Below are 68620 nucleotides of genomic sequence, written 5' to 3' on the forward strand. Positions count from 1 at the left end.
TCCCTGAAAACACCATGGAAGTCATCTGCTGAGCCAAAGGAGATGGAGTTCATTCCCTGGGGCCGAGGCCATGAGAGTCATTGCATGGGGAATAGAGCTGGGGAACAGCACTGAGCCCAGCTGCACTGCTTGGAGCCATGTGGATCCAGGAGGGAGGAGGAAAGCCATGCTCCCATGTGCTCCCTGCAGAGCATCCCACAAAAATCATCCAAGGCAATGCTCATTCTCCTACAGAAATACAGCACCATAGGGAGGGTGATCCGGTGGATATTAATTCATCAGGTGACCCAATTAATCTCTCAGCCACTTTCCTTGTGTCCTTCAGCAGAGGAGTGGAAGAGATCAACAGGCTCAGACCCCCGTGTCCATGGCAGGATCATTTTTGTGGTCAGATTTTTCTTTCGGCTCCTCAAAGACCCTCTGGAGGGAGAGCCGGAGGGACTCCATGGAGCAGGGCCACCTGCACCTTCCTGCCAAGAAGTAGAAGAAGGGTTTGATGCTGTTGTGCATGTAGGTGAGCAGGAAAAAAACCTCTGAGGACACATTGATGTATCCAAGCGTCAGCAGGAAATTGCTGATGCTGAGGAGAGTGAGGAGCACAGTGATGAAGATAAGGATGTCGCGCCTCTTGCATTGCTGCTACTGGGAGCCCCACTTTGCATTTATGAAATCGCTTGTGTGAGAAATGACCAGGGGTGAAGCAAAGAGGAGCAGGATGATGGTGTACATGGAGATTAGAGTTCCCCAACAGAGCTCCTGCTTGTGTGATGGGCAGAGAAATGTCACTGCAGGAGTGACAGTGAAGAGAGCAAGGAAGACCCAGTACTGGACACTGTCTGCCACCCATACCAGGCGCTCGGAAAGGTCACAGCGGCAGCAGTGTCAGAAGAGGTTGTCTATAAGATCCAAAATGCTCCCAGGCATCAGCCTGAGCAGCACCCAGCAGCAGGAGACCACTGAGAACTGGAAAAGGAAATTTAGGTACAGCAGGGGCAGGATAGGAGAGCAGGACACATCCTCCACCAGGAAGAGGGGGGCAGAGGGGACTCCAAAGAGGAGGAAGAAGAATTCAATGACATCCAGGTCAAAGATGGCAGAGTTGGGGATTTTCAGGCTGAGGAGGCAGAGGACAGCCCTGTTCCCAGCCAGCCCACAGAGGCAGATGAGCAGTGTCACACTGTGTATGGCCACTCTGGTGACATCTGTCACACACAGATCATCTCCTTCAGTGGGTGAGGCAGGAGATGGGGACACGGTGGTCACCTCCATGGATGGACGCTGGGCAGGCAGTGGGATGTGGCCCTGGCTGTGGTCAGAGTGGATGGGCAGTCAGTGCTTGGAGAATCCAGGGATGGACCATGTGGCTCCTCAGCAGCTCCCTGCAGTGGGAAGGATTCAGTGGGGAGGAGTGAGATGTGCAGGGGAGGAGGGCAGTGGGAATGGTAGGGTGGGAGTGGGAGGTTGGAGGGTTGGGCTGGTTTGCAGGGCATTGATAAATGATAGAGAACATTTTCAACTCTTTTGAAGTTGCTTATAGAATAATTGGGCAAATAGATGAAAAGATGTAAAGATGTGGACCCCAGGTGATAAACGTGGCTGGAGCCATTGCAAAAACAGGTAAGGAGGTCCGCAGTATTTTTAGGGCAAGTTCTCTAACAAGAAGCAACACTGCATGGCCAGAGGAAATTTCAAGGCAAGGTCACTTTTATATCTCAGCACTCAGGGAAAACAACCACCAGAAGCCCCTCTGAATGAACCTCCAGGATCATAAAAGTACTCCCAGTAGAAAGTGGGTGCATGGAAATGAGTTCTAGGAAAATAGTGTTTATGTACTAGACAAGAAAAAATTTTTAATGTATATGCATGTTTCTAATGAATAAAAACGATGTTGTAAAGTCTCACAACACATACAGAAATAAGGAGATATCCTTCTGTGTGTCCTGCTGCCCAACACTTCCCCTGGTAACTCCATTGGATGGTGTTATGAACTTCATTCTGACTGATTTTGGTGTCACTCCAGATCCATGCCATGCCGTGCCATGCCATGCCATCCTGATGGGTTCCCAGTCCCTGGCCACTCCCTGGCTGCAGGTGTGGCCTGTTGGGCTCTGCTGCTGTCCAGTGGGAGATTTGGGATTGGTGGCACCCAGAGCCCTCCTGCCCCCTCCAGCCCCTGTCTGCCTGATGCCTTGGGCTGGCTCCCTGGAACAGAGGCCAGAGCAGGTGAAGAGAATAAAAGGAGGCATTGATGAAAGGCCTTCAAAAGCTTCACCTTGGGCTCTCCAAGCCTCCAAGAGGGGCTGTACCCAAAATGGACAATGGTCATGAGTTTTTCAGACAGATATAAGTTTGGTCCATTTACAAATCAGGGGTTAATCCTCCAGTTACAGCTTCAGGTAATGAAGTTATTTAACCCCAGTTGGCCCCACAATTCATTTTTGTCTATACTTTTCTGGACCTCAGGCAGTATAGTGTCCTTGAATTGCAGGCCTAGAGGGATTGTTTTGTCTGACCAAAATGTGCAGAGAGTTAACTAACACTTTCCATTGAGTTGAGTTATGCACTAATGCAGTACAGGATATGAAAAATGGAAAGGCTAAAATCCTAAGGCATCATGCCCCCTCTGACATCCTCTAGAAATTCCGCCCAGGCTGCCTTCCCCTCCATACAGCCCCGCTCCTCTCCTGCCCCACTCAGGAGCCCCAGCAGTGTTTCTGCTCCTCCTGGCAATTCCATGCTTCTGCAGCCCAATGAACAGCAGTGGAGCCATCCCTGTAGTGCCTCTTGTTTGTGTGCAAAGGAGGTTGGGGGGCTGGAGAGCAGGGATGGAGCTGGGCAGGGGCATCTCCAAGAGAAAGACGGCCCCAAAGCCTTCCGGGGCAGGCTGGGGTGAGCAGCCCGTGGGGAGGGAGTGGAGCCTGAGGCCCGGGGCTGGGAGGGATGGGAAGGACGGGAGGTGGGTGGGCTGCATGGGGAGTGGGATGGGAGGGTGGTGTGGGAGGGGTGGGACATGATGGAGCTGCTGGGAAGATGTGGTGGGAAGGTGTGGGGTGTGGTGGGGCTGGAGAGAAGGTGTGGGGTGTGGTGGGGCTGGTGGCCTCAGGGAAGCCCCAGGGAGGGGGGTGATGCCCCGTGGAGGCCATGGTGACAAACACAGGTGTCACCCTGCTCCTGGAAGGGGGTGGCTGTGCTGAGGATCACGGCCTCCTCCTCTCCTTGCTACTGCACCACCTGAGCCTGCTGAGGGAGCAGCTGAAGGCAGTGGTGAGGAAGAATTTCTGAAGGGAGAGACACCTTTGCACCTGGCTCACAAAATAAAAATTGGATATCTCAGGGGAGATCTCTGCTGTGACACTCACAGAGCACTCGGGGTGGTGAATGCTGAGCGCCTGGCCTGCAGTAAACCCCACAGGCCTAGCAAAGGCACCCTGGAGAATGTAACAGTAGGAATCCTGACACAGCAAAGAAGTTCCTGTCCCCCCGACCCAGAATCTATAACCTTTTAAGGAAAAATCTTGTAACCCTTACCTATTGGTCACTTATGATCCTTCCAACCTTATGCCATTGGTCAGGCTTGGAAGCCTGCCAAGTCTATAAAAGTAGCATACTGTACCCTACTAACCTTGAAGAAGACGAGCTGAAACCCTTCACAGCACCCTTAATAAAGACATCGCTGTGGAATCACTCAGCATCGGCTCCTTCTCCTCTTTCTCAGTCTGCTGGAGCCCCAAGCCACAGGGCAAACTTCCTAGCAGCAAGCTGAAATCTAAGAGCTGGCTAATCAGTATGAGAGCTGAATATATCACAAACTTGCTAGGGGTTTGACTCTGCAGCCTTGGTCTGAGCAAGCAGCCTATGGCGCTCTCTCCCTCTGGGGAAGGAGCTCCCTGGCTAATGCTCTGCTCCTGATAAAACCAGATTAAGGCTCATTACTGGGCCATCGTGTCTGAGCCAGCCCAGCTCTGGGCACTGGGGATCATGGTTGCTCCAGGGAGCACAAACCATGGCTGTGTCCGCTCTGAAATCAAGACATTTTACGTCTAACCAAATAAGTGTGTTGGACTAACAACAATTTTCCGTCAAAATTGTGAACACATTGGAAATTTATTTGCCATAGATACATCCAAAGAAACATCAATTTTCAGGCATTTTTATGCCTTATAATATCCAAGATTTTTTATAGATGCTCCCCAAAGTGCTCCAAATTTCTTACGTCGTGGTATTGATGTGTTGTTTAATTCCTATCAGAACGTGCAGTCTCTCTTTGTTTATTGGATAACCTGTGTTTTTCCCAGGAAAATAGTTTTTTACTGGCAGTACTCCAGTGCTGGTGAAGAACCCCCTCACCCTGTATCCCTGCAGTGTTTGTGGGTAGGAGGGAGAGGCTGGGGAAAAAAGGGTGGTTTAAAGTTTTATATTACTTCTCATTATTGTCCTCTGAATCTGTTTAAAATAAATTTACTTAATACCATTAAATTTGAACAAATTTTTCTATTCTTGGAATGTTTTTTCTCCCAGTCCTCATCTCAACTCATGAGCCCTTTGTTAATTTTTGTTTCCCTCTCCTCAGCCCAGCTGAGAGCAGGGGAAGGTGAGTGAACGACTTTCGTGGGTGCCTGGCGTTTGGCCAGTGCCAAACCACGACAGGCTTGCAGCAGGATATCCAAATCAGAGCCCACATTTATTACTGACAGTACCCCTGATGATGCAATAAAAGCTAATGGAGACCAGATGTTGGGGTGCTGGGGTGCCCCTTGCAGCCCTTCACCAGAGCTCATCCTCCTCCTCCCCCTCAGCCTTGGGAATACTTGTGGTTATTTTTCCCTGATCTCACCCTTTGCAAGCAGGGACACCTTCCACTAGACTGGGCTGCTTCAAACCCCATCCAGCCTGGCCTGGAACACCTCCAGGGATGGGGAGGCCAGAGCATCTCTGGAAACCTGTGCCAGGGACTCTCCACCCTGACAGGGAGGAATTTCTTCCCAATATTCCCCCTAACCCTGTTCTCTGGCAGTGGGAAGCCATGCCGCCTTGTCCTGTCACTTCAGGCCTTTGTCCAACGCGCCTCTCCAGTTCTTGGAGCCTCTTTAGGCCCTGGAAGAGGCTCTAAGGTCTCCCTGAAGCCTTCCCTTCTCCAGGCTGAACAGCCCCAGCTCAGAGACCTCAGAGAAGCCACAGGGAGGGGTTGATGCCCCGTGGAGACAATGGTGACAAACACAGATGTCACCTTGCTCCTGGAAGGGGGTGGCTGTGCTGATGAGCACGGACTGCTCCTCCCCTTGGAGCTTCACCATCCCAGCCTGCTGAGGGAGAGGCCAAAGCCAGGGCATAGGAAGAATTTCTGAAGGCACAAAACCACCAGCAAGGAAATCAGTAAACACCAGGTTTAATATTAAGCAAACCAATGTGGTATCTCTATTTGTGTGTTTGTGTGTGTTCAAGGGCATGTGACAAAAGGATAGCCTGGGTAAGGATTAAAAGGAAAATGACTTAAAAGCTTTACAACACTCCAACTTAACTCCACTTCAGTTACACTTTAAGCTTAGCAATTCAGCAGAAGAATATCACTTAGCAGCATTTAACCCTATTTATACCTGATAGTTCCATGAAGGCCTGTCCCAGTGAGATGTCTCAGGTACTACCACAGCTGAGAGAGCAGCATTTCTGCCACATTTGCCAGAGCAGATGCAGACGTGTGTGCACACAGCCAGCCAGGTAGGCAGAGTGAGTGCAAGGTGCCTGTGAGCAATTGCCCTGGCAGGCAGTGAAATGCTCCCTGCGGATCCCTTTGCATCTCCTCCCTGGGCCAAGGGCTGGGCCTGGAGCCCTGGGGGGATGGGCCCAGGAGCCGTGGGCGTTCAGGGATCAGCCCAGGGCAGCAGCCGGGAGAGATCCCAGCTGGGAGAGGCCCCAGTGCCAGGGAGCTTCTGCTCAGCGCTGCTGGGCCCAGCAGAGCTCCAAGGCTCTCCTTTGGGGCCGCTGCTCACAGGGCCCCAAGGCATGGGTGCCACTCACAGCAATGGTTCAGCCTGGCCACACTTGGGGCCGGCAGCTTCCTGGGACAGTGGCAGAACAGGGATGCTGCGGCATCCAGGGCAGTACAAGAATTTCCAAGGCTGTTGATGAAAGCCCAGGAGGTGGTTGGACAGCAGCAGTTGCTGGGAGCAGAGGGTGTTTCTGATCAGCGCCACAGGAGCTGAGCCCAGGGGCTGCTCCTCAAGGCTGAGGCCTCCCAAGCACGGATCAGAGCCCAGAGCAGCCTGGAAAGGGGCTGGGGATGCAGCAGCACAGGGAGGGTGATCCTGTGTGTATTTATTGATCAGGAGACTCAAGGAATCTCTAGGCCACAGTTTCAGGGTCACTTAGCAGTGCAGTGGAAGGGATCAATAGGCTCAGATAACCGTGTTCACAACAGGATCACCTCCACAGGCAGTGTTTTCTTCTGGCTCCTCAAAGACACTGTGGATCGCCTCCCTTAGGGACTGCATGGAGAAGTACCTCCTGCAGCTCCCCATGGAGTAGTGTCTCCAGCAGCTCCCCATGGAGTAGTCTCTCTTCCAGTTCCCCACCAGGAAGCAGATGAAGGGTTTGATCCTGCTGTTGATGCAGCCAAGTAGGAAAAGTGCCTGGGAGGACACAACTGTGTAACCGAGCTGCTGCAGAAGAAACCAGAGACTGAGGGGCAGACTGACGAGTGCAACGAGGAAGACAACAATGTCAAGCCTCTTGTGGGGCTGCTGCTGGGAGCTAGGCTTGAGATGAATGAAGAGGATTGTGCTGGAAATGACCATGGGTACAGCAAATAGAAAAAGGTTGAGGGCGTACATGGAGGTGACAGCCACCTGGCATTGCTCCTGCTCGTGTGACTGGCACAGGGAAGTCACCGTGGGATTGACAGCAAAGGAAATGAAGAGGAGGACCCAGAACAGGGGAGTCATCAACACCCACAACAAGTGTTCGGACAGTTGGCAACCACAGAATACCAGGCAGAGGATGGATCTGCATCTCTGAATGCTGATGAATGTCAGCCGGTACAACCCTATAATGTAGGTGAACAGCGACAGCTGGAAAAGCAAGCTCAAATACATCAGGGGCATTATAGCAGAGCAGGAAACCTCCTCCACAAGGAAAAGCAGTGTGGAGGGCAACATGAAGATGAGGAAGAGGAAGTCAACGTTGGCCTGTTTGGAGATGAAGTGGGTGATGGCATTAACATGCACGAGCCAGAGAACAACTCCATTCCCAGCCAGCCCACAGAGGCCAACGAGCAGCATCATAAAGTCTATGGCCATGTTGGAGACATTGATCTCACACTGAGCAGGTGTGTCAGTCGGTGAGATGAAAAGAGGGGACAAAGTGCTCACCTCCATGGATGGACACTGGGCAGGCAGTGGGATGAGGCCCTGGCTGTGATCAGAGTGGATGGGCAGTCAGTGCTTGGAGAATCCAGGAATGGACCATGTGGCTACTCAGCAGCGCCCTGCAGTGGGAAGGATGTGGGTGGAAGAGGACTGGGGAGGAGGGCAGTTGAAATTGTGGGGTGGGAGAGGGAGGTGGGAGGGTCGGGCTGGTTAGCAGGGGGCTGATAAATAACTTGAGAATGAACATTTTCAGTTCTTCTGAAGTTTTTCAAAAGCAAAATGGCCAAAATTTTAAAGGATGTGTAATAGATAGATAATGGGATGATTCCTCTCACAGTTCAGGGATGAATACTGTGTGAATATTAAGAGAAGCTTTATTGATGTATGTTATTGCAGTCTGTTGTTTAGATGTCCCCTGTTCTCCCCATAGTCCCCTTCTCCCCCTCTGCACTGTTGCCATCAGAGATCCAGAGTCATCTAGGACAGGTAGAAAGAAGGGGTGTACAAAAGCTTGTTGCTGGGGGGGAAGAGGTGCAGCATGAGAACACCTGACCCTCCAGTCAAGCTGCAGGAAAGCAGACTTCAGCAATAAACACAAAGAAGGGCTGACTGACAGACTTTGGGAGGGGCCAGGTTTAGCTGATGCAACCCATAGGGTTATCAAAGGTGAAGCATCCATCTTGAAGATCAGCCAGCCACGTGGTGGGCAGCCATGAGGGAAGCTCCCAGGCCTGTTTCTCCTTATTTAGTCCTTTTGTCGCATTTTTTGTTAAGGTTTATTAACCATTTAAAATTTTAAAAAGTTTAAAATTCTCACAGGATGTAAAGGCTGGCACACAGGATGACAAACATGGCAGGAACCAGTGCAGAAACAGATAAGGAGGCCTGCACTGGTTTGGGGGCAAATTCTGGAACAAGAAACAACAGTGCATGGCCAGAGGAAAAGCTCATGGCAAGGGCACCTTAAATATGGCAGAATTAATTTAATATGACCACCAGAGAGACTCTGCTTAATAAACCTCCAGGATCATAGAAGGACCTGTAGGAGGAGGTGGATGCATGGAAATGAGTTCTAGGTAAATGGTGTTTATGTATTAGATAAGAAAGATTTTTCAATGCTTCCTTGTGGTTGTAATGGATCAATACCCTGTTGTAAAGTCTCACCATACACACAATACAAGGAGAGATCCCTCTGTGTCCTGTGCAGGTCAAGAATTCCTGCTTCCTTATGCTTTGCATTGTGTTAGAAAATTTGTTCTGGCCCATTTCAGTATTAGGTTACAGACGGGATGCACAGGAGAAGAGAGAGGAGCTGGGAGGGCCCTGCGGTCACCGGGAGAGGGTGGCAGGAACAGAGCAGCTGCTGCAGGAAATTCCAGAGACTGAGGGGGAGAGTGAGGAGCACAGCCAGGAAGACAATGATGTCAAGGCTCTTGGATTGCTGCTGCTGGGAGCTACCCTTGAAGTGAATGAAGAGGATTGTGCTGGCAGTGACCATGGATGGAGCAAAGACGAGGAAGTTGAGGATGTACAGGGAGATGAGAGCCCCGCGGCAGCAGAGCTTGTGTTCCTGTGACTGGCACAGGGAATTCACCGCAGAAATGGCAGCGATGGCAGTGATGGAAAGGGCCCAGAGCACGACACTGACCACCACCCATGAGAGGCCCTGGGGAAGGTGGCAGAAGAGCCCAGGTGGGCAGAGCATGGACCTGCCAGTTTCGATGCTGATGGCCGTCAGCCGGTACAGCCCTACGCTGTGGAACATCTGGAAGAGGAGGAAAAGGAAGCGTATGGATGCTGGGGACATGATGGAGGAGCAGGAGAAATCCTCCTGCAGGAAGAGCAGAGTGGAGGGGACCATGAAGATGAGGAAGAGGAAGTTGATGATGCCAGGTCAAGGATGTAGGCAGTGATGGGTTTCATGGTGTCCCTGTGGATGCAGAACCCGAGGACGCAGAGCACAGCCCCGTTCCCAGCCAGCCCAGAGAGGCAGATGAGCAGTGTCACACTGTGTGCTGCCACGCTGGTGACATCTGTCTCATACAGATCATGCCCTTCAGTGGGTGAGATGGTGGGGGGGAGACACGATGCTCATCCCCTTGGATGAATGCGAGGCAGGCAGTGGGATGTGGCCCTGGCTGTGGTCAGAGTGGGTGGGCAGTCAGTGCTTGGAGAATCCAGGGATGGACCATGTGGCTCCTCAGCAGCTCCCTGCAGTGGGAAGGATTCAGTGGGGAGGAGGACTGGGGAGGTGGGAGATGTGCAGGGGAGGTGGGGGGTGGAAATTGTGGGGTGGGAGAGGGAAGTGGGAGGGTTGGGCTGGTCAGCAGGCGGCTGATAAATAACATAGAGAATAAACATTTTCAGTTCTTCTGAAGTTCTTCAAAAGCAAAGTAGCCAAAATTTGGAACAATGTGTTATAGATAAATAATGGGATGATTGTCTCTCACAGTTAAGGGATGAATACTGTGTGAATATTAAGAGAAGCTTTATTGATGTATAATTATGTTATTGCAGTCTGTTGTTTAGATGTCCCCTGTTCTCCCCATAGTCCCCTTCTCTCCCCTCTGTATTGTTGCCATCAGAGATCCTGAGTCATCTAGATCAGGTAGAAAGAAGGGGTGTACAAAAGAAAGAAAGGGTGTACAAAAGCTTGTTGCTGGGGGGGAAGAGGTGCAGCATGAGAACACCTGACCCTCCAGTCAAGCTGCAGGAAAGCAGGCTCCAGCAATAAACACAAAGAAGGGCTGACTGACAGACTTTGGGAGGGGCCAGGTTTAGCTGATGCAACCCCCAGGGTATCAAAGGTGAAGCATCCATCTTGAAGATCAGCCAGCCACGTGGTGGGCAGCCATGAGGGAAGCTCCCAGGCCTGCTTCTCCTTCTTTAGTTCTTTTGTTGCATTTTTATTAAGGTTTATTGACAATTTAAATTTTAAAAAGTGGCTGTTTTTTTCTGACAGGATGTAAAGGCTGGCACACAGGATGGCAAACATAGCAGGAACCAGTGCAGAAACAGATAAGGAGCCCTGCAGTGATTTTGGGGCAAATTCTGGAACAGGAAGCACGGCCAGAGGAAAAGTTCAAGGCAAGGGCACTTTTAATATGACAGCATGCATTGAATATGACCACCAGAGGGACCCCTCTGAATGAACCTAAAAGGACCATAAAAGGACTTGCAGGAGGAGTTGGATGCATGGAAATAAGTTCTAGGAAAATAGTGTCTGTGTATTAGATAAGAATAACTGTTAATGCCTACATGTGGTTGTAATGGATTAATATGCTGTTGTAAAGTCTCACCATACACACAATACAAGGAGAGATCCCTCTGTGTCCTGTGCAGGTCAAGAATTCCTGCTTCCTCATGCTTTGCATTGTGTTAGAACGTTTGTTCTGGCCCCTTTCAGTGTTAGGATACAGACGGGAGGCACAGGAGGAGAGAGAGGAGCTGGGGAGGGCCCTGCAGTCACCGAGAGAGGGTGTCAGGAACAGAGCAGCTGCTGCAGGAGAGGAAGGTGGGGTAGGGAGGAAGGCAAACATTCCACTGACCTGTTCCCTGTGGGGCAGCAGCAGGCAAAGGGCTCTGTGCAGATCAGCGGCACTTCCTGGTCCCTCTTGCTCCTTTGGGATCCATGTCCTGAAGCGGCTCCTGGCAGGTCAGGGACATGAAGGAGAAAGTGCCCAGGTCACCAGGAGCTCCCCATTCCCATCCCTCTGGCTCCTCTCTGTGCCCTGTCCTGGTGTTGTTTCCCAGGGCTTGGTGGAGTCATGGGGGGAGTGGGGGAATCGAAAATTGCAACTTTGCCTACTTCAGCAATTGAGTTCCTCTCAGTTATTTCTGTTGGGTGTGGTTTTTTTTTTTTCCTTTTTTTTTTGTGGTAATTTTTTTTCCAACACCGGAATTGGCTTTTGTCAGAAGCTCTACATGAAGATTTTTGTGATCGGCTCCTCTTTCTGTCCTGATGAGAAATACTCTTTCCCTGCAGAGTGTCCCATTCTCCAATTGCCTTCCCTCTCTAGATAGGTTTCTACCATTCCTCATTACTCTTCCCTGAGGGGTCATTGTCCCTCCAGCAGCAGAGGGATGCTGGTGGTGCTGGTTGCACCAGAATGCTGCCAGTACTGTCAGTGTGGGTGAGGCAGCTGGGTGCTTCTCCGAAACAACTCCTGTTTTGGGAAGGGCTCTGAGATCATTGCAAAAACATGCTCTGGGCTGAGGAAGCACAGTTGAGCTGCTTCCTCCGCCTATCCCGATCCCATTCTCATCCCTGCTCCCCATCCCCACCCCACTCCATTCTCACCCCATCCTATCACATCCCACAGGTTTCCCAGATGGAGCCGTTTCCCCACTCTGAGTGTGGCCTGTCAGGCTCTGCTCTCCTCCAGTGGGGAGATTTGGGATTGTCGACATCCAGACCCCCTCCAACCTTCTCTGAGCCCCTCCTGACCCCTCCAAAACTGCCTGCATCACCCCAGACCATCCCCGGGGCCTCCTTTTCCACCCAACAGCCCTGATCCTGCCCTGCTCCAATAGGGACCCCTGGCAGTGTCCCTGCTCCTCCTGGCCATAGGGTTCTAGGACCCAGGAGGGAGGAGGAAAGCCTGGCTCCAATGTGCTCCTTAGGATCACACAGGATGGTAATTGTGCCTGGAGCCAGTGCAGAAACAGAATTGGAGGCCTGCAGTGGTTTTGGGGCAAGTTCTGTAACAAGAAGCAAGAGCACATGACGAAAGGAAAAGTTCAAGGGAAGGTCACCTTTAATATCTCAGCACTCATTGAATGCAACCATCACAGACTCCTCTGAATGATCCTCCAGGTCAGGAAAAGACTTGGAGAAGGAGGTGGCTGTCTGGGAATGGGTCCTAGGAAAATGAGCAGCTCTGCTGCTCTCCAAACAGGACATTTGGGATCAGCACCATCCAGATCCTTCCTGGCACCTCCTGCTCCCGCCGACACGCCCAGACCCCCGGGGACGCTTCCCCCCCTGCCCACCAGCCCCGCTGCCCCCGGGAGCAGGGACATCTCTGCTGTGACACTCACAGAGCACTCGGGGTGGGGAATGCTGAGCCCCTGGGCCATCGTGTCTGTGCCAGCCCAGCTCTGGCACTGGGGATCATGGTTGCTGCAGGGAGCACAAGCCATGGCCGTGTCCCCTCCCTCCAGCCCCATTCCCGGCTGGCAGCAGCAGCCAGAGGAAGCCGAGAAGCGCTGGCAGAGGGGGCAAAGGCAGCTCAGGGTTCACGGTGTTGTTTATTGATAGCAGACCTCAGTGGGATGCAGGAACCGGGTGCCAGGGGGAATTCTGGGGTCACAGCAGTGTTGGGAAGGATCCCTTTCAGGAAAGCGGGTTTTAAGTGTTGTAGGAGGTGTAAGAGAGGAGGGAAAGCCATGCTCCAATGTCCTCTGTGCAGAGCATCCCTCCCACATGGACCTTGGCAATGCCCAGCTGCCATCTCCTGCAGGAATTGAGGTGGGAGAGTGACCCTGTGGATATTTATTAATCAGGTGACTCAAGGAAACCCTTGAGACTCAATGCCCTAGGGTGCTTCATCAGTGCAGCGGAAGGGATCAACAGGCTCAGACTGCTATGGAATCACTGAAATCATTCCCTGGTGGAATCATTGCTGCTGGCAGTGTTTTCTTCTAGCCCCCAAAAGACCTTCTGGAGAAATTTCCTGAGGAACACATGGAGCAGTTCTTCCAGCATCTCTGTAAAAAGCACCAATCACTTGTTTTTAAAATGTTAACAGTTTAATAGTAATAAAATGGTTATAAAATAGTAATATAAATAGAGTAATAAAAATGTGGACAATTAGGATTTAGCGAAATACAGGACAATAAAAACAAAGAGTTACAGACAGCTCAGGTGCCACTTTCTGGGCAAAATGAGTACGAAAGAGGACACACATTAACAGAGGATTAACCCTTAAAAGCAATACCCTGTTGCATATTCATACATCTCATACATGGTGCATAAATTCCAATCGAACAAAGGACTCTGTCTGGTCATCGTCAACTTCTCCCTCATAATCCTGATGGCATCTTCAGGACTGAGTGAGGCAGGAAGAAGTTCATTTCTTCTGATAAGGGAGCAATAAATTCTTTTTCTTTGAAAGAATTAGGTGTCCTGTGGTTGCTATCTTAGTGAGAGTACCTCATTCCTCTCTTTTAAAAAAAGTATCTTAACACCATTACACTTGAAACTTTTTTTTCTGTTCTTGGAGTGTTTTTTCTCCCAGTCCCCATCTCAACTCATGAGCCCTTTGTTAATTTTTGTTTGCCTCTCCTCTGCCGAGCTGAGAGCAGGAGAAGGTGAGTGAACGGCTTTCATGGGTGCCTGGCGTTTGGCCAGTGCCAAACCATGACAGGCTTGCAGCAGGTTATCAGCATCAGAGCCCACATTTATTACTGACAGTACTCCTGATGATGCAATAAAAGTTATTGGAGACCAGATGTTGGGGTGCTGGGGTGCCCCTTCCAGCCCTTCACCAGAGCTCATCCTCCTCCCTCTCAGCCTTGGGAATACTTGTGGTTGTTTTTTCCTGATCTCACCCTTTGCAAGCAGGGACACCTTCTACTAGACCAGGCTGCTTCAAACCCCATCCAGCCTGGCCTGAAACACCTCCAGGGATGGGGAGGCCAGAGCATCTCTGGGAACCTGTGCCAGGGCCTCTCCACCCTCACAGGGAAGAATTTCTTCCCAATGTTCCCTCTAACCCTGTTCTCTGGCAATGGGAAGCCATTCTGCCTTGTCCTGTCACTTCAGGCCTTTGTCCAAGGTGCCTCTCCAGTTCTTGGAGCCTCTTTAGGCCCTGGAAGGGGCTCTAAGGTCTCCCTGAAGCCTTCCCTTCTCCAGGCTGAACAGCCCCAGCTCAGAGACCTCAAAGAAGACACAGGAAGAGGTTTGGTGCCTCGTGGAGACAATGGTAACAAACACAGATGTCACCCTGCTCCTGGAAGGGGGTGGCTGTGCTGAGGAGCATGGACTGCTCCTCCCCTTGGAGCTGCACCATCCCAGCCTGCTGAGGGAGAGGCCAAAGCCAGGGCAGAGGAAGAATTTCTGAAGGCACAAAACCACCAGCAATGAAATGAGTAAAAACCAGTAAAATCAGTAAAAATGTTTAATAATAAGCAACAGCACACCAAAGTTCTATGCCTTTGTGTGTGTTTGTGTGTCTGTTCAAAGGCGTGTGATAAAAGGACATGAGGTAGGGATAAAAAGGAGGGTAAGGGAAAAAGGGAAAAGAACCTAAAAGATTTACAGCACTCCAACATAATAGTACTTCAGTTGCAACATAAACTTAGCCATTCAACAGAGGAATATCACTTAACAGCATTTAACATATGTCTTACAGTTCCTTGCAGGCCTGTCCCAGTCAGATGTCTCATGCACTAACACAGCTGAGAGAGCAGCAGTTCTGCCACATTTGCCAGAGCAGATGCAGACGTGTGTGCACACAGCCAGCCAGGTAGGCAGAGTGAGTGCAAGGTGCCTGTGAGCAATTGCCCTGGCAGGCAGTGAAATGCTCCCTGCGGATCCCTTTGCATCTCCTCCCTGGGCCAAGGGCTGGGCCTGGAGCCCTGGGGGGATGGGCCCAGGAGCCGTGGACGTTTGGGGATCAGCCCACGGCAGCAGCCGGGAGAGATCCCAGCTGGGAGAGGCCCCAGTGCCAGGGAGCTTCTGCTCAGCGCTGCTGGGCCCAGCAGAGCTCCAAGGCTCTCCTTTGGGGCCGCTGCTCACAGGGCCCCAAGGCATGGGCGCCACTCACAGCAATGGTTCAGCCTGGCCACACTTGGGGCCGGCAGCTTCCTGGGACAGTGGCAGAGCAGGGATGCTGTGGCATCCAGGGCAGTACAAGAATTTGCAAGGCTGTTGATAGCAGCCCAGGAGGTGGTTGGACAGCAGCAGTTGCTGGGAGCAGAGGGTGTTTCTGATCAGCGCCACAGGAGCTGAGCCCAGGGGCTGCTCCTCAAGGCTGAGGCCTAAGGAGCCTTTCTGAGATCCCAGTGCAGCCTGATTTTAGGAAAATTAATCCACAAACATCAGAGGTTTATGTACAAACAGGAGACTGAGGAGTCCTTTGACTTTATTTGAGTAAAGGTAGAGGCTATGAGGCATTCCCCTGGGATCTCTCAAATTTTTGGAGGGCACAGCCTCCCTTTTTATTCTAATTTCCTGGCCGCATTTCCCTTCTCTCTTTCCCCACTGGCTCAGGTACTTGAGACATACAGACTCCCTAATACACCTGATACTAAAGATTTCGCTCTAATGTTAAACCACCCTTTCAATTTTTAATTCTTACACAATATAGGGGTATTTCTTCCCCATCCTTTCTTTCACCTTTCGATGTCTAATTTCATTTATCAGCATACCTAAAGTTTCTTTGTAAATGGAAATATCTTCTTCCATTCATCAATCAGCGGAATTCTTCCCATTGTTTCTTTTATCTCCCAGTGCTAGTTGTATCTACCAGCAGACCCACAGCATGTTTGTAAAGACAAATCCGCCATTGCTCTCATTGGAAAGGGGTTGGGTGATGCACCAGCACAGGGAGGGTGACACTTTAGATATTTATTCATCAGGTGAATTAAGCAGTCCCTCAGCCACAGTCCCAGAGTCCTTCAGTAGTGCAGCGGGAAGATTCAACAAGCTCAGAGCACTGTGTCCATGGTGGGATCATGGCTGTGGGCAGTGTCTGTCTCCTCAAAGACCCTCTGGAGGGAGAGCCGGAGGGATCCCACAGAGCAGGGCCTCCAGCACCTCCCCACCAGGAAGTAGATGAAGGGTTTGATGGTGCTGTGGATGCAGGCGAGCAGGAAAACAACCTGGGAGGACACAATGGTGTAGCCAAGGTACTGCAGTAAATTCCAGAGGCTGAGGGGCAGAGTGAAGAGCACAATGAGGCAGATAACAATGTTGAGTCTCTTGGGTTGCTGCTGATGGGAGCCAGGCTTGACCTTAATGAAGAAGATTGTGCTGGAAATGAGCACGATGGGAGCACAGAGGAGAAGGTTGAAGGCATGCACAGAGATGAGAGACACCCAGCAGTGCTCAGATAGCTGGACAAAACACAGAGAAATCATGGTGGCAAAGACAGTGATGAAAGTGATGAGCAGGGCAAGCACCACCCATGACAGGTGTTGGGGACGGCGGCAGCAGAGCCAGAGCGGGCAGTGGATGGAGCGGCACCTCAGGATGCTGATGCATGTCAGTGTGTACAGACAAAAGGTGTGTGACACCAGTGGCACCCTGACAAGAAACCACACATACTGCAAGGGCATGATGATAGAGCAGGACACATTCCCCAGCAGGAAGAGCAGAGGGGAGGGCAACAAAATGAGGAGGAAGAGGAAGTCCAGAAGAGTCAGCATGAGAATGTAAAGGATGGTGCTGTTCCTGGACAAACAGCGGGAGCCAAGGAGCCAGAGCACAGCCCCGTTCCCAGCCAGCCCACAGAGGCAGATGAGCAGGGTCACACTGTGTATGGCCACGCTGGTGGCATCTGTCTCACACAGATCATCTCCTTCAGTGGGTGAGGCAGGAGATGGGGACACGGTGGTCACCTCCATGGACGGACGCTGGGCAGGCCGTGGGATGTGGCCCCTGGCTGTGGTCAGAGTGGATGGGCAGTCAGTGCTTGGAGAATCCAGGGATGGACCATGCAGCTCCTCAGCAGCTCCCTGCAGTGGGAAGGATTCAGTGGGGAGGAGTGAGGTGGGAGGGTTGGGCTGTTCTGCAGGGGATGTGAAAGGAAAGCTCAGGGCAGAGGAAGGGGAGCTGGGAGGGCCCTGCAGTCACCTGGAGAGGGTGTCAGGAACAGAGCAGCTGCTGCAGGAGAGGAAGGTGGGGTAGGGAGGAAGGCAAACATTCCACTGACCTGTTCCCTGTGGGGCAGCAGCAGGCAAAGGGCTCTGTGCAGATCGGCGGCGCTTCCTGGTCCCTCTTGCTCCTTTGGGATCCTAAAGTGGCTCCTGGCAGGTCAGGGACATGAAGGAGAAAGTGCCCAGATCACCAGGAGCTCCCCATTCCTGCCCCTCTGGCTCTTCTCCGTTCCCTAATATGGTGTTGCTCCCCAAGGCTCAGTGGGGTCATAGGGCAGGTGGAAGTTGTTTTACAATTTCAGCTACGTCAGAGCTCCACTCCCTCAGAGTTATTTATCTTGATTTTTTTTTTTTCTTGGCCAAAAAGGAATTGGCTTTTGTCAAAAGTCCACATGAAGAACTTTGCAAATGGCTCCTCATTTTCTTCTGATTAGAAACACTCCTTCCCTGCAGAATGTTCCATACTCCAACTGCCTTCTCTCTACCATTCCTCCTTTCTCTTCCCTGAGAGGTCATTGTCCCTCCAGTAGCAGAGGGATGCTGGTGGTACTGGTGGCGCTGGAATGCTGCTGGCAGTGCTGGCAGTGCTGGTGAAGAGTCTGGCTGCTTGTCAGAAACTGCTCCCATTTTGGGAAGACGTCCAGAACCATTGCCAAAACTGCCCCGGTGCCCAAAGAAGCAAAACTGAGGCAAGAATTCCCATTTTTGACATTCTCCCCCAGGCTTACAGAGGAGCCCAAGGGAAGGACAGCACTCAGTTGCTTGCAGCCAGGCTATCAGCACTTGGAGCCCACCCTAATTACTGCCAATCCCCTTGATGATGCAGTGAAAGCTATCAGGGACCAGGGTGCTGTGAACTCCCTGCCAGCCCTTCACCAGAGCTGCTCCTGCTCCTCCTCAGTCCTGGGAACACTTGGGGTCATTTGTGACACCTGATCCCAGACTGTCCCTTTGCCAGCAGTGATAACTTCCACTATCCCAGATTGCTCCAAACCCCATCCAGCCTGGCCTTGTCGACTGTCAGAGATGCAGGGACAGCCATAGCCTCTCTGGGCAACCTGTGCCACAACGTCAGCGCCCTCACAGGGAAGGATTTCTTCCCAATATCCAATTTGACCCCACCCTCTGTCAGTGGGAAGCCATTCCCCCTTGTCCTGTCACTCCATGCCCTTGTCCAAAGTCCCTCTCCACCTCTCCTGGAGCCCCATCAGCTCCTGGATCATGAAGTGTTTGCCCTTGAAAGGATTGGGCTGGTGAGGGGATGTGAGATTGCATAGCTGGGGACACAAACACGGTGTCAGGAGGAAGTGAGGTAACAGTTCTGGTCCCAGGGCCTGCAGTTTCCAGGAGGAGCATCCCAGATCCCTGAGGCACATGTCAGCCTGGGTAGGAATCATCTCACCTCAGCTTTCTAGGACTTGCTTGGAATTCACTGTAGGCTGCTGTCTGAGTGCCAAGGCAGTGTAGAGGATGACTCAGAGGAATCCTGCAACTTTCTAAGGATTAAAGCCAAAAGAGCAGCATGGATTTGCCTCTTCTCTGAAGAAATGCCATTGCTGACATCCTAAATCATCCCTCTACTGTGTGCCAGTTCTGCAGCGCACACAGAGAATTCGTTATTACATGGGTCCTCTGGCAAACTGTGTGCTGAAGGTGAAGTATAGCAGAAATTGTGGTACACACATGGGAAAACTAGACTTGAACCAGAAAGGAAAGTTTAACAGGACAATTGTAGTTCAGGGTCCTAAGGATCCACCTCAGGAATGAGCAGGGGCAAGTCCAGGCTGTTCAAAAGACAAGACTTTGGGATTGGAGTTGCTCTGAAGTAAAAGATGCAGCTGAGATGGAGCCCAAGTGCTTTGGGCACAGGTGTGGTTGCTGAGGCTCTCTCCCGTTGCTCATTTCCCGGGCAGAGTGAAGAGCAGCTGAGGAGCAGAGCCCTGAGCCCGTGGCAGGCTCTGAGGCAGCTGCCTGTGTGTGAGAGCCCTGGAGAACACGAGGCAGCACGGAGAGCAGGGGCTGTGGCAGGAGCTGGGACAGAGCCCGCGCCGGACGCTGCTCGGGCTCAGCCCGCGGGCTGCGCTCCCCTTTCCCAAGGGACCATTCCAGGGAACCTCCTGCAGATCCCGGCCCAGGGACAGCAGCTGGAGCCTGGCAGCTGAGGGCAGTGCACTGCGGGCAAGTTCTCCAGGCTGCCAGAGGAAACCAGGTCAGACTCTTCTCTTCCACCTTGATCAGGGCCCCCTCATTGGGTGGAACCTGGTTATTGATTTTGGGGGCAGAACTGAGGTCTGTAGGGAATTAAGGGCTATAAACACTGTGGGAAAAGGGAGGGAATATTGAAACAAGTGTCCTGTTGAGGGGTATCCAGCAGCTCAGTGATATCAACTGACACCTGAGAGTCCAGCTCAGATCCATCCCAAAGGCATTTGCTCTTTCATATCTCCATGGGCAATCCTCTCCTTCTCCAATTGTTTTCCTGCTCCAGCTGTGTGCTGTCCACAGCCAGGAGGGAGGTATCTCCCTGGCTTTTGTGCCAGGCACACAGGACCAGGCTCCAACTTCCTCCTTGCCATCTGTCCTGTCCCTCACCCCTCCCTGTGCTGCTCCACATGGAAGCTGTGGGTGGGAAAAGATGGGAAAAGCCACGTTTGGGGGACAGCAGCGTTGCTCTGGTGTGTCTGTTTGCCACCCCTGCAGCTGTGTGAGGGCAGGAGAAGCAGCAGAGGTGTCACCATGAGCACTTTGTCCCCTGCCACGGAGGGAGCCATCCCTGCCTGCTGGAGCCAGCCCGGTGGGAAGGCATCCCAGGGGAGCTGGAATGAGGAGAGCCACGACAACTGGAGCCAGTGTGACAGCAGGCAGTGGAGCAAAGTGCCTGTCCTGCTGCTGCTGCTGCTGCTGCTGCTGCTGCTGTGCCTGTGTGGGATGGTGGGAATGGGGCTGTGCTCTGGCTCCTCAGCTTCTGCATCCACAGGAACCCCATCACCCGCTGTGTGCTCAGCCTGGCCATGGCTGGCTCCACCTTCCTGCTCTCCATCACCATCAGCCTGGGGATATTTTCTGTCCCAGAGAGCTTCTGCCACCAGCTGGGCTCGTGGGGTGTGACAGCTGGGCTGAAGGTCCCCATCCTCTTGGCTTTCACTGCTGCTGTCTCCTCTCTGACAGCCCTCAGTGCTGTCACAGCTCTGTTTGTCCTCCCGTGTCCTGCTGGCCCTGCCCCTGCTCCCAGTGCTTCCCGGTGCTCCTGTGTGCCCTGCTCTGGCTGCTCTCCTTCCTGCTCACTGCCACCCTCCATTGCTGCCCTTTGGTGCCCATGGCCTTGGTGCTGAGCTGCCCCTTCTCAGTGCTCACCCTGACCTGTTCTGCTCTGGCCCTGCTGGCCAGGCTCCTGTGCTGCTCATGGAAACAGCTGCCAGGGAAGCTCTGTGCCCTGCTCCTGCTGCTCCTGTCATCTCCTTCCCCTTCTTCCCTGCTGATTTTGGGCACTGGCTCTTGCTGAGGGCGTTTGCCTTCTCTGTCTTTGCCCCCAGCCCCTCTCTCCTGCTCACCTGTGCCCAGAGCAGTGCCCTCCCTCTGATTGACTTCCTGGCTGGGAGCTGTGCAAAGGAATTCACCCCGTCTGGTAGTGTTGCCTTCCAGAGGGCTTTGGAGGCTTTTGTGCCAGAGCCAGGGCATAGGGATAATACAGGGGAGTCATCATCAGGTAGAATATTCATGAAACAGATTCATCAAAATATAGAACGATAAATAACCCAGTGTTTGAAGTCACCTCCAAGGATCTTGGATTTGAACTCCTGGCCCTGCACAGGACATGCCAACAATCCCAGCCTGTGCCTGAGAGCATTGTCCAAATGCTCCTTGAGCTCTTTCAGGCTGGTGCTGTGTGCAGCAAGGGAACTCCTGCGTGTTCTAGATGCTGGATGTCATCAATGATTCCTGTCATTGATGAACCAGGAATCATCAATTGTTTCGGTTGTGTCCTAGTTTAGGGTAATTATGGGAGTAAGCCTCTGAACGTGGTGTCTCTCGAAAACAAATTCGAGCAGCCCCTCCCCAGCTGGTTCAGGAAAAGATTTCCTTCGAGAAAAGTGGAAAAAACTGTTTATTTAACAAGCAAAGTATTCACAAGCATAAGAAATGAAAACAATATGAAACAATAAAATCTCTTGCTGTTCTGAAGAGTTGGCAAATTCAGACAGTCCTTGTTGTGGAGTGTAGTTTGGCTCACTCAGTCCCTTATCAGTCCCTCTGGTGCTGGAAAATGCTGCGTCCCAGGCCCCGGTGGGCCACAGGTGTGAGCTCCTGGTGCTCTTCTGGGATTTCAGTCCAGAGCAGGTTTGAACAGTTCCAAGCCAAAGGAAAACCACAGTCCAGGGAACTTCTCTGCCTCAGCCAGCTGAAAAAACCTGAAAGCAAAGGAGAGCTCTGTGCTGCATGTCTGTGCTGCAGACAGCACGGTCTGGGAGCAGGAATGGGGAGGAGTGAGCGCAGCTTCTGAAAACAAACTGCTGCATCTGCTCTCCCCCTCTTTGCTCAAGAACCAGTGTGAAATGTGCAAAACCTATTTCTGGGCTAAACAGATGAATGGGGACACAATTCAGCTCATAAAGTCACCCAGGACAGGTTGGAAGGAACAGTAGAGATCATCTCATTCCATCTCTCCTTCTTCTGTCCCATGGGCAGGGACAGCCAGGAAAGCTTTTGCTTTGAAGTCTTGCTCTTTTGAAAGGAAGCTCAGGTAGGGAGTGGATTGGATCACACTGGAGACAAGACATGTGCTTGGAAGCAGAAAAAGTACATTGGAGGATCATGATCCTTCTGCACTTGCCTTGGGAGAAACCCCCTGGCTGAGTTGTTCTTCCCTGGACAAGAGGTTGCACCATGGAAAGTTTCTGGTGTCCAGTGGGCAGGAAAACAGGAGTCAGGGAGAGAAAAACCCTCTCAGATGTCAAAGTCTCTTCTGTTAATTATTAACACATCTGTTAATAAATGCTCCTTAGCTGTTTAACCTCACATGTGTCTCCAAAGCCTGACTCACCACCCACAGCTTTCGCTCTCACTTCCCTTTCCAGAAGCAGTGGCACATTGGTTTACCCTGGATTTAAGGCAGTGGGAAAAGGAGGGACAACTTCGCCCTGAGCAAGAGATGTGGCTGCTGCCCAGGTCTCTCCCAGCAGCAATCAGGAGCTCTTGGCACTGCCAACATCATCCCAAGCATTGCAGGCATGTGCTTTAGGAAAGGCTCTGGTATGAGACAGGGACCTGCCCTGCTCCCAGAGCAGCCAGAGGCTTTAGAATGGGATAAAAGAAGGAAATGAGCCTTTTTGGACACTGTTTAACAGGGACAGGCTCTGCAGTGAAGCTGGGATTTTGTTTATTCAACAAATTCTGGGGCTTGGACTACCACAGTGGAAAGAAACAAAAACCATGAATCCAAATCTGATTGAGGGGTGGTTACAGAATGACAAAGATCAGGACAGGCTGGACTGTGGCTGGAGCTGCTGTGCAGAGTGGCTGTGCAGCTCCTCCTGAGGGTGGCCAGGTTCAGGATGGAGGTGCTCAAGAGCTTCCCTGGACACTGATGCTGGGGAACCAGAGGATGGATGGCCCCATTCTACAGAAGAGCAGCATAACCCCCTAATTTCTGTGCAATCCAATGGTCCAAACATCTGGTGATGGGAATTTCCATATTCCATGTACATTCTAGATACAGGCAAAGGAGTTCAGTGGAGTTCACCATCGACCCTGCACTTTCCTCAGAAGGATCCAATTCTGGAATTGAGGAATGTAACAAATTCCCACTGAAAGGATAAAGGAATGTTGCTGTCCCTCCCCAGCTCTGTAGCCCTACCTGGTGTCTGTAGCAGATAGGGCCTGGCGTTTGGAAGATCTCGTGATGTTACGGGAAGACAGGGCCCCTGCCCCCTTAGATAAGAAAATTAACATAGGAATGTAGCCCCCTAAACCGGATTCCGGTAACTTTCCACTTGCCCAGGTAACTTTCCATCCCTACTAACCATAGATGGTAAAGACAGACCCCCACCTGACGTAGAAGCCCCCTAGACTATAAAACCCCACGGGAAGAGAGAATAAAGGCCTTTGATCCTCCACCATATTGGTGTCCGCGTGTTTCTTAGGCCCGAGCGACCCCGGGGAAGGGGGTCGCCGTGCTGTTTCCTGAAACCAGGCCGCCTGCCTTGTATCAGAAGGCAACATTCTGGTGCCGAAAACCCGGGAAGCCGATCAGCGCCCGGGGAACGGGAATTCGCCTGGACAGGAAGCAGCGGCTGCAGCGGCGGGTCCCGACTGCAGCGAGGGAGACGTCCCGGACCAGCAAGGAACATGGAATCCTATGCAAAGGTCGTATCAGATATGCATGCACAGTTTAGGATAGAATGTAAAATTAAGTGTGAGCTCAGGAATTCTAATCTTGCTATTGCAAGGCTCCTAGAGCTCAGGACGATCGAACGTCCGGTAAATATATTATATTCGGAAGTGTGGGAGAAGCGGACTGCCGCCTTAGCGGAGGATACTAAGTCCTCAGGCAGTGGTAAAAGCCTCAAAGCGTGGGGGAAAGGAGAAGAGGCCCTACGCAAGGCATTAGAAGAACAGGAGACGTGGAAAGTCGCACATATACGTTTATTTCTTGCAGTAAAGCGGGGGGCGGGGGCCGCGACGCACACAGTGTCTGAGAGCGATCGGATTGAATGCGGGAATATGCCGGGGCTGGGAGCATTCCACCCCTTCCCGAGCCTGAGCCCAGACCCCCCAGAGCCCCCAGGGGACCCCCCGGAGCCCCCAGGGGACCCCCCCACCCTCTCGCGGAGCCCGCCGGGTCCCAGCCCCCCCGCGGAACCTTCCGAAAAATCCGCGGTTTCTCTATGCGTCCCTTACCCGCCGGCCGCCAGCCCAGCGCGGGAGGCAGAGCGGCACGCGCAGTTCTTCTGCCGGGGACAGGCAGAGGGGGCGCGGAGTGCGGCCAGATTGTCGGCGGGACTCGCCGCCGCCGTTTGCGTTTAAAGGTCGCGCCGAACCGCTTGGCAAGGGCGGAAGGGAAGAGGCGGGGGGCGGAGATGCAGTCAGTCTGCTTGACAACGCATGCACGGGCGAGAGGGGAGAAGGGGCGGCCCCCGCGGTAGAGCGTGGGACCAATCAGAGCACTCTATTCAAATTAGGTCCTTATAGGGCAAGGACGTTCCCCAGCAGCAGGCGGGGGGAGCCCAGGGGGAGGGAACGGCACCACCCCCGAAGGGAGGAGCGGGGTCGGAGCCGCACAAAACGGCACGGAGAGCGTTCAGCTTCCGCCTCAGAGTCAAATAACAGCTGCTCAGACAGCTCCGGAGAGCTGACCGAGCCCGGCTGGGACTCGGAAACCGAGAGAGCAGAATTAATACGGTTTCGAGCGAAACCGGATAAAGCTTTAAACAATATCGGGAAACGGTCTCAACACAAACTCACCGATTGGGGAAAAACAAAGACAGCTTGTAGGGACCGAGCGCCGGCAGCCCCCATGAACGCTTTCCCGGTGGGGGTTGCCGGAGCGCAGGGAAACCAACGGGGGACATATACCCCAGTTAACCTAAGGGAAGCCAAAGCGATTTCAGAAAGAGGAGTCAATTCAGCTGTAGTACCCACGTTTGTGGACGACCTTTCTAACAATAATGATCTGTTCACTTTTGATATTACGCAAATAAGCCGCATGCTTTTTGATGGGGCAGGGCGGATTCTATTTAAACAGGGGTGGCGGGACGACCGCGTTAGCCCAGGCTTCTGGGGAAAGGCAGCAACTCAGTGAGCTGTCCCCAGCCGGCACAGCTTTCCCTGGCAGCATCCTTGCTCCGGGCACGCCCGAGAGGGATCTGTAGGAGCTGCGGGAAGACACCCCGATGCAGCGGCCCAGCCACGGCGACCCCCAGGGGGGCAGGAGACCCTCGTGCCCTGTGCCCTCATAGGGAGCGGTCAATTTTGCATCCCCGCTTACGGTGCAACGGCCGAGCGGTCGGACCAAACAAAGTGATTAAAAGCGTGCCGAAAGGAAAAACGCAACCTACCCTAAAACCCTACCCACTAGAGTTAGCAAAGTCCCAACCGGCCATGCGGAAGTCTTTCAGACAGACCGTGCAGCCAGGTCGGGCTCAGACCCAATCTTTCGTATGTTAGAAGCTACCTTTATATCCCTGAACGAATCCAACCCTAACCTAACCGAATCCTGCTGGCTTTGCTACGATGTCAAACCTCCCTTTTATGAAGGAATTGCTTTAAACACTCCCTTCAGTTACTCCACAGCCAATGCCCCTCACCAGTGCAGATGGGAAACCCCTCGCAAAGGAATCACGCTGAGTCAAGTCACAGGCCGGGGCAGATGCTTTGGCAATGCAACCCTAGCTAGGCGGAGAGGCAACGTCTGCACCAAAGTTGTCAAGCCTAACAGGAAAAACAATAAGTGGGTAGTCCCATCCGCACATGGGATGTGGGTTTGCCAGCGATCTGGAGTGAGTCCCTGTGTGTCCCTTGCCAAATTTGATGACTCTAACGACTTTTGTGTCCAAGTTCTGATTGTTCCTAGGGTCCTGTACCACTCAGACGAAGAAGTGTACCACCTTTTTGAGGAACCCAGCCGGCTCCACAAAAGAGAAATAATAACAGGTGTAACTATTGCGATATTGCTCGGTTTAGGAGCGGCAGGAACGACAACGGGTGTCTCAGCCCTAGCGACACAGCACCAGGGACTGTCCCAGCTGCAAATGACCATCGATGAGGACCTGCAAAGGATCGAGAAATCCATTTCTTTCCTAGAGAAGTCAGTCTTCTCTCTCTCGGAAGTGGTCTTGTAGAACAGGCGAGGTCTGGATCTCCTGTTCATGCAGCAAGGGGGCATGTGTGCCGCCTTGAGAGAGGAGTGCTGCTTCTATGCAGACCACACAGGAGTCGTGAGAGACTCCATGGCGGAACTCCGAAACAGACTGGCTCAGAGGCAGAAGGACAGGGAGGCCCAACAGGGCTGGTTCGAGTCCTGGTTCAATCAATCACCATGGCTAACCACTCTGATTTCTACCCTAATAGGTCTGTTGGCATTGCTGCTTCTAGCGGTTACCTTTGGACCTTGCCCGCTGAACAAGCTGGTCTCATTCGTTCAGGCCCGCCTGGAACGGGCCAACATCCTGTTCATCGGCCGGCAATTCCAACCAGGGAACACTGCCAGCCACAAGTCCTAACCTTGACTGGCGAAAACTTATTCAGATTTACCAAACACCCTTTTCCTTATCGAACTACAACCTTATATCTCATTTCAGTATATGACTACCTCATCCATTTGTGAAAAAGGGGGGGGAGATGTAGCAGGTAGGGCCTGGCGTTTGGAAGATCTCGTGATGTTACGGGAAGACAGGGCCCCTGCCCCCTTAGATAAGAAAATTAACATAGGAATGTAGCCCCCTGAACCAGATGCCAGTAACTTTCCACTTGCCCAGTAACTTTCCATCCCTACTAACCATAGATGGTAAAGACAGACCCCCACCTGACGTAGAAGCCCCCTAGACTATAAAACCCCACAAGAAGAGAGAATAAAGGCCTTTGATCGTCCACCATGTTGGTGTTAGCGTGTTTCTTAGGCCCGAGCGACCCTGGGGAAGGGGGTCGCCGTGCTGTTTCCTGAAACCAGGTCGCCTGCCTTCTATCAGAAGGCAACAAAAACCCCTGTTGTAAAGTCTCACTGCACACAGATCAGGGAGAGATCCTTCTGTGCAGGTAAGGAATTCCTGCTTTAAAATGCTGCCTCCCATTGTGTTAGAAAGTTTATTTCAGCTGATTTCTGTGTCAAGATACAGACGGGATGCACAGGGCAGAGGAGAGAGAGGAGCTGGGGAGGTCACAGCAGTCACTAATAGAGGGGTGGCAGGAACAGAGCAGCTGCTGCAGGAGAGGAAGGTGGGGTAGGGAGGAAGGCAAACATTCCACTGACCTGTTCCCTGTGGGGCAGCAGCAGGCCAAGGGCTCTGTGCAGATCAGCAGCGCTTCCTCGTCCCTCTTGCTTCTTTGGGATCCATGTCCTAAAGCGGCTCCTGGCAGGTCAGGGACATGAAGGAGAAAGTGCCCAGGTCACCAGGAGCTCCCTATTCCTGTCCCTCTGGCTCCTCTCTTTTCCCTGTCCTGGTGCTGCTCCCCAGGGCTCGGTGCAGTCACAGGGCAGTTGGAAATGGTTTTGCATCTTTGGCTTCCACACAGTTCCACAGCCTCGGGGTTGTTGATCTTCATTTTTTAAATTTTCCCTACGAATCAAGTGGTCTTTTTCTTTGTTGTGAGAAACGACGCCTCACTTCTTAAAATTTTAAAACTTTATTAAACTACAACAAGGGACAAGGTAAAAGGAAAAGTGCGCAGTGCACACTCGCAGCCAGAGGCACGGCCAGAGGCACACAGAATCATGAGGCCCAAAACAGAAACAAGATTTGTGCTCTCTTTGTAAATCACCCCCGGGTAATCCAACCCCCACATTCAGACACATTCCACTTTTCCAACACAGCTCCTCCTCCATCCCGCCTTTCCGGAGCTTGTGCAGCGCTTCGGGCTTCGACTGCCCGCAATGGTCAGAGATCAGCATTAAAACTCTAAACATGAACACAGTACTCACGTTAGAAAAACTCCAAATTTTTTAAAAAAAAGGAAAAAAGAAAAAAAAAAAAGAAGAAGAAGAAAAAAAAAAGACAGAAAGGGAAGGATGCTCCCTGTGATCCCAACCCCTCTCCTGCCATCCAGAGGCACCAGCCCTGCAGGGATTTGGGAAATCACTGCCACCCCGTTGCTGAGTGTGTCCCCAGAGATTAAAGTGTCCCATTCTTTGCAGGCAGAGCTCCCTGGAAACACCATGGAACTCATCTGCTGAGCCAAAGGAGATGGAGTTCATTCCCTGGGGCTGAGGCCATGAGGGTTATTCCATAGGGAATAGAGCTGGGGAACAGCACTGAGCCCAGCTGCACTGCTTGGAGCCATGTGGATCCAGGAGGGAGGAGGAAAGCCATGATCCAGTGTGCTCCCTGCAGAGCATCCCACAAAAATCACCCAAGGCAATGCTCCTGCTCCCTTCTCCTGCAGGAATACAGCACCATGGGGAGGGTGATCCTGTGGATATTGATTAATAAAGTGACCCAAGGAATCCCTCAGTCACTCTCCTGGGGTCACTCAGCAGAGCAGTGGGAGGATTCAACAGACTCACACCTGAGTGTCCCTGGTGGCATCATTTTTGTGTGCAGTTTTTATTTTCTGCCCCTCAAAGACCCTCTGGAGGGAGAGCCGGAGGGACTCCATGGAGCAGGGCCTCCAGCACCTCCCCAACAAGAAGTAGATGAAGGGTTTGATGCTGCTGTGGATGCAGGCGAGCAGGAAAACAACCTGGGAGGGCACAGTGATGTAACCGAACTCCTGCAGGAAATTCCAGAGGCTGAGGATGAGAGCCAAGAGCCCAATGACGAAGATAATGATGTTGCGCTTCTCGGGCTGCTGCTGCTGGGAGCCCCACTTGGCCCTAATGAAGTCGCCTGTGCTTGAAACGAGCATGGGTGCAGCAATGAGGAGCAGGATGATGAGATACATGGAGATGAGAGCTGCCCGGCAGTGCTCCTGCTGGTGTGATGGGCACAGGAATGTCACCGCGGGCATGACAGTGAAGATCGCATAGGAGGCCCAGTATCTGATATGGACCAGCACCCACAGCAGGCGCAGAGGAGGGTCACAGCAGCAGCAGAGCTTGGAGAAGTTCCGCATATATCGCTCGTTGTTGCCGAACGTCACCTGGTACAGTCCCCAGTAGCAGGAGAAAACTGAGAGCTGGAAAACGAAGTTCATGTACATCAAGGGCAAGACAGGAGAGCAGGACACGTCCTCCACCAGGATGAGGAGGGCAGAGGGGACCGCAAAGAGGAGGAAGAGGAAGTCGAGAAGAGCCAGGATAAAGATGCCATTGTTTTTGAATATCAGGCTGAGGAGGCCGATGACAGCCCCGTTCCCAGCCAGCCCACAGAGGCAGATGAGCAGTGTCACACTGTGTATGGCCACACTGGTGACATCTGTCTCACACAGATGATATCCTTCAGTAGGTGAGGCAGGAGATGGGGACACGGTGCTCACCTCCATGGATGGACGCTGGGCAGGCAGTGGGATGTGGCCCTGGCTGTGGTCAGAGTGGATGGGCAGTCAGTGCTTGGAGAATCCAGGGTTGGACCATGTGGCTCCTCAGCAGCTCCCTGCAGCGGGAAGGATTCAGTGGGGAGGAGTGAGATGTGCAGGGGAGGAGGGCAGTGGAAATTGTGGGGTGGGAGAAGGAGGAGATGGGCTGGGCTGTTGTGCAGGGGATTGATAAGGAAGAGAGAATAAACATTTTCAACTCTCCTGAAGTTCCTTAAAGACTAACTGGGCCAACAGATAAAAATATGTAATGATGTGGACCCTGGTGATAAATGTGGCTGGAGCCAGAGCAGAAACAGATAAGGAGGTCCACAGTATTTTTAGGGCAAGTTCTGTAACAAGAAGCAAGAGCCCAGGGCCAAAGGAAAAGTTTAGGGCAGGGTCACCTTTAATATCTCAGCACTCAGTGAAAGCAACCATCAGAGACCCCTCTGAATGAACCTCAAGGGCCATCAGAGGACACTCAGTAGGAAGTGGATGCATGGAAATCAGTTCTAGGAAAATGGTATTTACATTTATGTTAATGGTGTTCTTTAGATAAGAAAAGCTTTTAATGTCTATGTATGGTTATAATGATTAACAACACTGATGTAAAGTCTCACAACACACACAGAAATAATGAGAGAAACTTCTGCGTGTCCTGCTGCCTAATAGTTCACTGGTAAAATGATTAGTTGGTGTTAGGAACTTTATTCTGTCTGATTTTGGTGTCACTCCTCATCCATGCCACGCCACGCCATCCCACCCCATCCCATCCCATCCCATCCCATCCCATCCCATCCCATCCCATCCCATCCCATCCCATCCCATCCCATCCCATCCCATCCCGATGGGTTCCCAGTCCCTGGCCTCTCCCTGGCTGCAGGTGTGGCCTGTTGGGCTCTGCTGCTCTCCAGTGGGAGATTTGGGATTGGTGGCACCCAGAGCCCTCCTGCCCCCTCCAGCCCCTGTCTGCCTGATGCCTTGGGCTGGCTCCCTGGAACAGAGGCCAGAGCAGGTGAAGAGAATAAAAGGAGGCATTGATGAAAGGCCTTCAAAAGGTTCACCTTGGGCTCTCCAAGCCTCTGAGAGGGGCTGCACCCAAAATGTAAAATGGTCATGAGTTTTTCAGACAGATATAAGTTTGGTCCATTTACAAATCAGGGGTTAATCCTCCAATTACATCTTCAGGTAAAGAAGTCATTTAGCCCCGGTTTGCCCTCCCCAATTCATTTTTGTCTGTACTTTTCTGGGCCTGAGGCAGTAGAGTGTCCTTGAATTTCAGGCCTAGAGGGATTGTTTTGTCTGACCAAAATGTGCAGACAGTTAACTAACACTTTCCATGGAGTTTAGAGTTATGCACTAATGCAGTACAGGATATGAAAAATAGAAAGGCTAAAATCCTAAGGCATCATGCCCACTCTGACATCCTCTAGGAATGCCCCCCAGGCTGCCTTCCCCTCCAGATAGCCCCGCTCCTCTCCTGCCCCACTCAGGAGCCCCAGCAGTGTTTGTGCTCCTCCTGGCAATTCCATGCTTCTGCAGCCCAATGAACAGCAGTGGAGCCATCCCTGTAGTGCCTCTTGTTTGTGTGCAAAGGAGGTTGGGGGGCTGGAGAGCAGGGATGGAGCTGGGGAGGGGCATCTCCAAGAGAAAGACGGCCCCAAAGCCTTCCGGGGCAGGCTGGGGTGAGCAGCCCGTGGGGAGGGAGTGGAGCCTGAGGCCCGGGGCTGGGAGGGATGGGAAGGACGGGAGGTGGGTGGGCTGCATGGGGAGTGGGATGGGAGGGTGGTGTGGGAGGGGTGGGACATGATGGAGCTGCTGGGAAGATGTGGTGGGAAGGTGTGGTGGGGCTGGAGAGAAGGTGTGGGGTGTGGTGGTGCTGGAGAGAAGGTGTGGGATGTGTTGCTGTTGGCGGCCTCAGGGAAGCCCCAGGGAGGGGGGTGGTGCACCATGGAGCCCATGGTGACAAACACAGGTGTCACCCTGCTCCTGGAAGGGGGTGGCTGTGCTGAGGATCACGGCCTCCTCCTCTCCTTGCTGCTGCACCACCTGAGCCTGCTGAGGGAGCAGCTGAAGGCAGTGGAGAGGAAGAATTTCTGAAGGCAGACAGACCTTTGCACCTGGCTCACAAAATTAAAAATTAAAGATCTCAGGGGAGATCTCTGCTGTGACACTCACAGAGCACTCGGGGTGGGGAATGCTGAGCCCCTGGGCCATCGTGTCTGTGCCAGCCCAGCTCTGGCACTGGGGATCGTGGTTGCTGCAGGGAGCACAAACCATGGCTGTGTCCCCTCTTACAGCATGGAGTTTAAGTCTAACAGCAAAAGCGTGCTAGACTAATAAAAATTTTGAGTCAAAATTGTGAACATATTGGAAATTTGTTTGCCATAGACAGGTTCAAAGAAACAACAATGATCCAGGATTTTTATACACTATAATGTGCCAGACTTTTTACAGATGCTCCCCAAAATGCTCCCAATACAGTATATTTTGATATCGGTGTTTTAATTATTACCAGAATATGCTGTCTATCTTTGTTTAATGGATAAACCAGGTTTTTTCAGGTAAAGAGTGTTTTATTGGCAGTGCTTCAATGCTGGTGAAGATCGTCCATGCCCTGTCGCCCTGCTCTGTCAATGGGAAAGACAGAGGGGCTGGGGGAAAGAAAGGTGATTTAAAGTTTAATTTCACTTTTCATTACCATCTTCTGAATCTGTTAATAATAATTTACTTGATACCAGAAAATTTGAACCGTTTTTTTGTGTAGAGTGTTTTTTCTCCCAGTTCTCATTTCAACTCATGAGCCCTTTGTTAATTTTTGTTTCCCTCTCCTCTGCCCAGCTGAGAGCAGGAGAAGGTGAGTGAACGGCTTTCACGGGTGCCTGGCGTTTGGCCAGTGCCAAACCACAACAGGCTTGCAGCAGGTTATCAGCATCAGAGCCCACATTTCTTACTGACAGTACCCCTGATGATGCAATAAAAGTTATTGGAGACCAGATGTTGGGGTGCTGGGGTGCCCCTTGCAGCCCTTCACCAGAGCTCATCCTCCTCCTCCTCAGCCTTGCGAATACTTGTGGTTGTTTTTTCCTGATCTCACCCCTTTGCAAGCAGGGACACCTTCCACTAGACCGGGCTGCTTCAAACCCCATCCAGCCTGGCCTGGAACACCTCCAGGGATGGGGAGGCCAGAGCATCTCTGGGAACCTGTGCCAGGGCCTCTCCACCCTCACAGGGAAGAATTTCTTCCCAATACTCCCCCTAACCCTGTTCTCTGGCAGTGGGAAGCCATTCCGCCTTGTCCTGTCACTTCAGGCCTTTGTCCAACGTGCCTCTCCAGTTCTTGGAGCCTCTTTAGGCCCTGGAAGGGGCTCTAAGGTCTCCCTGAAGCCTTCCCTTCTCCAGGCTGAACAGCCCCAGCTCAGAGACCTCAGAGAAGCCACAGGGAGGGGGTTGATGCCCCGTGGAGACAATGGTGACAAAGACAGATGTCACCCTGCTCCTGGAAGGGGGTGGCTGTGCTGAGGAGCACGGACTGCTCCTCCCCTTGGAGCTGCACCATCCCAGCCCGCTGAGGGAGAGGCCAAAGCCAGGGCAGAGGAAGAATTTCTGAAGGCACAAAACCACCAGCAAGGAAATCAGTAAAAACCAGGTTTAATATTAAGCAAACCAATGTGCTATCCCTATTTGTGTGTTTGTGTGTATTCAAGGGCGTATGACAAAAGGACAGCGTGGGTAAGGATTAAAAGGAAAATGGCTTAAAAGCTTTAAAGCACTCAAACCTAACAGTAGTTTAGTTACACCTTGAATTTTGCAATTCAGCAGAGGAATTTAACCTTTTTAATGCCTGATAGTTCCTTGCAGACCTGCCCCAGTGAGATGTCTCAGATACTAACACAGCTGAGAGAGCAGCATTTCTGCCACATTTGCCCGAGCAGATGCAGACGTGTGTGCACACAGCCAGCCAGGCAGGCAGAGTGAGTGCAAGGTGCCTGTGAGCAATTGCCCTGGCAGGCAGTGAAATGCTCCCTGCGGATCCCTTTGCATCTCCTCCCTGGGCCAAGGGCTGGGCCTGCAGCCCTGGGGGGATGGGCCCAGGAGCCGTGGGCGTTGGGGGATCAGCCCAGGGCAGCAGCCGGGAGAGATCCCAGCTGGGAGAGGCCCCAGTGCCAGGGAGCTTCTGCTCAGCGCTGCTGGGCCCAGCAGAGCTCCAAGGCTCTCCTTTGGGGCCGCTGCTCACAGGGCCCCAAGGCATGGGCGGCACTCACAGCAATGGTTCAGCCTGGCCACACTTGGGGCCGGCAGCTTCCTGGGACAGTGGCAGAGCAGGGATGCTGTGGCATCCAGGGCAGTACAATAATTTCCAAGGCTGTTGATAAAAGCCCAGGAGGTGGTTGGACAGCAGCAGTTGCTGGGAGCAGAGGGTGTTTCTGATCAGCGCCACAGGAGCTGAGCCCAGGGGCTGCTCCTCAAGGCTGAGGCCTCCCAAGCACGGATCAGAGCCCAGAGCAGCCTGGAAAGGGGCTGGGGATGCACCTGCACAGGGAGGATGATCCTGTGGGTATTTATTGATCAGGAGACTCTAGGAATCTCTCAGCCACAGTCCTTGGGTCCTTCAGCAGCGCAGTGGAAGGGATAAACAGGCTCAGATCCCACTGGGATCATTGCCAAAACCTCCCCTGGTGCCAAGAAAGCAAACTGAGCTGAGAATTCCCATTTCCGTCATTGCAATGCAGGCTCACACAGCCCAAGGGAAGGACAGCACTCAGTTGCTTGCAGAATAGGCAGCAGCACTTGGAGCCCACCCTGATTACTGCCAATCCTCTTGATGATGCAATGAAAGCTATCAGGGACTAGGGTGCTGTGATCTCCTTTCCAGCCCATCATTCGGGCTCATCCTCCTCCTCCTCAGACAAGGGAGCCCTTGTGTTTGTTTTTACCTGACCCCATCCCTCAGGGCAGCCTGTGCCAGGGCCTCAGCACCCTCACAGGGAAGGATTTCTTCCCAATATCCAAGCTAAACCCACCCTCTGTCAGTGGGAAGCCAATCCCCCTTGTCCTGTCACTCCATGCCCCTGTCCAAAGTCCCTCTCAACCTCTCCTGGAGCCCTATCAGCTGCTGGATCATGAAGTGTTTGCCCTTGAAAGTATTGGGCTGGTGAGGGGATGTGAGATTCCATAGCTGGGGACACAAACATGGTGTCAGCAGGAAGACAGGTGACAGTTCTGGTCCCCAGGCCAGCAGTTTCCAGCAGGAGCATCCCAGATCCCTGAGGCACATGTCAGGCTGGGTGGGAATCATCTCACTTCAGCTTCTTAGGAATTTCTTGGAATTCACTGTAGGCTGCTGTCTGACTGCCAAGGAGTGTAGAGGATGACTCAGATGAAACCTGCAACTTTCTAAGGATTAAAGTCATGGTGTCGGCGATGCAGAGAGAGATGAGGAGACTGACTCGATGATCAGAATCTGATTTTATTGTGGGATACAAACGTTTATATACTATTTCAGGGTGACCAGTAATGTGTACTGCAATGATTAGGTAAAAATCACATACACAACCTTATGCGTATAACAACATCTCTTACTTGAACAGTTTAATGGGATTTTCTTTTTCCTGTAATCCTGCCTGATTTATTCTTTTTGCAGTCTAGGTCTAATTTTTAAAGTTCTGTTTGCTTTTGCCAAGGCAACCTGTTATCACATCTCTTATGTTAACCAGGTCCAAAGTCCATCATCTGTCTTGTGTCCCCCAACATTCCAACACCACGCGAGTAGCATTGATTTGCCTCTTCTCAGAAGAAGTGACCTGGCTGAACTCCTAAATCATCCCTCTGCTGTGTGCCAGTGCTCCAGCTCATGCATAGAATTTATTATTGCATGAATCCTCTTGGAAACTGTATGGTGCAGGTGAAATACCACTGAACTTGCAGTATACAAGGGGGAAACCTAGATTTGAAACAGAAATCAAAGTTTAACAGCATATTTGAAGTGCAGGGCCCGAGCATCCAGCCCAGAAATGAGAGGGGACAAGTTCAGGCAGTTCAAAAGACAAGATTATGGGACTGGAGTTGCTTTAAAATAGAATAGAAGCTGAGATAGAGCCCAAGTGCTTTGGGCACAGGTGTGGTTGCTGAGGCTCTCTCCCGTTGCTCATTTCCCGGGTACAGTGAAGAGCAGCTGAGGAGCAGAGCCCTGAGCCCGTGGCAGGCTCTGAGGCAGCTGCCTGTGTGTGAGAGCCCTGGAGAACACGAGGCAGCACGGAGAGCAGGGGCTGTGGCAGGAGCTGGGACAGAGCCCGCGCCGGACGCTGCTCGGGCTCAGCCCGCAGGCTGCGCTCCCCTTTCCCAAGGGACCATTCCAGGGAACCTCCTGCAGATCCCGGCCCAGGGACAGCAGCTGGAGCCTGGCAGCTGAGGGCAGTGCACTGCGGGCAAGTTCTCCAGGCTGCCAGAGGAAACCAGGTCAGACTCTTCTCTTCCACCTTGATCAGGGCCTTGTCATTGGGTGGAACCTGGTTATTGATTTTGGGGGCAGAACTGAGGTCTGTAGGGAATTCAAAGCTATAAATAATGTGGGAAATTGAGGGAATATTGAAACGCATGTCCTGCTGAAGGAATCCAGCAGCTCAGTGATATCAGCTGACACCTGAGAGTCCAGCTCAGATCCATCCCAAAGCCATTTGCTCTCTGTTATTTCCATGGGCAATCCTCTCCTGCTCCAATTGCTTTCCTGTTTCAGCTCTGTCCTATCCACAGCCAGGAAGGAGATATCTCCCTGGCTTTTGTGCCAGGCACACAGGACCAGGCTCCCACATCCTCCTTGCCATCTGTCCTGTCCCTCACCCCTCCCTGTGCTGCTCCACATGGAAGCTGTGGGTGGGAAAAGATGGGAAAAGCCACGTTTGGGGGACAGCAGCGTTGCTCTGGTGTGTCTGTTTGTCACCCCTGCAGCTGTGTGAGGGCAGGAGAAGCAGAAGAGGTGTCACTATGAGCACTTTGTCCCCTGGCACAGAGGGAGTCAGCCCTGCTTGCTGGAGCCAGCCAGGTGGGAAGGCATCCCAGTGGAGCTGGAATGAGGAGAGCCACGACAACTGGAGCCAGTGTGACAGCAGGCAGTGGAGCAAAGTGCCTGTCCCGCTGCTGCTGCTGCTGCTGCTGTGCCTGTGTGGGATGGTGGGAATGGGGCTGTGCTCTGGCTCCTCGGCCAACAGCAGTGCCCTCCCTCTGATTGACTTCCTGGCTGGGAGCTGTGCAAAGGAATTCACCCCTTGAATGTTGCCTTCAGAGGGCATTTTGAGGATTTGTCCAGACGCAGGGACAGGGCAACACAGTGGAGTCATTATCAAGTGGAATAATCATGAAAGAGAGGCATCATAAAATAGAACCATAAAATATCCAGAGTTGGAAGGGAGCCACAAAGATCACTGAATTCAGTTCCTGGCCCTGCTCAGGACATCCCAGCAATCCCAGCCTGTGCCTGAGAGCATTGTCCAAATGCTCCTTGAGCTCTGTCAGGCTGGTGCTGTGTGCAGCAGGGGAACTCCAGGCTGGTGTGGTTACTGGATGACCTGAGGAATCCTCATAGAATTGTTTGTCTTGGAAGGAACCTTAGCTATCATCTCATTCCATCTCTCCTTCTGCCATGGGTAAGGAGACCCAGGAAAACTTTTGGTTTGAAATCGTTGCTCTTTTGAATAGAAGCTCAGGTGGGGAGTGGTCTGGGTGACACTGGAGACAAGGAAGGTGCTGGGAAGCAGAAAAAGTATATTGGAGGATCATGATCCTTCTGCACTTATCTTGGGAGAAATCCCCTGGCTGAAATGTCATTTCCTGGATAAGAAGTTCTACTGTGGAAAGTTTCTGCTTTCCAAATGGCAGGAAAATAGGAGATGGGAGAGAAAAACCGTTTCAGATGTCAAAGTCTCACTCTCTCATGTGTGTCTCCAAAGCCTGACTCCACCCACTGCTTTCACTCTCAGTTCCCTTTCCAGAAGCAATGTCACATTGCTTTCCCCTGGATTTAAGGCAGTGGGAAAAGGAGGGACAACTTCCCCCTGAGCAAGAGATGTGGCTGCTGCCCAGGTCTCTCCCAGGAGGAATCAGGAGCTCTTGGCACTGCCAACATCATCCCAAGCATTGCAGGCACGTGCCTTAGGAAGGGCTCTGATATCAGACAGGAACCTGCCCTGCTCCCAGAGCAGCCAGAGGCTTTAGAATGGCACAAAAGAAGGAAATGAGCCATTTTGGATACTGTTCAACAGGGACAGGTCCTGCAGTGAAGCCTAGATGTTGTTTATTCAACAGATTCAGAGGCTGGGACTACCACAGTGGAATCAAACAAAAACCATGAGTCCAAATCTGATTGAGGGGTGGTTACAGAATGACAAAGATCAGGACAGGCTGGACTGTGGCTGGAGCTGCTGTGCAGAGTGGCTGTGCAGCTCCTCCTGAGGGTGGCCAGGTTCAGGATGGAGGTGCTCAAGGGCTTCCCTGGACACTGATGCTGGGGAACCAGAGGATGGATGGCCCCATTCTGCAGAAGAGCAGCATAACCCCCTAATTTCTGTGCAATTCAATGGTCCAAGCATCTGGTGATGGGAATTTCCATATTCCATGTACTTTCTGGATACAGACACAGGAGTTCAGTGGAGTTCACCATCGACCCTGCACTTTCCTCAGAAGGATTCAATTCTGGAATTGAAGAATGTGACAAATTCCCACTGAAAGGATAAGGGAATGTTGCTGTCCCTCCCCAGCTCTGCAGCCCTACCTGGTGTCCCTTCCCATCAGCTGGGAATGCAGGGCTGGCTCTGCTGGACAGAAGGGGAAGGATGCTCCCTGTGATCCCAACCCTCTCCTGCCATCCAGAGGCACCAGCCCTGCAGGGATTTGGGAAATCACTGCCACCCCGTGCTGGGTGTGTCCCCAGGGATTAAGGTGTCCCATCCTTTGCAGGCAAGAGTTTGCTGAAAACACCATGGAACTCATCTGCTGAGCCAAAGGAGATGGAGTTCATTCCCTGGGGCTGAGGCCATGATGGTCATTACATGGGGAATAGAGCTGGGGAACAGCACTGAGCCCAGCTGCACTGCTTGGAGCCATGTGGATCCAGGAGGGAGGAGGAAAGCCATGCTCCAATGTGCTCCCTGCAGAGCATCCCACAAAAATCACCCAAGGCAATGCTCCTGCTCCCTTCTCCTGCAGGAATACAGCACCATGGGGATGGTGATCCTGTGGATATTGATTAATAAAGTGACCCAAGGAATCTCTCAGTCACTCTCCTGGAGTCTCTCAGCAGAGCAATGGGAGGATTCAACAGACTCACACCTGAGTGTCCCTGGTGGCATCATTTTTGTGTGCAGTTTTTATTTTCTGCCCCTCAAAGACCCTCTGGAGGGAGAGCCGGAGGGACTTTATGGAGCAGGGCCTCCAGCACCTCCCCAACAAGAAGTAGATGAAGGGTTTGATGCTGCTGTGGATGCAGGCGAGCAGGAAAACAACCTGGGAGGGCACAGTGATGTAACCGAACTCCTGCAGGAAATTCCAGAGGCTGAGGATGAGAGCCAAGAGCCCAATGACGAAGATAACGATGTCGCGCCTCTCGGGCTGCTGCTGCTGGGAGCCCCACTTGGCCCTAATGAAATCGACTGTGCTTGAAACGAGCATGGGTGCAGCAATGAGGAGCAGGATGATGAGGTACATGGAGATGAGAGCTGCCCGGCAGTGCTCCTGCTGGTGTGATGGGCACAGGAATGTCACCGAGGGAATGACAGTGAAGACAGCAAAGAAGGCCCAGTATCTGATATTGACCAGCACCCACAGCAGGCGCAGAGGAGGGTCACAGCGGCAGCAGAGCTTGGAGAAGTTCCGCATATATCGCTCATTGTTGCCGAATGTCACCCGGTACAGTGCCCAGTAGCAGGAGAAAACTGAGAGCTGGAAAACGAAGTTCATGTACATCAAGGGCAAGACAGGAGAGCAGGACACGTCCTCCACCAGGATGAGGAGGGCAGAGGGGACCGCAAAGAGGAGGAAGAGGAAGTCGACAAGAGCCAGATTAAAGATGCCATTGTTTTTGAATATCAGGCTGAGGAGGCCGATGACAGCCCCGTTCCCAGCCAGCCCACAGAGGCAGATGAGCAGTGTCACACTGTGTATGGCCACGCTGGTGACATCTGTCTCACACAGATCATCTCCTTCAGTGGGTGAGGCAGGAGATGGGGACACGGTGCTCACCTCCATGGATGGATGCTGGGCAGGCAGTGGGATGTGGCCCCTGGCTGTGGTCAGAGTGGATGGGCAGTCAGTGCTTGGAGAATCCAGGGATGGACCATGTGGCTCCTCAGCAGCTCCCTGCAGTGGGAAGGATTCAGTGGGGAGGAGTGAGATGTGCAGGGGAGGAGGGCAGTGGAAATTGTGGGGTGGGAGAAGGAGGAGGGGGGGTGGGCTGTTGTGCAGGGGATTGATAAGGAAGAGAGAATAAACATTTTCAACTCTCCTGAAGTTCCTTAAAGACTAACTGGGCCAACAGATAAAAATATGTAAAGATGTGGACCCTGGTGATAAATGTGGCTGGAGCCAGAGCAGAAACAGATAAGGAGGTCCACAGTATTTTTAGGGCAAGTTCTGTAACAAGAAGCAAGAGCCCATGGCCAAAGGAAAAGTTTAGGGCAGGGTCACCTTTAATATCTCAGCACTCAGTGAAAGCAACCACCAGAGACCCCTCTGAATGAACCTCAAGGGCCATCAGAGGACACTCAGTAGGAAGTGGATGCATGAAAATGAGTTCTAGGAAAATGGTATTTACATTTATGTTTAAGGTGTTCTTTAGATAAGAAAAACTTTTAATGTCTATGTATGGTTATAATGAATAAAAACACTGATGTAAAGTCTCACAACACACACAGAAATAATGAGAGAAACTTCTGCGTGTCCTGCTGCCTAATAGTTCACTGGTAAAATGATTAGTTGGTGTTAGGAACTTTATTCTGTCTGATTTTGGTGTCACTCCTCATCCATGCCACGCCACGCCATCCCATCCCATCCCATCCCATCCCACCCCATCCCATCCCATCCCATCCCATCCCATCCCATCCCACCCCACCATCACCCATCCCATCCCATCCCATCCCATCCCATCCCCATGCCATGCCATGCCATCCCATCCCATCCCATCCCATCCCATCCCATCCCATCCCATCCCATCGTTCCAATCCCTGGCCTCTCCCTGGCTGCAGGTGTGGCCTGTTGGGCTCTGCTGCTCTCCAGTGGGAGATTTGGGATTGGTGGCACCCAGAGCCCTCCTGCCCCCTCCAGCCCCTGTCTGCCTGATGCCTTGGGCTGGCTCCCTGGAACAGAGGCCAGAGCAGGTGAAGAGAATAAAAGGAGGCATTGATGAAAGGCCTTCAAAAGGTTCACCTTGGGCTCTCCAAGCCTCTGAGAGGGGCTGCACCCAAAATGGACAATGGTCATGAGTTTTTCAGACAGATATAAGTTTGGTCCATTTACAAATCAGGGGTTAATCCTCCAATTACAGCTTCAGGTAATGAAGTCATTTAGCCCCAGTTTGCCCTCCCCAATTCACTTTTGTCTGTACTTTTCTGGGCCTGAGGCAGTAGAGTGTCCTTGAATTTCAGGCCTAGAGGGATTGTTTTGTCTGACCAAAATGTGCAGACAGTTAACTAACACTTTCCATGGAGTTTAGAGTTATGCACTAATGCAGAACAGGGTATGAAAAATAGAAAGGCTAAAATCCTAAGGCATCATGCCCCCTCTGACATCCTCTAGAAATTCCCCCCAGGCTGCCTTCCCCTCCAGACAGCCCCGCTCCTCTCCTGCCCCACTCAGGAGCCCCAGCAGTGTTTGTGCTCCTCCTGGCAATTCCATGCTTCTGCAGCCCAATGAACAGCAGTGGAGCCATCCCTGTAGTGCCTCTTGTTTGTGTGCAAAGGAGGTTGGGGGGCTGGAGAGCAGGGATGGAGCTGGGGAGGGGCATCTCCAAGAGAAAGACGGCCCCAAAGCCTTCCGGGGCAGGCTGGGGTGAGCAGCCCGTGGGGAGGGAGTGGAGCCTGAGGCCCGGGGCTGGGAGGGATGGGAAGGACGGGAGGTGGGTGGGCTGCATGGGGAGTGGGATGGGAGGGTGGTGTGGGAGGGGTGGGACATGATGGAGCTGCTGGGAAGATGTGGTGGGAAGGTGTGGGGTGTGGTGGGGCTGGAGAGAAGGTGTGGGGTGTGGTGGGGCTGGAGAGAAGGTGTGGGGTGTGGTGGGGCTGGTGGCCTCAGGGAAGCCCCAGGGAGGGGGGTGGTGCCCCATGGAGCCCATGGTGACAAACACAGGTGTCACCCTGCTCCTGGAAGGGGGTGGCTGTGCTGAGGATCACGGCCTCCTCCTCTCCTTGCTGCTGCACCACCTGAGCCTGCTGAGGGAGCAGCTGAAGGCAGTGGAGAGGAAGAATTTCTGAAGGCAGAGACACCTTTGCACCTGGCTCACAAAATTAAAAATTAAATATCTCAGGGGAGATCTTTGCTGTGACACTCACAGAGCATTCAGTGTGGGGAATGCTGAGCCCCTGGACCATCGTGTCCGTGCCAGCCCAGCTCTGGGCACTGGGGATCGTGGTTGCTGCAGGGAGCACAAGCCATGGCTGTGCCCCCTCTGAAATCAAGACATTGTAAGTCTAACAACAAAAGTGTGTTAGAATAATAACAATTGTGAGTCGAAATTGTGAACATAGTGGAAATATATTTGCCATAGACATGTTCAAAGAAACAATGATTTTCAGGGATTTTCATACACTATAATACCCAAGATTTTTTCATAGATACTCTCAAATGTGCTCCCAATTTTTATATCATGGTATTGTTGTTTTGTTTCCTTTAACTACTACCACAATATGCTGTCTCTCTTAGATTAATGCATAAACCAAGTTTTTTCCAGCTAAACAATAATTTATGAGATTTCATGTTCTGGTTAGACAATTCCCTTTTCTTAAGTTTTCTTAGGTGCACAAGCCTAGAAATGCCTCCCTTGTTGCCATTACAATTTATCTCTTACAATTTATTATCAAGTCTTTTGGTGTGTATAGGCCTCTGAATTGCTAATTATCTCAAGAAATCATTCTTATTCTATGACATCCAATTAATTTCTAGCTGTATGATAACCATTAAAAATACATTATTGAATTTTGTTCTCCAACTATTGAGTACATTCTGTAAGGGCTATGGGTCAATAGAGTTTTCTACTGACACTCAGCCAACACAGATCTAAATCAAAACCAGCTAAAAAACCACAGTCAAATAAGCCTTGACCAATTAAACATAGTTCATTATGAAATTTCTAAACAGTCACAGAATTCCTGGCTAACTACCTCTCTGTCCCCTCCCTCCAGCCACATTCCCGGCTGGCAGCAGCAGCCAGAGGAAGCCGGGAAGCGCTGGCAGAGGGGGCAAAGGCAGCTCAGGGTTCACGGTGCTGTTTATTGATATCAGACCTCAGTGGGAGGCAGGAACCAGGAGCCAGGGGGAATTCTTGGGTCACAGCTGTGTTGGGAAGGGTTCCTTTGAGGGTAAAGTGCTCTAGGACCTGTGAGGGAGGAGCAAATCCCTGCTCCAATGAGAAACCTGGAGAGCATTGCTCCCATATGGCCCCTGTCACTGCCTGTGCTCCCTTTTCCTGCAGGAATAAGGGTAGGAGGGTGATCCTAAGTCACTGCCCCATGGTCCTGCATGGGGGCACCTGAAGGGTTCAACAGGCTCAGAGCCCTGTGTCCATGGTGGCATCATTACTGGGGGCAGTGCTCCCTTCTGGCTCCTCAAACAACTTCTGGAGGCACTCCCTGAGGGACCCCATGGAGCAGCGCCTCCAGCACTTTGTTACTGAGATGTAGATGAAGGGGTTGATGCTGCTGTGCATGCAGGCAAACAGGAGAACAACCCGGGGGGACACAGTGGTGTAGCCGAGCTGCTGCAGGAAATTCCAGAGACTGAGGGGGAGAGTGAGGAGCACAGCCAGGAAGACAATGATGTCAAGGCTCTTGGATTGCTGCTGCTGGGAGCTACCCTTGAAGTGAATGAAGAGGATTGTGCTGGAAATGACCATGGATGGAGCAAAGACGAGGAAGTTGAGGATGTACAGGGAGATGAGAGCCCCGCGGCAGCAGAGCTTGTGTTCCTGTGACTGGCACAGGGAATTCACCGCAGAAATGGCAGCGATGGCAGTGATGGAAAGGGCCCAGAGCATGGCACTGACCACCACCCATGAGAGGTCCTGGGGAAGGTGGCAGAAGAGCCCAGGTGGGCAGAGCATGGACCTGCCCCTCTCGATGCTGATGGCCATCAGCCGGTACAGCCCTACGCTGTGGAACATAGGGAAGAGGAGGAAAAGGAAGCGTATGGATGCTGGGGACATGATGGAGGAACAGGAGAAATCCTCCTGCAGGAAGAGCAAAGTGGAGGGGACCATGAAGATGAGAAAGAGGAAGTTGATGATGGCCAGGTCAAGGATGTAGGCAGTTATGTGTTTCATGGTGTCCCTGTGGATGCGGAACCCAAGGACCCAGATCACAGCCCGGTTCCCAGCCAGCCCACAGAGGCAGATGAGCAGTGTCACACTGTGTGTGGCCACGCTGGGGACATCTGTCTCACAGAGATCATGCCCTTCAGTGGATGAGATGGCAGGGGGGACATGATGTTCATCCATGGATGGACGCTGGTCAGGCAGTGGGATGTGGCCCTGGCTGTGGTCAGAGTGGATGGGCAATCAGTGCTTGGAGAATCCAGGGATGGACCATGTGGCTCCTCAGCAGCTCCCTGCAGTGGGAAGGGTTCAGTGGGGAGGAGTGAGATGTGCAGGGGAGGAGGGCAGTGGAAATGGTGGGGTGGGAGAGGGAGGTGGGAGGTTTGGGCTGTTTAGCAGGAGGTTGATAAATAACATAAAGAATAAACATTTTCAGTTCTTCTGAAGTTCTTCAAAAGCAAAGTTGCCAAAATTTTAAAGGATGTGTTATAGATGGATAATGGGATGATTGGCTCTCACAGTTAAGGGATGAATACTGTGTGAATATTAAGAGAAGCTTTATTGATGGATAATTATGTTATTGCAGTCGGTTGTTTAGATGTCCTCTGTTCTCCCCATAGTCTCCTTCTCCCCCTCTGTACTGTTGCCATCAGAGATCCTGAGTCATCTAGGACAGGTAGAAAGAAGGGCTGTACAAAAGCTTGTTGCTGGGAGGGGAAGAGGTGCAGCATGAGAACACCTGACCCTCCAGTCAAGCTGCAGGAAAGCAGGCTCCAGCAATAAACACAAAGAAGGGCTGACTGACAGACTTTGGGAGGGGCCAGGTTTAGCTGATGCAATCCCCAGGGTATCAGAAGTGAAGCATCCATCTTGAAGATCAGCCAGCCACGTGGTGGGCAGCCATGAGGGAAGCTCCCAGGCCTGCTTCTCCTTATTTAGCCCTTTTGTTGCATTTTTTGTTAAGGTTTAATAAACCTTTAAAATTTTAAAAAGTGGGTGGTTGTTTCTCACAGGATGTAAAGGCTGGCACACAAGATGGCAAACATGGCAGGAACCAGTGCAGAAATAGATCAGGAGGCCTGCAGTGATTTTGGGGCAAATTCTGGAACAAGAGGCAGCAGTGCATGGCCAGAGGAAAAGTTCAAGGCAAGGGCATCTTTAATATGGCAGAATTCATTGAATGTTACCACCAGAGAGACCCCTCTGAATGAACCTCCAGGATCATAAAAGGACTTCCACGGGGAGGTGGAGATGTGGAAATGAATTCTAGGGAAATGGTGTTTGTGTGTTAGATAAGAAATACTTTTTAATGCCTACATGTGGTTCTAATGGAATAATACCCAGTTGTAAAGTCTCCCCATACACACATCACAAGGAGAGATCCCTCTGTGTCCTGTGCAGGTCAAGAATTCCTGCTTCCTCATGCTTTGCATTGTGTTAGAAAGTTTGTTCTGGCCCATTTCAGTATTAGGATACAGATGGGATGCACAAGAGGAGAGAGGAGCTGGGAGGGCACTGGGGTCACCGGGAGAGGGTGTCAGGAACAGAGCAGCTGCTGCAGGAGAGGAAGGTGGGGTAGGGAGGAAGGCAAACATTCCACTGACCTGTTCCCTGTGGGGCAGCAGCAGGCAAAGGGGTCTGTGCAGATCAGCGGCGCTTCCTGGTCCCTCTTGCTCCTTTGGGATCCATGTCCTAAAGCAGCTCCTGCCAGGTCAGGGACATGAAGGAGAAAGTGCCCAGGTCACCAGGAGCTCCCCATTCCCATCCTGCTGGCTTCTGCCTGCTCCCTATCGTGGTGCTGGTCCCCAAGGCTCACTGGGGTCACAGGGCAGACGGAAGTGGTTTTACAACCTTGGGTATGTCAGAGCTCCACTCCCTCAGAGTTATTTATCTTGAATTTTTATTTCTTTGCAACAAAGTAATTGGCTTTTGTCAGAAGTCCTCGTGAAGAATTTTGCAAATGGCTCCTGATTTCCTTCTGATTAGAAACACTCCTTCCCTGCAGGATGTCCATTTCTCCAACTGCCTTCTCCCTCCCAAGAATTCCTACCATTTCTTGTTTCTCTTCCCAGAGGAATCATTGTCCCTCCAGCTCCAGAGGGTTACTGGTGGCACTGGAATGCTGGCAGTGATGTTGAATTATCTGTCTGCTTGTCAGAAACAACTCCCATTCTGGAAATAGCTCCAGAATCATTGCTAAAGCCTGCCCTGGGCCCAAAGGAGCACAACTGAGAAAAAAATTCACATTTTTGTTATTGTCCCCCAGGCTCACACAGCCCAAGGGAAGGACATAACTCAGTTGCTTGCAGCCAGGTCAGCAGCACTTAGAGCCCACCCTAATTACTGCCAATTCCCTTGATGATGCAATGAAAGCTATTAGACACCAGGTTTTGGGCTGCTGTGATTCCCTTTCCAGCCCTTCATTGGTGCTTTTCATCCTCCCCAGACATGGTTGCACTTGTGTTTGTTTTTGCCTGACCCCATCCCTCAGGGCAACCTGTGCCAGGGCCTCAGCACCCTCACAGGGAAGGATTTCTTCCCAATATCCAATCTGACACCACCCTCTGTCAGTGGGAAGCCATTCCCCTTTGTCCTGTCACTCCATGCCCTTGTCCAAAGTCCCTCTCCAACTCTTTGGGAGGCCCATCAGCTCCTGGATCATGAAGTGTTTGCCCTTGAAAAGATTGGGCTGGTGAGGGAATGTGAGATTCCATAGCTGGGGCCACAAACACGGTGTCAGCAGGAAGAGAGGTGACAGTTCTGGTCCCAGGGCCATCACACACACAGCAGTTTCCAAGAGACGCATCCCACATCCCTGAGGCAAATGTCACCCTGTGTAGGAATCATCTCACCTCGGCTTTTTAGGAATTCCTTCTAATTCAGTGTAGGCTGCTATCTGATTGCCAGTAGATTGTGGAAGATGACTCAAATGAAATCAGCAACTTTCTAAGGATTAAAGCCAAGTCAGCAGCATGGATTTGCCTCTTCTCAGAAGAAATGACATTGCTGAAATCCTAAATCATCCCTATGCTGTGTGACTGTGCTTCAGTTCACACACAGAATTTATTACTGTATGAATCCTCTTGGAAACTGAATGGTGAAGGTGAAGTATTGGAATATGAATCCCAATATTACCGGGTAGATTGTGCCTGGGCCTGTCTGACCCTTACTACTGGGCCAAAGACGGCAACTGTGGTGTTTCATCCCAGAGACACCTTTGGCTGGCTGGATGCTGCAGCTGGGCAGTGAACAAGTCCAGGCTTGTTAGGAACTCAGTTTACGTCAGGTAGGAAGGCTTCAGGCTATGGTGAGGAGGAAGGAGACGGATTCTGCTGGAGGGTTAATATCCCGAGTTTTATTCCATGGTCACAGAAGTCTGAATGTCTGGTAAGAGCTCCAACAGAATCCCGAGCACATGGTATGATTGACCTTTTAAGCTCCGGGGGAGGGGGAGGGAAGGGACAGGTGAGGCACCAACCCGGTGGGAAGGGGAGGGTCTCAAGGGACGAGGGACACCTAGACAGGCCAATGACCCCCAGGCCTGAAGGGCATCCTTTGAACCTGACTAACCACACGAGGCCTTGCTGGAATGTTAAAACTGATTGACAGAACTCACTCAGCAAGGGGGGGAGGGGGAAGGGAGAGAGATATTGCCACACCTGGGAAGTGACTTAGGCAGTAAAACAGGACCTTACAACACACTGCAACAGTGAAGTACAGCAGAAATTGGGTATCCAAGTGACCAAACTAGATCTGAACCAGAAAACAAAGTTCAATGGTACATTTGTAGTGCAGGGCCTAAGCAAAGCAATGCAGGTCTCCAGGAATGCAAGGGGTAAAGCTCAACCCATTCAAAAGAAAAGATCTGGGGATTGGGGCTGCTTTAAAGTGAAAGATGCAGCTGAGATGGAGCCCAAGTGCTTTGGGCACAGGTGTGGCTGCTGAGGCTCTCTCCCGTTGCTCATTTCCTGGGCAGAGTGAAGAGCAGCTGAGGAGCAGAGCCCTGAGCCCGTGGCAGGCTCTGAGGCAGCTGCCTGTGTGTGAGAGCCCTGGAGAACACGAGGCAGCACGGAGAGCAGGGGCTGTGGCAGGAGCTGGGACAGAGCCCGCGCCGGACGCTGCTCGGGCTCAGCCCGCGGGCTGCGCTCCCCTTTCCCAAGGGACCATTCCAGGGAACCTCCTGCAGATCCCGGCCCAGGGACAGCAGCTGGAGCCTGGCAGCTGAGGGCAGTGCACTGCGGGCAAGTTCTCCAGGCTGCCAGAGGAAACCAGGTCAGACTCTTCTCGTCCACCTTCATCAGGGCCCCCTCATTGGGTGGAACCTGGTTATTGATTTTGGGGGCAGAACTGAGGTCTGTAGGGAATTAAAAGCTATATATAGTGTAGGAAAAGGGAGGGAATATTGAAATGGGTGTCCTGCTGAAGGAATCCAGCAGCTCAGTGATATCAACTGACACCTGAGAGTCCAGCTCAGATCCATCCCAAAGCCATTTGCTCTCTGATATCTCCATGGGCAATTCCTTCCTTCTCCAATTGTTTTCCTGCTCCAGCTGTGTCCTGTCCACAGCCAGGAAGGAGGTATCTCCCTGGCTTTTGTGCCAGGCACACAGGACCAGGCTCCAACTTCCTCCTTGCCATCTGTCCTGTCCCTCACCCCTCCCTGTGCTGCTCCACATGGAAGCTGTGGGTGGGAAAAGATGGGAAAAGCCACGTTTGGGGGACAGCAGCGTTGCTCTGGTGTGTCTGTTTGTCACCCCTGCAGCTGTGTGAGGGCAGGAGAAGCAGCAGAGGTGTCACCATGAGCACTTTGTCCCCTGGCACGGAGGGAGCCAGCCCGGTGGGAAGGCATCCCAGGGGAGCTGGAATGAGGAGAGCCACGACAACTGGAGCCAGTGTGACAACAGACAGTGGAGCAAAGTGCCTGTCCCGCTGCTGCTGCTGCTGCTGCTGCTGTGCCTGTGTGGGATGGTGGGAATGGGGCTGTGCTCTGGCTCCTCGGCCAACAGCAGTGCCCACCCTCTGATTGACTTCCTGGCTGGGAGCTGTGCAAAGGAATTACCCCCTCTGTTAGTGTTACCTTCCAGGGTGCTTTTGAGGCTTTAGTGCAAGAGCCAGGGAACAGGGGCAACACAGTGGAACCATCATCAAGTGGAATCATCATGAAAGAGAGGCATCATAAAATAGAACATTAAAATATCCAGAGTTGGAAGGGAGCCACAAGCACCATGGAGTTGAGCTCCTGGCCCTGCACAGGACATCCCAACAATCCCAGCCTGTGCCTGAGAGCATTGTCCAAATGCTTCTTGAGCTCTGTCAGGCTGGTGCTGTGTGAAGCAGGGGAACGCCTGCCTCATGTGGTTGCTGGATGACCTGAGGAATCCTCATGGAATTGTTTGGGTTGAAGGAACCTTAGAGATCCTCTCATTCCGTCTCTCCTTCTGCCATGGGCAGGGACACCCAGGAAAACTTTAGGTTTGAAATCGTTGCTCTTTTGAAAGGAGGCTCAGGGAGGGAGTGGCCTGGGTGGCAGTGCAGGCAAGGAAGGTGCTGGGAAGTTGCAAAAGTACAGTGAGAATCATGATCTTGCTGCACTTGGCTTGGGAGAAGCCCCTTGGCTGAAATATCATTCCCTGGACAACATGTTGTGGAAAGTTCCTACTCTTCACTGGGTAGGAAAAGGCGAGACAGGGAGAGATAGCCCCTTTCAGATGTCAAAGTCTCTCTGTTCTCTTAATTATAAAAAACTCCTTAGGAGTTAAGAATGCTTATGAACATTATAAATACTCCTAAGATGTTAAACCTCATGTGTGCCTCCAAAGCCTGACTCACCACCAACGGCTTTCACTCTCAGTTCCCTTTCCAGAAGCAGTGGAACACTGGTCTCACCTGGATTTAAGGCAGGGGGAAAGGGAGGGACAACTTCCCCCTGAGCAAGAGATGTGGCAGCTGCCCAGGTCTCTCCCAGCTGCAATCAGGAGCTCTTGGCACTGCCAACATCATCCCAAGCATTGCAGGCATGTGCCTTAGGAAGGGCTCTGGTATGAGACAGGGACCTGCCCTGCTCCCAGAGCAGCCAGAGGCTTTAGAATGGGATAAAAGAAGGAAATGAGCCATTTTGGACACTGTTTAACAGAGACAGGCCTTGCAGGGAAGCAAGGATGTTGTTTATTCAAGAAATTTTGGGTCCAATATTACCCCGATGGAGGCAAACTAAAACCAGAAATCCAAATCTCATTTAGGTATAGTTGCAGAATGACAAAGATCAGGACAGGCTGGACTGTGGCTGGAGCTGCTGTGCAGAGTGGCTGTGCAGCTCCTCCTGAGGGTGGCCAGGTTCAGGATGGAGGTGCTCAAGGGCTTCCCTGGACACTGATGCTGGGGAACCAGAGGATGGATGGCCCCATTCTGCAGAAGAGCAGCATAACCCCCTAATTTCTGTGCAATTCAATGGTCCAAGCATCTGGTGATGGGAATTTCCATATTCCATGTACTTTCTGGATACAGGCACAAAGGATCAGTGGAGTTCACTATCGACACTGCATTTTACTCAGAGGGATTCAATTCTGGAATTCAAGAATGTGAGACATTCCCACTGAAAGGATAAGGGAATGTTGCTGTCCCTCCCCAGCTCTGCAGCCCTACCTGGTGTCCCTTCCCATCAGCTGGGAATGCAGGGCTGGCTCTGCTGGACAGAAGGGGAAGGATGCTTCCTGTGATCCCAACCCCTCTCCTGCCATCCAGAGGCACCAGCCCTGCAGGCATTTGGGAAATCACTGCCACTCCATTATGGTGTGTCCCCAGGGATTAAGGTGTCCCATTCTTCGCAGGCAAGAGCTCTCTGAAAACACCATGGAACTGATCTGCTGAGCCAAAGGAGATGGAGTTCATTCCCTGGGGCTGAGGCCATGAGGGTCATTCGATGGGGAATAGATCTGGGGAACAGCACTGAGCCCAGCTGCACTGCTTGGAGCCATGTGGATCCAGTGGGGAGGAGGAAAGCCATGCTCCAATGTGCTCCCTGCAGAGCATCCCACAAAAATCACACAAGGCAATGCTCCTGCTGTCTTCACCTGCAAAAGAACAACACCACAGGTAGGGTGATCCTGTGGATATTTATTCATCAGGAGGCTCAAGGAAACCCTGAGCCACTTTCCTGGGGTCCTTCAGCAGAGCTGGAAGGGATCAGCAGGCTGGGACATCATTTCCGCATGCAGCTTTTTCTTTCTGCTCCTCAAAGACACTGTTGAGGGAGAGATGGAGGGACTGCACAGAGCAGGGCCTCCTGCACCTAACTGCCAAGAAGTAGATGAATGGTTTGATGGTGCAGGTGAGCAGGAAAACAACCTCTAAGGACACAGTTATGTAACCGAGCTGCTGCAGGAAATTGCAGAGGATGAGGAGGAGAGTGAAGAGTGAAATGATAATGATAAAAATGTTGCGCCTCTTGGGCTGCTGCTGCTGGGAGCGTTGCTTGGGCTTAATGAGGACGATTATGCGGTAAATCACCACGGGTGCAACAAAGAGGAGCAGGATGATGGAGTACATGGAGATGAGATCTGTCGGGCAGTGCTCCTGCTCTTGTGATGGGCACAAGAATGTCACTGCAAGAATGATAGTGAAAAGAGTGAAAAAGACCCAGTATTTGGATCTCCACACCACCCACGTCAGGCGCTCGGGAAGTTGGCAGCAGCAGCAGAGCTTCAGAGTGAGGACACGTCCTTTCCTAGGCTGTGGGCTGTCAGGCGGAACAGCCTCCAGTAGTAGGAGACCACTGACAGCTGCAGAAGGAAACGCAGGTAGAGCAGAGGCACAATAGGAGAGCAGGCCACGTCCTCCACCAGGAAGAGGATGGCAGAGGGGACTGTGAAGAGAAGGAAGAGGAAGTCGGCAAGAGCCAGGTCAAAGATGCCATAGTTGACACTTTTCAGGTTGAGGAGGCCGATGACAGCCCCGTTCCCAGCCAGCCCACAGAGGCAGATGAGCGGTGTCACACTGAGTATTGCTACGCTGGTGACATCTGTCTCACACAGATGTTCTCCTTCAGTGGGTGAGGCAGGAGATGGGGACACGGTGCTCACATCCATGGATGGACGCTGGGCAGGCAGTGGGATGTGGCCCCTGGCTGTGGTCAGAGTGGATGGGCAGTCAGTGCTTGGAGAATCCAGGGATGGACCATGTGGCTCCTCAGCAGCTCCCTGCAGTGGGAAGGATTCAGTGGGGAGGAGTGAGATGTGCAGGGGAGGAGGGCAGTGGAAATTGTGGGGTGTGAGAGGGAGGTGGGAGGGTTGGGCTGTTCAGCAGGGGATGAGGAAGCAAAGCACAGGGCAGAGGAGGGAGGATCTGGGGAGGGCCCTGCGGTCACCGGGAGAGGGTGTCAGGAACAGAGCAGCTGCTGCAGGAGAGGAAGGTGGGGTAGGGAGTAAGGCAAACATTCCACTGACCTGTTCCCTGTGGGGCAGCAGCAGGCAAAGGGGTCTGTGCAGATCAACGGCGCTTCCTGGTCCCTCTTGCTCCTTTGGGATCCGTGTCCTAAAGCGGCTCCTGCCAGGTCAGGGACATGAAGAAGAAAGTGCCCAGGTCACCAGGAGCTCCTCACTCCCATCCTGCTGGCTCTGTCTGTGCCCAATCCTGGTGTTGCTCCCTAAGGCTCGGGGGAGACATTGGGGAGTTGGAAATTGCAGCTTTGGCTATATCAGAAATTCACTTCCTCACACTTCTATCTCTAGGGTTTTTTTTGGTATGGAGGAAGTGAGTCCTGTCAAAAAGTCCAAATTGAATATTTCGCAAATGGCTTCTCATTTCCTCCTGATGAGAAACATTTCTTGCCTGCAGAGTGTCCCATTCTCCGACTGCCTTCTCTCTCCTGGCAGGTTTCTACCATTCCTTGCTTCCCTTCTCTGACAGAGGTCACTGTCCCTCCAGCAGCAGAGGGATGCTGGTGGTGCTGGTGGAACTGGAATGCTGGCAGTGCAGGCAGTGATGTTGAGTCAGCTGGGTGCTCATCAGAAGTAACTCCTATTTAGGGAGGAGCTCTGGGATCATTTCCAAAGTCTCCCCTGGGTCCAAGGAAGCAGAGCTAAACTGCTCCTATCCTATCCTATCCTATCCTATCCTATCCTATCCTATCCTATCCTATCCTATCCTATCCTATCCTATCCTATCCTATCCTATCCTATCCTATCCTATCCTATCCCATCCCATCCCATCCCATCCCATCCCATCCCATCCCATCCCATCCCATCCCATCCCGATGGGTTCCCAGTCCCTGGCCTCTCCCTGGCTGCAGGTGTGGCCTGTTGGGCTCTGCTGCTGTCCAGTGGCAGATTTGGGATTGGTGGCACCCAGAGCCCTCCTGCCCCCTCCAGCCCCTGTCTGCCTGATGCCTTGGGCTGGCTCCCTGGAACAGAGGCCAGAGCAGGTGAAGAGAATAAAAGGAGGCATTGATGAGAGGCCTTCAAAAGGTTCACCTTGGGCTCTCAAAGCCTCCGAGAGGGGCTGCACCCAAAACGGACATGGTCATGAGTTTTTCAGACAGATCTAAGTGTGGTCCATTTACAAATCAGGGGTCAATCCTCCAATTACACCTTCAGGTAATGAAGTCATTTAGCCCCAGTTTGCCCTCCCACATTCACTTTTGTCTGTACTTTTCTGGGCCTCAGGCAGTAGAGTGTCCTTGAATTTCAGGCCTAGAGGGACTGTTTTGTCTGACCAAAATGTGCAGTTACCTAACACTGTCCATGGAGTTTAGAGTAATGCACTAATGCAGAACAGGGTATGAAAAATAGAAAGGCTAAAATCCTAAGGCATCATGCCCCCTCTGACATCCTCTAGAAATTCCCCCCTGGCTGCCTTCCCCTCCAGACAGCCCCGCTCCTCTCCTGCCCCACTCAGGAGCCCCAGCAGTGTTTGTGCTCCTCCTGGCAATTCCATGCTTCTGCAGCCCAATGAACAGCAGTGGAGCCATCCCTGTAGTGCCTCTTGTTTGTGTCCAAAGGAGGTTGGGGGGAGGGCGTTGATGCCCCGTGGAGCCCATGGTGACAAACACAGGTGTCACCCTGCTCCTGGAAGGGGGTGGCTGTGCTGAGGATCATGGCCTCCTCCTCTCCTTGCTGCTGCACCACCTGAGCCTGCTGAGGGAGCAGCTGAAGGCAGTGGAGAGGAAGAATTTCTGAAGGCAGAGGAATCTTTGCACCTGGCTCACAAAATTAAAAATTAAATATCTCAGGGGAGGTCTCTGCTGCGACACTCACAGAGCACTCGGCGTGGGGAATGCTGAGCCCCTGGGCCATCGTGTCCGTGCCAGCCCAGCTCTGGCTCTGGGGATCGTGGTTGCTGCAGGGAGCACAAACCATGGCTGTGGCCCCTCTGAAATTAAGACATTTTAAGTCTAACTGAAAAAGTGTGTTACACTGATAAAAAATTTGAGTCAAAATTGTGAACATATTGGAAATTTATTTGCCACAGGTATGTCCAAAGAAACAACAATTTTCAGGCATTTTCATACACTATAATATCCAAGATTTTTAAATAGATACTCTCCAAATGCTCCCAATTTATTACATTATGATTTTGGTGTTTTGTTTGTTTCAATTCCTATCAGAAGATGCCCTCTGTCTTAGTTTAATGAATACCCTGATTTTCCCAGGCAAACAGTGTTTTATGGCAGTGCTTCAATGCTGGTGAAGAACCCCTCGCCCTGTCTCCCTGCACTGTTGGTGGGAAAGAGGGAGGGCCTAGGGGAAAAAAAGTGGTTTAAAGTTTTTTATTACTTCTCATTATCATACTCTGCCTCTGTTTATAAAAAATTAATTAATACCAGAAGATTCGAACCTGTTTTTTCACTCTTGGAGTGTTTTTTTCCCAGTCCTCTTCTCAAGTCATGAGCCCTTTGTTAATTTTTGTTTCCCTCTCCTCTGCCCAGCTGACAGCAGGGGAAGGTGAGTGAACGGCTTTCATGGGTGCCTGGCGTTTGGCCAGTGCCAAACCACAACAGGCTTGCAGCAGGTTATCAGCATCAGAGCCCACATTTATTACTGACAGTACCCCCCGATGATGCAATAAAAGTTTTTGGAGACCAGATGTTGGGGTGCTGGGGTGCCCCTTCACCAGAGCTCATCCTCCTCCTCCTCAGCCTTGGGAATACTTGTGGTTGTTTTTTCCTGATCTCACCCCTTTGCAAGCAGGGACACCTTCCACTAGACTGGGCTGCTTCAAACACCATCCAGCCTGGCCTGGAACACCTCCAGGGATGGGGAGGCCAGAGCATCTCTGGAAACCTGTGCCAGGGACTCTCCACCCTGACAGGGAAGAATTTCTTCCCAGTATTCCCCCTAACCTTGTTCTCTGGCAGTGGGAAGCCATTCTGCCTTGTCCTTACCTCAGACCTTTGTCCAACCAAACAGCACCTCTGCTGTTCTTGGAGCCTCTTTAGGCCCTGGAAGAGGCTCTAAGGTCTCCCTGAAGCCTTCCCTTCTCCAGGCTGAACAGCCCCAGCTCAGAGACCTCAGAGAAGCCACAGGGAGGGGGTTGATGCCTCATGGAGACAATGGTGACAAACACAGATGTCATCCTGGTCCTGGAAGGGGGTGGCTGTGCTGAGGAGCACGGACTGCTCCTCCCCTTGGAGCTGCACCATCCCAGCCTGCTGAGAGAGAGGCCAAAGCCAGGGCAGAGGAAGAATTTCTGAAGGCACAAAACCACCAGCAAGGATATCAGTAAAAACCATGTTTAATAATAAGCAGCAGCACAACAAAGTTCTGTCCCTGTGTGTGTGTTTTTGTGTGAGTGCAAGGGCAGGTGACAAAAGGACAGTAAGGATAAGGATTAAAAGGAAAATGGCCTGAATGCTTTAGAGGACTCAAACTTAACAGTAATTCAGTTACACCTTAAACTTATCAATTCAGCTGAGGAATATCACTTAGCATCATTTAACCTTATTTATGCCTGATACTTCCTTCAAGGCTTGCCCCAGTGAGATGTCTCAGGTACTAACACAGCTGAGAGCAGCATTTCTGCCACATTTGCCAGAGCAGATGCAGACGTGTGTGCACACAGCCAGCCAGCCAGGCAGAGTGAGTGCAAGGTGCCTGTGAGCAATTGCCCTGGCAGGCAGTGAAATGCTCCCTGCGGATCCCTTTGCATCTCCTCCCTGGGCCAAGGGCTGGGCCTGCAGCCCTGGGGGGATGGGCCCAGGAGCCGTGGGCGTTGGGGGATCAGCCCAGGGCAGCAGCCGGGAGAGATCCCAGCTGGGAGAGGCCCCAGTGCCAGGGAGCTTCTGCTCAGCGCTGCTGGGCCCAGCAGAGCTCCAAGGCTCTCCTTTGGGGCCGCTGCTCACAGGGCCCCAAGGCATGGGTGCCACTCACAGCAATGGTTCAGCCTGGCCACACTTGGGGCCAGCAGCTTGCTGGGACAGTGGCAGAGCAGGGATGCTGTGGCATCCAGGGCAGTACAATAATTTCCAAGGCTGTTGATAGCAGCCCAGGAGGTGGTTGGACAGCAGCAGTTGCTGGGAGCAGAGGGTGTTTCTGATCAGCACCACAGGAGCTGAGCTCAGGGGCTGCTTCCTCAAGGCTGAGGCCTCCCAAGCACGGATCAGAGCCCAGAGCAGCCTGGAAAGGGGCTGGGGATGCAGCAGCACAGGGAGGGTGATCCTGTATTTATTGATCAGGAGGCTCAAGGAATCTCTCAGCCACTGTCCCAGGGTCCTTCAGCAGTGCAGTGGAAGGGATCAATAGGCTCAGATAACTGTGTTCACAACAGGATCACCTCCACAGGCAGTGTTTTCTTCTGGCTCCCCAAAGACACTGTGGATCACCTCCCTTAGGGACTGCACGGAGAAGTACCTCCAGCAGCTCCCCATGGAGCAGTCTCTCTTCCAGCTCCCCACCAAGAAGCAGATGAAGGGTTTGATGCTGCTGTTGATGCAGCCAAGTAGGAAAAGTGCCTGGGAGGACACAACTGTGTAACCGAGCTGCTGCAGGAAAAACCAGAGACTGAGGGGCAGACTGACGAGTGCAACGAGGAAGATAACAATGTCAAGCCTCTTGTGTGGCTGCTGCTGGGAGCTAGGCTTGAGATGAATGAAGAGGATTGTGCTGGAAATGACCATGGGTACAGCAAATAGAAAGAGGTTGAGGGTGTACATGGAGGTGACAGCCACCTGACATTGTTCGTGCTCGTGTGACTGGCACAGGGAAGTCACCGTGGGACTGACAGCAAAGGAAATGAAGAGGAGGACCCAGAACAGGGGAGTCATCAACACCCACAACAAGTGTTCGGACAGTTGGCAACCACAGAATACCAGGCAGAGGATGGATCTGCATCTCTGAATGCTGATGAATGTCAGCCGGTACAGCCCTATAATGTAGGTGAACAGCGACAGCTGGAAAAGCAAGCTCAAATACATCAGGGGCATTATAGCAGAGCAGGAAACCTCCTCCACAAGGAAGAGCAGTGCGGAGGGCAACATGAAGATGAGGAAGAGGAAGTCAACGTTGGCCTGTTTGGAGATGAAGTGGGTGATGGCATTAACGTGCAGGAGCCAGAGAATAAGTCCATTCCCAGCCAGCCCACAGAGGCCAACGAGCAGCATCATAAAGTCTATGGCCATGTTGGAGACATTGATCTCACACTGAGCAGGTGTGTCAGTCGGTGAGGTGAAAAGAGGGGACACGGTGCTCACCTCCATGGATGGATGCTGGGCAGGCAGTGGGGTGTGGCCCTGGCTGTGGTCAGAGTGGATGGGCAGTCAGTGCTTGGAGAATCCAGGGATGGACCATGTGGCTCCTCAGCAGTGCCCTGCAGTGGGAAGGATGTGGGTGGAGGAGGACTGGGGAGGAGTGAGATGTGCAGGGGAGGAGGGCAGTTGAAATTGTGGGGTGGGAGAGGGAGGTGGGAGGGTCGGGCTGGTTAGCAGAAGGCTGATAAATAACATAGAGAATGAACATTTTCAGTTCTTCTGAAGTTTTTCAAAAGTAAAGTGGCCAAAATTTTAAAGGATGTGTAATAGATAGATAATGGGATGATTGGCTCTCACAGTTCAGGGATGAATACTGTGTGAATATTAAGAGAAGCTTTATTGATGGATAATTATGGTATTGCAGTCTGTTGTTTAGATGTCCCCTGTTCTCCCTATAGCCCCCTTCTCCCCCTCTGTACTGTTGCCATCAGAGATCCTGAGTCATCTAGGACAGGTAGAAAGAAGGGCTGTACAAAAGCCTGTTGCTGGAGGGGAAGAGGTGCAGCATGGGAACACCTGACCCTCCAGTCAAGCTGCAGGAAAGCAGGCTCCAGCAATAAACACAAAGAAGGGCTGACTGACAGACTTTGGGAGGGGCCAGGTTTAGCTGATGCAACCCCCGGGGTATCAGAGGTGAAGCATCCATCTTGAAGATCAGCCAGCCACATGGTGGGCAGCCATGAGGGAAGCTCCCAGGCCTGCTTCTCCTTATTTAGCCCTTTTGTTGCATTTTTTGTTAAGGTTTAATAAACCTTTAAAATTTTAAAAAGTGGGTGGTTGTTTCTCACAGGATGTAAAGGCTGGCACACAGGATGACAAACATGGCAGGAACCAGTGCAGAAACAGATCAGGAGGCCTGCAGTGATTTTGGGGCAAATTCTGGAACAAGAGGCAGCAGTGCATGGCCAGAGGAAAAGTTCAAGGCAAGGGCATCTTTAATATGGCAGCATTCATTGAATATGACCACCAGAGAGACCCCTCTGAATGAACCTTCAGGATCATAAAAGGACTTCCAGGAGGAGTTGGGTGCATGGAAATGAGTTCTAGGAAAATGGTGTTTGTGTGTTAGGTAAGAAATACTTTTTAATGCCTACATGTGGTTCTAATGGATTAATACCCAGTTGTAAAATCTCACCATAGACTCAACACAAGGAGAGATCCCTCTATGTCCTGGGCAGGTCAAGAATTCCTGCTTCCTCATGCTTTGCATTGTGTTAGAAAGTTTGTTCTGTCCCATTTCAGTATTAGGATACAGACGGGATGCACAGGGCAGAGGAGGGGGAAGCTGGGGAGGGCACTGCGGTCACCAGGAGAGGGTGGCAGGAACAGAGCAGCTGCTGCAGGAGAGAAAGATGGGGTAGGGAGGAAGGCAAACATTCCACTGACCTGTTCCCCGTGGGGCAGCAGCAGGCAAAGGGGTCTGTGCAGATCAGCGGCACTTCCTGGTCCCTCTTGCTCCTTTGGGATCCATGTCCTAAAGCGGCTCCTGCCAGGTCAGGGACATGAAGGAGAAAGTGCCCAGGTCACCAGGAGCTCTGCATTCTCAACCTGCTGGTTCCTGTCTGTGCCCTGTTCTGGTGTGGCTTCCCAAGGCTTGGTGGAGTCATGGGGGGAGTGGGGGAATCGAAAATTGCAACTTAGTCTACCACAGAAATTCAGTTCCTCTGAGTTATTTATGTTGGGTGTGGGTATTTTTTTGGAGGTTTTTTTGTGGTTTATTTTCCCCTACAGCGGAAGTGGCTTTTGTCAGAAGCTCTAAATGAAGATTTTTGTGATTGGCTCCTCTTTCTCTCCTGATGAGAAACATTTCTTCCCTGCAGAGTGTCCCATTCTGCAACTGCCTGCCCTCTCTAAATAGGTTTCTACCGTTCCTTGTTTCTCTTCCCTGAGGGGTCATTGTCCATCCAGCAGCAGAGGGATGCTGGTGCCACTGGAATGCTGCTGGCAGTGCTGGCATTGTGGGTGAGGCAGCTGGGTGCTTCTCAGAAACAACTCCTGTTCCGGGAAGGGCTCTGAGATCATTGCAAAAACATGCTCTGGGCCGAGGAAGCACAGCTGAGCTGCTTCCTCCTGCTATCCCAATTCCATCCTCATCCCTGCTCCCCATCTCCATGCCTTTCCCCATCCCCATCCCCAACACCATCAACATCCCGCTCGCCATCCTCTTCCCATCCTATCAAATCCCACAGCTTTCCCAGATGGAGCTGTTCCCCCACTCTGAGCATGGCCTGTCAGGCTCTGCTCTCCTCCAGTGGGGAGATTTGGGATTGTTGGCATCCAGACCCCCTCCAACGTGCTCCGAGCCTCTCCTGACCCCTTCAAAACTGCCTGCAACACTCCAGTCCATCCCTGGGTATTGGAATATGAATCCCAATATAACCAGTTAGATTGTGCCTGGGTCAGTGTGACCCTCGCTGCTGAGCCAAAGGCAGCACTGTGGTGCTTTACCCCAGAGATACCTTGGCTGCTGGAGATTGCAGCAGGGCACTGGTGGAAGTCCAGGCTTGTCAGGACTGCATTTACCTCAGGAGAGAGAGCTTCTGGCGATGGTGAAGAGATGAAGGAGAGGATTCTGCTGGAGGGTTGCCAGATGTTTATTCCATGGGTACAGAGGTCTGAACCGGGGCAACTGCTGCCACCAGAATAGAGGCCGCATGGTCTCATTAACCTTTTAAGCTCCGGGACAGGGTAAGGGGAGGGGACAGGTGAGCTACCAACCAGGTGAAAGGGGCAGGGTCTTAAGGGACTAGGGACACCTATACGGGCCAATGTCCCCCAGCCTGAGGAGCATCCTTTGAAATCAACGAACCACACGACGACTTGCTGGTATGTTAGCCTGATTGACAGGGCACACTCAGCAAGGGGCGAGGGGGAAGGGAGAAGGGATAGGCACACCTGGGAAGGGACCCGGAAGTTTAAAACAGGACATTGCAAGACACCGCAACATCTCCCCCTAGTTTTGTTTAAAAAGAAGAGGACTGTGTTTATGGTGCAGAATGATTGCCAAACCATGGTTGGCAAATCGGTTCTTCTTCTACAGGAGGGTCAGTGTTTTCCACTGAGGCCTCCAGGTCATCCACTGGAGCACTGAGGGCTTCCAAATGGTAGACCTCAGGAGGGGGAGTTGAGCTTGAGATTAACTTGAGAACCATGCGTTTGATTAGTCCAAAAACAATGCTAAAAACTACAATAACTATAACTAAAATAAACAGCACTAAAAATACAGTTTTCAGAATAGATCCCAACCAGCCCGAGAGTCCCCAGCCATTGAAAAGTCCACTCAGCCAGTCGTCAATTTCTCTCTTGATGTCGCTCACCATAGTTTTCATCTTGTCAATTGTGGCATGGACGTTCTCTGCCTTTGATGACAAGTCGAGACAGCACAGTCCTTCAAATTCTTCACAGCGATGGTTGTGCAGAAGGAGCAGATAGTCTATGGCGGCCCTATTTTGAATGGTGGCTTGCCTGGTAATTTCCTCATCTGATAAGAGGTCACTCAGGGCAGTAGAAGTGAGATTTGCCTGTTTTGCAACCCAACATTCCAATCGGCCCAATTCTCCCATAGTTTTTGCTGCCGAGATCCACGGCAGAAGGACTGTAATTGCAGTGGCCTTTAGTCTGGACCAGTGAACAATTTCTGAATTACAGTCAGGGTCTAATTGCCTTAGGTCTCTTTTTTTGATAGCCAATGTATGTGTGTTGTTTTTAGTTTGCCAATGTATTAGATTTGTTCGATTTGGTGTTAACAGGCTCAGCTTGCCAAATGTACACGGACCTCCGAGCAGACGAGGAGGGAGTCCTGCCCATGCTCTGTCTCCACATATTAAAAACACACCTTTTGGGAGTTCACGAGGCTTGTAATCACCACCTGATGAGTGTATAACTAAGACTGAATTTTTACACCAGTTCTTGTCTGTGTAGAGTGGGTTGCTAGGGTTAGGATAGGTGTTTGGTTTAGCTTCATGATATGGTAAGCGGGAATTGAATTTAAAGTGAATGCAAAAGGTTGCATTCATGGAGCCTAAGAGATGGAACTCTTGTGGCTCCCTTTTTGACACTGGTAACTTTCTCGCCCACTCCTGCCAAAACAGCAAAGGATTGTCAGCAGGGTAACGGCCAGGGGAAGGTGCGAGTAAGTTAACTTCATTTAAAGCACTCCACATTTCATTCGGGAATTCTGAGGATTTAAAAGGAACTCCCACCAGGCAAGTTGACAGGGGGTCAGAGGCTGTCGCGGTGGAGAGGCAAATGTGATCTTGTCCAAGGGCTCTGGCCAGAGTGGTCCATACATTTGCTTTGGGCTGAGGGACTAACCAGGAGATCGCTGGAGAAATGATCGCAAGTAGGACGAGAAACAGGCTCGGTCTCATGGCGTCTCGAGACTGCACACAAACAGCAGGATCTAAATCGGTAAAAGGAAACTTAAGACAAACATATATTACAAACTATTCCAGATAGGAGGCTTAAATGGAATTTTCTCCAGAGAACGCGCGCGGCGTTTTCTTCTCCAGGCAGCGTGAGCAACCTGGGGTGCTTCTGCAGATTTCTCTGAGACTTTGGGAACATAGGGCTTTACCCATTTGGAAGGAACCCACCTTAAACCAGAGGGGGTGGACACACAGGCCCCAAGTAACCAATTTGTAAGGTCCCACCATTTTCCAAGTCTCAGGGTCCTTTACTAAAACCGGAGGTTTTTCTTTTATCAACCTGTGACTGCTCCCCCCAAAGTGGCGTAGGATGGGTGGGTTCAGGCTGTCAAAAGAACAATTCAGAAAATTGATTGTGAATGGTGCCCTGGATAACCGGATGTGGGGAGGTTCTACCTTCAGAACCTGTTGTTGCTGGTCCAGGACCCTTTTAATATCACGGTGAGTTCTTTCTACAATGGCTTCACCTGTAGGGGAGTAGGGGATGCCAATTTTATGCTCTACTCCCCATTGCTGCAGGAAGCTCTCGAATTCCTTGGATTTATAAGCAGGCCCATTATCAGTTTTCAGCTCCTTGGGGATGCCCATGAAAGAAAAAGCCTGTAAGAGGTGCTTAATAGCATCAATAGATGATTCTCCTGTGTGGGCAGAAGCATAGACCGCTCCAGAAAAGGTATCTACACTAACATGAACATATTTCTGCCGTCCAAAAGCCTGTATGTGTGTTACATCTGTTTGCCACAGTTCACAACTGTTCAGTCCCCTTGGGTTTGCTCCTGTACTCACTGTAGGGAGTGCATGTTGTTGGCAATTTGGGCACGTGGCCACAATCGCTTTGGCCTGTTCTCGAGTGATGTTAAACTGGCGAACCAGGCCAGGTGCATTTTGGTGGAAAAGCTGGTGGCTGATTTTTGCCTGTTCAAAAGCATTTGGGAGAGTGACCATCACTGCAAGTGCAGCAAGAGCATCTGCCCTTCTGTTGCCTTCAGCGATAAACCCTGGCAAGTCAGTGTGTGACCTGACATGCATCACATAAAATGGTTGCTCTCGGTGAGTGACTAACTTTACCAGTTTGGAAAGCAATTCAAAAAGTGCGATGTTAGATACATCTTGCAGTATTGCTTGATCTGCTCTGGATACTACTCCTGCCACGTATGCAGAGTCTGTAATCAGATTAAATGGTTCTGAGAACCTTTCAAAAGCCCTAACAACCGCAGCCAATTCAGCAACCTGAGGTGAACCTTCCACCTCAGCAATGTCCGTCTCCCACTGCTGGGTTTGAGGATCCTTCCAAGTCATAACGGACTTGTGGGACCTCCCGGACGCATCTGTAAAGACAGTTAGAGCCCTTTTTAAAGGTCTCCTACTTAGAGCAGTTCTTAATTTTAAAGTAAATTGAACATCTTGTTCAAACAATTTGTAAGCGGGCCGTGCTACCGAAAATTGTCCTGAGTAGGAATCCAGAGCAAACTGCAACACTTCATTTTCTTGAAACAATTGTTCCAGTATTTTCATAGTATTTTGACCTGATTTTAACTCAACTGGAATGTGAATGCACTTAAAATCACATCCTGCTAACTCCCTGATCCGGGTCCTTGCTTTCCAGATCAGTTCTGCTACCAGCTCCTGAGGCTTTGTCAGTCTCTTGGACCTTTTGTGACTGAGGAAAACCCATTCTATGATCAAGAGAGAGTGCCTCTGGTCCCGGTCCTTTTTTAGTGTGTCCTTTGCCTTAGGTGTTTGTTTTTCCTCCCACTGGAAAATAATTCCATGGAGGTGTGGCAACTTACCTAGGATGATAAATTTGAATGGCAGGTCAGGCCGGCATCGGTGGGCCTGTCTTGTGGACATTGCCATCTGAACCTTTTCTAGAGCTTTCTGTGCCTCTGGGGTAATAGACCTAGGAGCACCTGGGTCCTCTCCCCCTTTCAATAAATTGAAAAGAGGGGCAAGGTCTTCATTAGTCAGACCAAGCCATGGTCTTACCCAATTCAAAGACCCACACAACTTGTGGACATCCGCAAGGGTCTTGATCCTTGGACTGATTTCTAGTTTTTGAGGAACAATGGTCCTATTTCCAATTTCTAAGCCCAAATACTTCCAAGGTGGCATCTTTTGAATTTTCTTTTCCTGGAGCTCGAACCCTGCAACAATCAATGCATCGATCGTTAGGTCAAGCGCATGTGTGAGTAAATCATCATTGGGGGCACACACAAGGATATCATCCATATAATGATAGATGATGGCCTTCTCTGTGGCTGCACGCACTGGGGAAAGCAGGGAAGAGACATACCACTGGCAGATAGCTGGAGATACCTTTAATCCCTGAAGAAGAACGGTCCAATGGTACCTTTTCATAGGAGCTTCTAAATTGATAGAAGGGACTGAGAATGCCAAACGCGGTGCATTGTCAGGGTGCAATGGGATTTGGAAAAAACAATCTTTAATATCAATAACAGCTAATTTCCAATCTTGGGGAAGCATTGTTGGGGATGGCATACCAGGTTGGGGAGAACCCATATCTTCAATTACATTATTAATTTGTCGGAGGTCACAGAGGAGTCGCCACCTCTTTTTGTCAGCTTTTTGGATGACAAACACGGGAGAGTTCCATGGGGACATGGTCTCCACAATGTGGCCCTTTCTTAGTTGCTCTTGTACTAGTTCCTCAAGCACTTTTATTTTTTGTTTACTGAGTGGCCACTGTTTCACATCAACTGGTTTGTCTGTTTTCCACTTCAGTTTTTGGGTGGGGCGCTGTTGTTCAATGACTGCTGCACAAAAATGCTGTGGAGAGTCTGGAATATCAATTTAATGGCCCACTGGGCCATTAAATCTCTCCCTAACAAAGGTTCTGAATAATCTAACACAAATGGACGGATATTTGCCAATTGTCCTTTTGGACCCTCGAATTGAATAATGCTTTTGGATTGTTTTGCCAATTGCAGACCTCCTACACCTCGAAGGTGACCAGCAACATTTTGTAAAGGCCAGTATGCTGGCCAGTCTTGTACTGGAATCACTGTGCAGTCTGCACCTGTGTCTACAAGCATCTCAATGCGTTTAGACTCCCCACCCCCACTGACATTGCACCACAATTTGGGTTTATCTGTCCCAATAACTTGGACCCGGGTGACTGTGGGCCCTTGTTTATCGACATTTTCAGGTAAAGATGGCACAGGGATAGCTTGAGCAACAATTTGTCCCTTGGGAAGAAACAGGGGTGGGTGGAAAGAGTGCAGGCTGAGAACAAATTGCTTGGGATCTGATGTTGTCATTCCCGGAGCAATTTCGATCTCTTGTGGTGTGTTTTTGTCCCCAGTGATGATGTACTTACAACGAATTTGGTTCCAAGTACCCTTCTGTTCAGGATTTACAGAGACAAAATGCCAGTCAGTGTCCTTCAGGTGGAGTGACTCTGTCAGCTGCAACCTGTAAGGCTCATTGACAGAAGATGCGGTTAATACAGAATCACTTAAATCATAACAAAGGTTATTTTGTTTCACTTTCAACAGTGGACTAGCAGACTTGGTCTTTGAAGCACCTGCTTCACTTGCACAAATGTTAATATTATCGCGCACTTGATTTGTTTTGCTACCCTTATTCTCTTGGCCTGCTCCTTTTATGTCTGCACGCCTGGCAGGCTGGCGCTTTATTCTCAGTTTTTTGTTGTTGACCCCTAGGGAGGGCTTGTAGTTCTCCTCCCCTGCCATTTCTAAATTCATCAAATTCCCTTTTCAGGGGGCACTGGTTGCTCCAGTGTCCTAGGTTATTACAAAGCAGGCATGGTTTAGTGGGCTCAACCATTGCTGGTCTCCGCTGCTGCCCAGGGTACTGCTGTGCTGAGGGAAAAGGCGCAGGGCTGGCAACAGTGACACGCTGAAGTGGTCTTGGCAGCAGCCTTGGTCTGGTGTCTTCAGCCACAGTCATCAGAGGCACTTTCCTGTTACAGACTAGAAGCATATCTTTTAATGTAGGGGAAGGTTCCATAGGAAGGCTCAGGATTGCCGCTCGACACTGTTCATTTGCATTTGTAAATGCTATTTCTTCTAAAATTGCTTCCCTAGCATTTTCCTTTTTAACCTGTATTTCAATGGCTCTAGTTAGCCTTTCTACAAATTTCAAAAAAGGCTCTGATGGTAGTTGTTTGATTTTACTACAGGGCTCAAAAGGCCCCTCAGGTTGGAGGGAAAAGAATGCTTTTTCAGCTGCTTCTTTTACTTTCTCAAGTGTTTCTGCAGGAATTGCAGCAGCTTGGACTGAGGGAGAAGACCACTGGCCCTCACCACAGAGGTGCTCAATGGTAATAGGGTTACCACTGTTGTCTTTCGCTGTGTTTGGATCAGCCTGTAAGCCTGGGAGAGCATCTTTTAGCAGTTGTTTCAATGCTGATTCCCATAATTTGAATTCCGTGGATGTCATGAGACATGAAAAAAGCTGTTTTAAATCATGTGGAATCACAACAGTCCTACTTAATTCAGAATTTAAAAGGCCACGGAAATATGGACTGTGTGGACCATATTCCTTATGAGATTTACAGATCTCTTTAATCAACTGTCGTCCAAAAGAACTCCAATTAGCAGTTGGGGCTGCTCCTTCCTGAGCTGCAGGCTGAAACGTAACAGGAGCCAGTGACAACATGGGACTATGCATTGGGTCTGCTGTCCCCTGCTCTGTATCCCTGGAATCAGAAGCATTGGGATCACAGCTACAGGTTTGGGGACAGGCAGTGGGTGTGTCCCCACCGTGGGAACCCGGGGAGGGGGCGGGGACAGGAAGCCAGCAAGGGGCGGGGAAACCGTGGAAACAAGAAGCGGGGCAACCGTGGGAACAAGGGGCGGGGACAATGGGCTGGCAGGGGGTGGGGACACCTGGTGACATCACGTCAGCAGCGGCCCCCTGGGAGGAGTAGAGGGGCGGAGCCGAGGGTACTGCAGGAAAGGCGGGGGGAGGGAGGAAGGTGTCACGAGGAACAGGAGGAGAGGGGGATGGGGATGGAATTTTGGAATGCTTAAGAGGATTTTGGGAAGAAGAAGACCAGGTTTGGGAAGATGCCACATGGCATCCACCATTTTACAGACCCCCTAGGGACTGGGGGCCATTTTGGACATCACTGCTCTCCGGAAAGCTAACACGTGCTCTGGGTTTTAGAGGAGGGGATACAGGGGGTTGGGAAAGCCACGCAACCTGGCCAGGGCTTTGTGAACAAAACAACTCAGGTATTCTTGCACACTCTGGGAGCCGACTTCCCAATGAGTGTGCTCTCTTTAAAATACCAAGTTTTGGGGAAAGAGGTTTAGGGGTTTTATAGCTAGGAGAGGGAGAAACAGGGAGAGCAGAGGTACATGGCTTTACATTTGGCTTTTTCTCCATTTCCTTTTGTTTGAGCAATGCTGTTCGAATTTGTAAACTCCAGAACACAAATTTAGCTGAGGGTGATTTGCCAGATTGTCCTAAGGTTATCAATTCATTCCCAACTTTATCCCAGAATTGAATATTGTGGATTTCTTCAGGGGAAATGTTTGGGAACTGCAGAAAAAGCCATCTTATAAACTGTTTCAATTTTCCTTTAGAGAATTTCACATTACCCTTGACTAAAATGCTAACAATATTATAATACACTCCTTTTTGTACAATGCTAAGTTTGGAACCAATGTTAGATGTAAAAAGCAAAGTACTTAATCCCGCCTGACCAAAAACAAAGCTAAATTCAGCTACCAATTTCTAAAAAAACCACAGATAGAAAGCGATAGCGAGCAGACAAAAGCTTCACAATGCAGCTGTATATACTGCTTTTAAAATTCCCGGGTAGCAGCAGCAGGGCACGCCCTGCCGAACCGAGACAGAAACAAAGCCTACCCCGCCGTGGAATGCAGCCCCCCCGCGGAGCAGAGAGACCAGCCACTCCACGTGGCAGCCGAAACCGGAGGGCCTGCGCCGCGTGTGCAAAGAGCACTCCTGACCCCGCAGATCCCCCGGCCACGTGGAAAGAGAGCCACCCCCCCCTCCCCTGCACAGAGAAAGAAAGGGAGTCTCGTAACACGTGTAAGGAGCCGAGCACGCTGCCGAGCCGGGGGGAAAGGGCAGAGAGCGATCCCGCTCCGGCGCGAATTCCAAAAGACAGTGAAACACGCGGCAGAAAGCTAAAGCTAGGACGCTATGAATTCCCGTCTGTGGGGCTGCGCAGCCAAAAATGCAAAGGCAAAAAGGAACAGAACTCACGGCAGAGTCTGTTTTTGAGCTTCTGCTCTACCGAAAGCAGAGATACTCACGTGAAATGGAAGCTGTAGGCTGGGTCTAGGCAGGCAGGTCTCCACCGGAAAAGGACCTCTCTCTGGGTGCAAGAGAGGCTACCCTTTTCTTCCTCTGGAAAATCTGCTCACCAAACAGAAGCTGGGCTTTCCAGAGGCACCGAACAGTCCACGAAACTTCTTCTGGGAATATTCCCAAAGTCTCTAGCTGAGGGCGATGCAACCAAAGCCCTTCCAGCTGGATGCACGGCTGCCAGAAGCTTTTCTGCGGTACTGCGAGTCCGTTCTCTGGGCTGCGGAGTCACTTTGCCACCTCAGGGACGCCAATATATTAGAATATGAAT

At 51.5% G+C, this 68620-nt stretch overlaps 5 protein-coding genes and 4 pseudogenes across 6 annotated transcripts; 1 reads left to right on the plus strand and 8 right to left on the minus strand.

Moving 5' to 3' along the window:
* Positions 1 to 351: 351 nt before the first annotated feature.
* Positions 352 to 1294, minus strand: LOC135448713 (mas-related G-protein coupled receptor member H-like; annotated as a pseudogene).
* Positions 1295 to 6083: 4789 nt separating this feature from the next.
* On the minus strand, positions 6084 to 7370 carry LOC135448576 (mas-related G-protein coupled receptor member A1-like). Its single transcript, XM_064714729.1, has one exon. It carries the CDS (start codon positions 7368 to 7370, stop codon positions 6393 to 6395), a length of 978 nt encoding a protein of 325 aa, XP_064570799.1. The 3' UTR covers positions 6084 to 6392.
* A 1264-nt stretch (positions 7371 to 8634) lies between these two features.
* LOC135448714 (mas-related G-protein coupled receptor member H-like) lies at positions 8635 to 12440 on the minus strand (annotated as a pseudogene).
* A 2417-nt stretch (positions 12441 to 14857) lies between these two features.
* LOC135449010 (mas-related G-protein coupled receptor member H-like) lies at positions 14858 to 16949 on the minus strand. Its single transcript, XM_064715438.1, has one exon. The coding sequence runs from the start codon at positions 16929 to 16931 to the stop codon at positions 16014 to 16016; it is 918 nt and encodes a 305-aa protein (XP_064571508.1). The 5' UTR covers positions 16932 to 16949; the 3' UTR covers positions 14858 to 16013.
* Positions 16950 to 19062: 2113 nt separating this feature from the next.
* LOC135448715 (mas-related G-protein coupled receptor member D-like) lies at positions 19063 to 24206 on the plus strand (annotated as a pseudogene).
* A 3306-nt stretch (positions 24207 to 27512) lies between these two features.
* LOC135448531 (proto-oncogene Mas-like) lies at positions 27513 to 29431 on the minus strand. Of its 2 annotated transcripts, XM_064714632.1 has the most exons (2): positions 29310 to 29431; positions 27513 to 29009 (listed from the first exon to the last, which is right to left on the minus strand). In XM_064714632.1, exons 1-2 carry the CDS (start codon positions 29313 to 29315, stop codon positions 28395 to 28397), a joined length of 621 nt encoding a protein of 206 aa, XP_064570702.1. In that variant the 5' UTR covers positions 29316 to 29431; the 3' UTR covers positions 27513 to 28394. The 2 variants fall into 2 exon arrangements, with proteins under 2 accessions (XP_064570702.1, XP_064570701.1); XM_064714631.1 differs by having other exon boundaries at positions 28256 to 29422.
* A 9235-nt stretch (positions 29432 to 38666) lies between these two features.
* Positions 38667 to 44043, minus strand: LOC135448716 (uncharacterized). The gene is made up of 3 exons (XM_064714925.1): positions 43106 to 44043; positions 40764 to 40791; positions 38667 to 39698 (listed from the first exon to the last, which is right to left on the minus strand). Exons 1-3 carry the CDS (start codon positions 44041 to 44043, stop codon positions 38667 to 38669), a joined length of 1998 nt encoding a protein of 665 aa, XP_064570995.1.
* Positions 44044 to 51042: 6999 nt separating this feature from the next.
* Positions 51043 to 52045, minus strand: LOC135448717 (mas-related G-protein coupled receptor member A2-like; annotated as a pseudogene).
* Positions 52046 to 56542: 4497 nt separating this feature from the next.
* Positions 56543 to 57668, minus strand: LOC135448614 (mas-related G-protein coupled receptor member A1-like). The gene has a single exon (XM_064714799.1). It carries the CDS (start codon positions 57545 to 57547, stop codon positions 56597 to 56599), a length of 951 nt encoding a protein of 316 aa, XP_064570869.1. The 5' UTR covers positions 57548 to 57668; the 3' UTR covers positions 56543 to 56596.
* Positions 57669 to 68620: the final 10952 nt, after the last annotated feature.

This window comes from Zonotrichia leucophrys, chromosome 5 (assembly GCF_028769735.1).
Source record: "Zonotrichia leucophrys gambelii isolate GWCS_2022_RI chromosome 5, RI_Zleu_2.0, whole genome shotgun sequence".
NCBI lineage: Eukaryota > Metazoa > Chordata > Aves > Passeriformes > Passerellidae > Zonotrichia > Zonotrichia leucophrys.

Excerpts from the sequence above, each read along its gene's own strand:
- LOC135448576 (XM_064714729.1), bottom strand. The coding sequence starts at position 7,370 with ATGGAGGTGAGCACTTTGTCCCCTCTTTTCATCTCACCGACTGACACA.
- LOC135449010 (XM_064715438.1), bottom strand. The coding sequence starts at position 16,931 with ATGGAGGTGACCACCGTGTCCCCATCTCCTGCCTCACCCACTGAAGGA.
- LOC135448531 (XM_064714631.1), bottom strand. The coding sequence starts at position 29,315 with ATGGAGGTGAGCACCGTGTCCCCATCTCCTGCCTCACCTACTGAAGGA.
- LOC135448716 (XM_064714925.1), bottom strand. The coding sequence starts at position 44,043 with ATGGATGAACATCATGTCCCCCCTGCCATCTCATCCACTGAAGGGCAT. Across the intron at positions 40,792-43,105 it reads GATGCCACCATGGACACAGG|CCCCTCTCAGAGGCTTGGAG; the intron begins GCTCTGAGCCTG and ends TTTTGGGTGCAG. Across the intron at positions 39,699-40,763 it reads AGAGGCTTGGAGAGCCCAAG|GGAGCTGCTGAGGAGCCACA; the intron begins GTGAACCTTTTG and ends TTCCCACTGCAG.
- LOC135448614 (XM_064714799.1), bottom strand. The coding sequence starts at position 57,547 with ATGGAGGTGAGCACCGTGTCCCCTCTTTTCACCTCACCGACTGACACA.